Here is a 71,304-nt window from a genome sequence, read left to right on the forward strand (position 1 = left end):
CCAGTGTTAAGAAAGGAAAGAGAACCATCCAAAGAAAGAGAAACACATGTGTGTGAAAGCAATTCATTTGATACTGATGCTAAATATGCTGCTCTTTAAAAAGAAAAGAAACCACCAGTAAAAAAACAGCATAGGTGGCTTTTTCACAAGTATAGTTTTTGGTGACAGGATTTGCACATACAAAAGTATGAAAAGGAGAAAACAAGAAGGATAGGGAAAGAGAATCATCTCAGGGACAAAAGAGAGAGTAGATACAATTGAGGAATGCTGTCAGTAGGCAAATTGGGCCCAACCAGACATAATATCTAGTCTGACAGGCTTAATTTTCCTTTCAAGACAGCAGCTGTGGGGACACAATCGAGATCTTCCCCATGTCTACTATTTGATAAGAGGTCTAGTTTGGACATCCACCGGTCCCTCAGAAGTATGTGGGAGAGGTGTATATATGTGGTTACACAGCTGAATTACTTACAGGTCAGAGGGGGCAGCAGGCTGACTGGCATGCCCCGGGGTGCCACACCAGTCAGCTATGAGGCTGCATACATGCAGTTTCTCCCCACCAGGCATCCTCTCCCACTACCACATAATTGCACAGGATGGTCCATCTGAACTATTTATACATACAATTTAATACTACGAGTTAGGACAAACTGCCCCCCCCCCCGCAATTATGCAGTGGAAGGGCAGCATGCCATGTTTGACGAGAGGGGTCGTTTGTGCACATGCCTCTCCTGTGCATGATTCCAAGGGGCTGGCAGACCCAAGTTCCAGACGGTCTGAGAAAGCTGTAGCAGCTCCAGCAAACACAAACCTCACAAGTACTACAGAGTGCAGACCCTCATGTTGGAGATTCCAAAAGATGAGATCTGGTCATCAGTGAAGAGAAGTCCCTTTAGTCTGAACAAGTCAGCACTAATATGCCATAAGGACCCCTAACCTTGGCAACTGTGGGGAATTGGCAGTGCTGGTGCTAGGTTGCTAACCCTGGACAAAGGCTTGTACTGAGCTATCCCATGGTGCCCCTACCTCTCTCCTCCTGCCTTTAATCTTATATCTTGAATTACTACCAATGCATATTACTAAAGGAAAAACACTTTGGGAGCTGCCATGATACTAGTACTGAGTGGGTTTAAGGAGTTGACCCAGTCATATAGGATCTCTACTAGGCCTGGGCCCTTGGCCCATGTTCTACCTGACCAACCCCTTATGCCAGTGGTTCCCAAGCAATGAGTCATGGCTCCCTGAGGAGCTGTGAAACCAGCTAGGGGAGTTGTAGAATTCTTGCAAGAAAATCTCCGCCCTATACATTGAAGCCCTAATGGGGAGCCATGGCCGATGGGCTAGTAGGTCAAGGGAGCACTAGTAAAAAAAGTTTGGAAACCACTGCCTTATGCTATCCTTGGAAATAGGCTAGGAAACAGAGACAAATACAAGCCCTATGCATCCAGGCCTTAACTGAAGGTCTCCTGGTGGTACTCAAAAGTGATTTTTTTGCACTTGCACAAGACTGAAAATAATGGATGCTTGTCAATGGCCAATCTGCCAGCTGAAACACAGGAAAAAGGGGTGTACCTTCCATCTTGGTTTTCAGATCACATGTGATTTTTCTTCAAGAGCAGTTATGTTTCTGACCTATTCACTGGTTCTCCATACTGAGTGACTATTGTTATATACTGCATATATTTGAACCTGTGTACACTACTACTAAATGTGCATGCCAAAAATGCAAATTTTAATTATTTAGATTGTTTTATCTGAGTTAATTCCATTGCTATAGTAATTATGAGATAGCAGAAAGTAGTAACTGCAGCAAAGTCTTTAAAATATCCTTTTTTGGCAACTGAATCTTGACTATATCCAAGAATGGGACTCTAAACCTTGCTGAGAACACACACACTCTCTCCCTCCTCTTGACTTTAATCTTATATCTTGGAATACTACCAGCCTTGTATATTAGTAAAGGAAAAACACTCTGCATACAATCACATACACACTTATCTTATCAATTTTATTTTACAAGGATCAACTCTGGTATTCCAAATTCTGAGGTTGAGCTCTGGAACAAATTAGGCTCTAACATGAGAAGTTGGATGCTAGCTAACTAGAGCCAGGCATGTTAACTGTATGTTGCTACTACACAAGCTGGCTGCCTGGACACATTCTCACAAACATTCATTCTGTTGCAGGTCACTGCATCAACAGTTCCTTGGGGAGCCGTACCAAACATAATAACAAGGCTTACACCCAAAGGCCAGCCATACAAAGTACTGCAAAAAAAGAATACTGTATTTTTTAAAAAGCTGTTACTGTTTTCTTCAAGCTGCTCAGCAAGAAAAGCACCCTAGTGTTTGCTGAGTTTTAGGGTGCTCTTTCAAATTTAATGTTTTAAATTGTGTTGTGGGTTCAGATATGCGTGTTTACATAACACTGAGTTGTTTTGGAAAAGGAGAGTAACAATAATACAATAAATAAAACAAAACTAGATGCAGCATGGTTAAAGGCCCAATCTCTCCCTCTACCATAGCCAAGAGGAAAAAGAGCAGCGGACTCGAAACAGAGAGCAGAAAAAAGGAGGTGGAGGGAACCCACCTATTACTCCCCAGTTCACTGGGGAAAATAACCCATAGAGACAGCAAATGGCTGGCTAGTGACATGCAGATTAATTTTTTTTAAAAAACCACCTGGGAAAAATAGCCCATAGAGACAGCAAATGGCTGGCTAGTGACATGCAGATTAATTTTTTTTAAAAAACCACCATGGGTTTTGCTATGCTCTTAGCTGGCCACCACTCTATCCTTTAGCATCTCTATGGTGAAATTCCCAATACTTTTGCATTGGAAAATGAATTGAAGAGCAAAAGTGACATAACTCTGGAATGTAGCAATCTCACTCTGTCCTCTGAGTGAGCTCTACAGTAAGCAGACAGTGCAGAGTATGCTGGGGTTGCACCGTGTATTCCCTGCTTTAATTAAGGAGGCCAGCTGTGTCTGCAGCAGCAAAATGGGAAGAGGAAGGTGGTGGACGTCTATTTTGCCACCTAATGTGAATGGGCTCTTGTGCCTCCCGGATGGGCTGGCTGAGGCCAAGTGTAACTTTTCACTGAATAATTATAGTGATAATAGCCAGCAGTCCCTTCCGTTCCCTGTCTATAACAACAACAACAATAGTATTTATATACCGCTTTTCAACTAAAAGTTCACAAAGCGGTTTACAGAGAAAATCAAATATCTAATGGCCCTATACAACTGGAACTATAGCAAAAGACCATCTACATAAACCTTTCTCATCTCACGGCACACTGACAAGGTACTAAAATTGTCAAGGCACACCATCTGTTTTTTTACAATTGACAAGGCACCATGCTGCCAGTGGGGGGCTCACATCCCCCAGTGGCCCTACCAATAAATGATCCTCCCCCAAACTCCCGCAGCACACATGCAGGCCATTAGTGTCACATCAGTGTGCCATGGCACAGTGGTTGAAAATGGCTGGTTAAAGCACTAGCACCTCTCTTTTAACAGAAGCCAAATCCCATGATCTCCTATTCAGATCAGATGCAGAGGAAAAATATAGGGACAGAAGGTAGCCTAGCAACACTAGCAAAGCAAGGCCTTTGATTTAGCCAGCTGTTTGGGCATTTCATATATACTCTTGAACACTGAAATGCAGAAATGACATTTTGTATACAACACATCTGAGGCAAAATTATACATATCAAATACCAGCTTGTCAGATGGGGGGCACACCTGTGCATGCATATCATTTAAGATAAAAAAGAACACATATATACTAAAATAATGTATTACTTTTTTTCCTTCAAAATACACAGAAACAGGAGCCTAATGTGTGCATTCAGTGTGCCCATATACTGTACACAGAGACATCCTTCACATGGCATAATTTGGGATCTGTCTCAAAGTACAACACGTTTTGTGAGAAGCACCGATTCGTACTATTACAGCCCAATCCCAACCAGCTTTCCAGCACTGCTGCACCTGCCATGCAGCCCCAAGGTGAGCGAACAAATGTTCCCTTACCTTGAAGTGGCCTCTGTGACAGCCCTCCACCATGGTGTGCAGTATGAACTTGTTGGCACAGCTGCATCAGCATTGGGAAGATAGTTAGGATTGGGCTGTTAGTTTAGAAAAGGCATAACTATATTATGGGATAGCTTATTAAGGAGTATAAAAATTCACTCTGTTCTTTCTGACATCAGTGGAAATGTATGGATGTAACTGCAGTCAGAATTTAGCCCTAAGGAATCCCAGTTCTGACTACAGAAAATTAAAAGAATGAGTGCCATTAAGCTCTCCAATATACATTTTTATTTCAAAGACATGTGACATAGATTTTGACATCTGAGAATATATTTGAAAATGTCCTCTGCCTTCTTTTGAAAATGTCCATTATTGAGCATGGTGGAGCCTTCCTCTGTACTCCAAAGCTTTCAGTTACAAAAGTTAATGAGGAAGGAGAGGCAAAAATCAAGATCTTATAAATTAGGCTCCAAGCCTAAACTGCTTCTGTTTACTCATAATTCTCTCTGACGCCAAATATCTTATTTCCATATTTAGAAAACTGGTGAATGTTAATCCCTATAAAGGCCCAACTAACAAACCAAGGGTCTGAATCATCAGCTTTTACTCACTGCTGTTGATCAGCCAGTAAAGGAGTCAAAATGTATTAAGTCAAGTCTAATTCATGGATCAGGTTCAATTTCGTTATTGCTATATTGCAATTATTTACTCACAGTACACACTATTTTCTACACATGCTATGAATCAAGTTGTCAACTCTTTCTGGGCTCACAGCCAATGAACAGAATTGAAAATGCTGAGACTTTCACAGTGCCTTATTGTTTAAGTATGCAGGCTTAAGTAGACTGCCTACCAATAAAGATAACTAATAGCTTAACAGGATTATTTAAAAATTAATATTGATCTTAAATTTTTATTTTCTTATTATTCACAGTTTTAATGTTTCCCTAGTTGCTGGACAGCAGTAAAACAAGTGTAATTAGTGACAGCCGAGGGCAAGACCAAACACACTTCAGTATGTCTAGCAAATACAAACATCAGAGTAAAGATTCTCAGTTAAACATGGTTATTCTTCCTTTTTAGGAGGCAGAATAGTAAACCTATTTTATGTACTATTCAGAGGTGTGTTTTGGTGGTAACGAAATAAAAACACGTAACACCACTTTCTGCACTTCTCATTCTTGTAAAAAAAAAAAACCACCCTTAAATCTGGAAAAAAATAAACTTGAAAATTTGTGAAAAGATAAAAAATAAATAATGGGATGGGGTGCAGGGTAATGACTATGGCTGCATCTACTGACACTATACCACCTATATCACCTACCTAGTACACTTTTAAAGTGATTATAATTTATAACGATAATTTATAAAAATGTGCCCTTGGAATGAAAACGCAACTCCATTTTCTTCACTATTCCTCCTTGGGGGAAAACAAAATCTGATAAAAAATAAAAACATTTAAGAATGACTATTCACTATTTTGCTCATATGTCCATACTAAATGACAAGATATTTTTAATCTATTTGCATGTATGGGGGAGCAGTTATCCATATAAAATACTGACCATAAATCCAGCATGTAGATATAACATAGTTTGAATGTTGCAATATATCTGAGAATAAATTACGTTAAAAGAACACATCTAGAGTTCAAAATATCATATGAAAATAGAGTTCTTTTATTTAAAGACATACTAAAGGTCTTTTATATCAACAGAGAGATAACCAAGCAAGTTCATCCTCTTATGTGCACATAATTTGAATCTATGCGCTACTGCAAGGGAATGGTCCTCCACTTCTCATCCCCACTCTGTCACCTGAAGAGCTAAAGGTCAGGCACCCAGGCAGCAGACCAAGGCAAAGTACACCATTATCATGGACACATACACAATTCTACTTCTCTTGGGGAGACAAGAGACTATACTTTGATTGAACAGGAAACAACTGCTAACTGGAGAACTGCTGCATTAACAGATTATTCAGAGAAGCAGATGCTCGTCTTACAAAGCCTTCATCACCGGATCCCTGCAACAGGCACCTGCTGCTGCTTGCGAATCTTGTTGAAGAGTTCCATGTACTGAACCATTGTGTCAGCTGTGCTGTAGACGCCATCGTGCTTGCTGCTGAACACAGAAGGGATTCCAGGAGTGTGACTTCCCATGAAGCTTTGCATGAACTCCATTAACAGGTTCCAGCAGTCATTAGCTACTACACACGGACAGTATTCCACCTGAATACAACAGAAACAGAAGTTCTGAAGTATGAAGCAGTCAAGGATAACTACAATAAGCTTTCTCACCCCAACCTCTCTCAGAGCATAATGTTTTGCAGCCCTGAAGAGCTCTAACATTCTTTGGAGGCACAGTGAAGAAGATATTTGCCATGTGACAGACTGAAAAGATCACTGGGGGGAAAATGATAGTGGTGAAAATGCATTGAAGACGCTGTTCTCAGACTCTAAATATTCAAGTTTTACTGTATAGTTTATGACTGCAATATTAGAATACCTGTGCATTACATAAGCAAGCAAATGGAGGAGTTTGGCAGACAAAGGAAGATATCACGATACAGAAGGTGAATGGTATAAAGCAGTGGTTCCCAATGTGGGGTACATACACCCCCAGGGGTACTTGCCAGGATCTTTAGGGGTACTTAAAAAAGAATTGAATCATAGTGGAAAAAGGCAGGTCTGTAAGAATGCCTTATGGGGCTGGCAAGGCAGGAATGAAGGCAGCTAGCTTGTTGTAAAACCTCAGGAACTGCTAGTTTCTGGTCATCAGTGTGTATATTGTCAGATATGAATCAGTAGCTGAAAGCATATAAATTTGAAACAGCAATTATTTTAATTACAAACATTTTGCTGTTGGTTGGTTGGTTGGCAACCTTCAGTCTCAAAAGACTATGGTATAAGCCTACAGCACCTGGTATTCCCAAGCAGTCTCCCATCCAAGTACTAACCAGGCCTGACCCTGCTTGCCTACCGCAGACACTCGCCTCTAAGTCGATCTCACAGATAAGACGAGGGCAGGTTTTGAGCCCAAAATCATGGAATTTCCTATGACCCTCGGATAAGTCGGGGGTTTAACTTAGGGAGGTGTCTGACTATAATTTTGTCTGATTTTACCGGAGGCCAGATCCTGAAAAATGTCCAGTAATTGTTATCTAAGAACTGTACCATTTAATTTATTAAAAAATAAAGTAAAAGATCATAAAATATATTTGTATTCAGTAGCTTTTTTAATTCTGGTCTCTACAACCTTTTTGTAAACACTGTCAGAGTATTAAGTGCACTGCAAACAACATACTAATAGAACAGTGGTTCCCAACCTGGGGTTCATGTACCCCCAGGGGCACTCAACATGACCTTTAGGGGTACTTGAAAGAGAATGCAATAATGGCAGTGCTCCTGCTTCCTGCAGGGCCAGCAAGGCAGGAAGGGAGGTAGCTAGCTGACTGTGAAAGCCCCACCAATAGCTAATTTTTGGTGATCAATTCATGTTTGAACCAGTGATTGAAGACCAGCACAGGAAAAAAACTAAAACATAAAAAAGTGATCTATCACTCAGAATTTCTCAGCCCACTTCTGGTGCAAAACAGTGCAAAGACAGAGCCTTCTGCTCTTAAGCCAGAAGCTCTACATATAACATACAACTTAGAACACAACTGGGAGTGTGCAATTCAATTCACAGCAGAGACAAGCAACAGCAAATGGCTGTGACCAAGTGCAGCTGCACATAGCTGAAACCCTATTTACTCAGAAGCAAACCCATTGCTTTCCCTGGGTGTTATTCCTAAGTAATGGTGCTCTTAATTGTAGTTTGTGAGACATTTGATGGGAGTGTTTCCACTTTCAGGGAAGGTGCATCCTGCAGCTGCAACAAGGTCTGGTCTGGGAGGAGGTCTGGTCTGGGCAGGAGGTCTGGTCTAGAGGGTAGAGCCTCCGTCTGCCTGAAGATAACATCCACAAGGTCGCCAGTTCGAGGCCACCGGCACCATGCGACCTTGGAGCAGCTGACAAGCTGAAGCCGAGCAATTCCATCTGCTCAGCGCGTGGGAGAATGGAGGCCAGAATGTGAAGCCAGATCAGAATGAAACACCTTGAATGTAGTAGTTCTTGAAAGAAAGAACCTTCTTTGAAATTGTAAAAATCCCTATTTAAATATAGGGATTTAGATAAAGCCTGCCTATGTAAACCACCTTGAATAAAGTCTTGAATAAAGACCAAGAAAGGCGGTATATAAATACCTGTTGTTGTTGTTGTTATTATTATTATTATTATTATTATATAACAAGCCCACCCTCACCTGGTCTGAGGACTGTTTCCTCCTCTTGATTTACAGCAGGATCAAGGCTGTCAGGGGAGTTTCACTCTTAAAGAAGTGGGGTGATTCTGCCCTTTTCCTCTCACCCCCACTCCCCACTGCTGGCTTAGCTTCACTGCCATCTTTTCCTGGGAGTAAGCCCCATTGACAATAATGGAACTTTCTTCTGAGTAGGCATGCACTGGCTTGGGCTCAAAGGTTACCATCCTATGTGCACTTTCCTGGGAGTAAGCCCCATTGACAATGGAATTTACTTCTGAGTAGGCATGCACAGGCTTGGGCTCAAAGGCTGCCATCCTACGTGCACTTTCCTGGGAGTAAGCCCCATTGACGACATGCATGGGACGTGCTCCAGGCTCCTGCTCCCCTTTCCTGTCCTTTTGAAGACTAGCAGGGGCGGAGGAGGAGGAATGCCTGGATTGCCTGGGGATACTGCAGAAGCAAGCATGCTCTCCTAAAAGCTTACTACGTAAGCAGCTGTTGCAAGTCCTTCCTTGCTCCTGCCAGCATGCAGCTAAGATCTCTGGCTAAAATACCTGTTGCTGCAGAATAATTCTACTTTAAATTCTACTCTCTGCTTTTCCTGTGTTTTGCATCTTTGCAAGGTCTCCAGGATTCTTCCAGTGAAAAGGACACACACACACACACACACACACAGGGAGATCGCTTCTCTCTCTCACACACAGATGCTCCCCCCCCCCCAATACACAAATGCAGGGATTTTTCCCTTCCAGTCCAACTTCATTGGTGAGGATAGGGGGAAATGAGGTTAGCAAAAAGTTTTGCAAAGTAGAGACTGAAGTGTGACTGTATACAGTAAGGGGAGAGGTGGAGAGGAAAGCAAGCGGAGGGAATAGACTGGGAGCTCAATCCTAGGCATGCCTACTCAGAAGCAAGTCCCTTAATAGTCAGTGGGGCTTACTCCCATGAAAGTGAGGCTACGATTGTAGCCTTAACTGTTTTAAGTGCTCTCTCTCTCTCTCTCTCTCTCTCTCTCTCTCTCACACACACACACACACACACACACACACACACAAACTTTTCCTTTTATAAAAGTTAACTCTTCCTCTCCCCCCCAGTACAACTTCATCTGTGGTGAATGATTATGGGGAGAGGGGCTAGCAAGCCTCAGCTTCCCAACAGAGAGTTTAAAGTTTGGATTCAATAAGGGGGAGGGGGCAAAGACAAGAAGGAAAGAGGAGATAGGCTTAACCCTTTCAATGGCTTGAGAAACAAAGGTACAGTCTTCTGCAGGCTGCCTCTCTCTCTCTTTAAAAAGATCACTCTCCCCCCTTCCCCACCCTGTTCAACTTCATCTGTGGGGAGATGGGAAGGGGGTTAGCAAGCTGGGCTTTCCAATGGAGTGCTTTAAGTTTAAATACAGTAGGAAGGGGGGAACAAGAAGGAAAGAGGAGATGGACTCAGCTGTTTCAAATGACTGCTTCTCCCTCGCTCAGACGCCCCCTCCCACACACAGCTCATTGTCTCCTGCTCTGTCTTGGGTGCCACCTCTGTCTGGTGCTGAGCGAGGGGGGCTGCTGATGGCTGCTGTGGCAATTGCCCCTGCCCTGCCCTGCCCTACCCTTGGAGCTTCTGCAGCTGGGCAACAGCCTGAAGGAGCAGGTGGAGCACACCCGCAGGCAGCTGCAAACTACTGCACAGCCTCCTCTCAGCAGAAGATCACTTGCTCCCTCCCTCCCACAATAGTGACTGGCTGGCTCACTTGCTTCCCCCCCATCCTCGCTGCTTGCCTGCCCCAGAGATAAGGCAGGGCAATGATTCAAGCTGCTTTTCTGGGAAGAAATTTTTCACCTTATAGGCGAGGATCTACCAAAGCTTCTGAGATCAGAATATAAGGGGTGCAAGTTATGAAAATGGGCTGCCAAGGGGTACACAAGTCTTAAAAACCTTGGGAACCACTGGTATAAAGTAACTTTAGATACTATGAATCGATTGCTTTCTGATTCATAGTAACATTTCAAATTATTTTTTTCATATACAATATAAAAACATCAAACTAAAATTACCCACATTAGGTCACAGTCATGAAATGTTTGCTCAAATTAAAAAAAACAACTCCTTTCATTCCTTGTGGATGTAGATCCACTTCAGACTTTGGCAAGCTTCTGAGGAAAATAATGGTTCTGAAGCTGGGAAATTGCCAGTAAAAAAGACACCCCCCCCCCATCTTCAGTGTTAACACTTGGCAGATGGGATATTGTCAAGAGATTATTCTCAGCCAATCTAGATAGTGATGGAACACAGGACAGGCAGCGTTCTCTATGGTATGCAATGCCCATACTATTGACATGGCAAGGGGTATTGGGTAGCAAAATGAATGCATAACTCTTCAGTTATTTTGACTGAAATGCCACATCGGATCCTCAAAATCACCGCAGAACTCTTAGCCACATCATCATTTGTTTTAATTGGCACTTCTTGCACAACAAGGCTTAGGACTTAACTCTGTAAAGGCTGTAAAAGGTTTGTGTGCATGATGCTCTGAATCTGCAAACCACACCCTCTATTCAGTTTTCCACAGGCACTGGATTAGCCCTGTTTAAAAATCAAAACCATACCCCAAAGTTGGCACAAACAGCTCACAAACAGGGGGTTGATAATTACATCCTCTCAAGTGCATTTTGATGAGTTATCAAGATTCAGAGCCAAAGGCAGCACATCTTGTTCACTGGGAAGTCTCATCTGCAAACTGGATTAGGCCTTCGGGAAGTACTTGAAAAAGTTATTAGAATAAAAAGCCTGATTGTCTGGTTTACCAAGCCAAAAATCAAAGAAAATATAAACCTTATTATAACAAATGAGCTTTCTGCAGCAAAAATACAAACAACTCCTCATACTGCATTTAATGGTATGCACTATATGTAAGCTTTCCAATCCTGCAATGCAAATCCAGCTGTGTTGCATTGTAGCCTTTCCTGCAGGCTCATCTGTGGGTGTTCAATTACAGTTGGAACCAAATACTGAGAGGGATTAAAAATACCCTTCTGGCTTTTCCTTTCAGGCCCAGCTAACATAAACTACTTATATTTAGGATTTAAAAAATTAAAACTATATTTAAAAGTGAAAAAATACAAAACTTACAGCCCAATCCTAATGATAGTTGAGTGCTGCGATTCAGCAGGGCCAGTGCAGCCTCTGGTGCATCCAGTGTGGGAACAGAAGCTGTGGGAAGTCTCTTGGGGAGGGGCCATTTGCTTCTTACCCTGGGTAAAGCCCTAGCAGCCTCTATGAGGCTCCTCGGATGTGTGCCAGTGATATCACTGCTGCAAATCCAGACAGCCCTGTGTTGGGCTTTCAGGCCTGGGAGGTAGGAGATAAGATGCGGTAGCTGTGGACGCTGTCCTCATCCACTTTTGGGCCTGAACTGCCCCTTCCCCTCCCTCCCCCACTCTAGCAGGCTTCCTCCCCATCCCCAAGCAGAGATTCTGCATGCTTCAGCAGGCACAGGCTCTGAGTAGGAGTAGCAGGCCAGTGCAGGCCTTTGCACCAGCACTGCAAGCCTTGAAATTGTTGCAACGTGCCTTACGGCATGTTTATGACAGTGCATGTACTTGCTCTGCCAGTACTAGCTGGCATAGGACTGGGCTATTAGTCTCAAAATTGCACCCAAAATAAATATACACTATCCAGTAATACATTATGTTCCCACCACAGCCACCTCAGTATTTCCATCTATTACACACACACACACCTCTTTTTCTGAGTCTTTAGTACGTAATCTATTAAATTACCGTTATCCAACCTTGATCCTTTATTTTTCTTAGCAATCAATAGTCAAAAAGACCTTATGTCCCAGTTAGCTGATCAATCCATTAAATCCTTGTATTCCAACTTCTAGAGGCAAAATTCTTTCAAGAATATAATATATTCTTCACTAATCCGATTACTAGTCAACAGTATTTAACATCTCAGTTAGACAAACAAAATGTTGCATAGTAGCTTCTACCAGCATATTTCTATACCAGTATAGTACGAAAGGCATCCATACTTCTCCAAAACTGATCAAGTGCTTCCTGATTCCCAACCCCAAATCTTTTAATTCATGTGATTTTATTCATGATCATATGCTAACATTTTTACAACTACATCTGCACCACAGGGATCTGATCTTGATACCACAGACTTCTACACAGATCCTAACTACAGAATTAAACAAGGTTACATGATGTCTGTATGCAGCCTATGGGTTTTTAGCGGTAGCCTGACTCTAAATGCCAGCTGCAAGGGAGCGGCACGAGGATACAGGTCGCTTGTTGTCTTGTGATCTCCCTGAGGCATCTGGTAGGCCACAGTGAGATACAGGGAGCTGGACTAGATGAGCCCTTGGCCTGAACCAGCAGGGCTCTTCTTATGTTCTTACAGGGACGTTGGAGGACAAGGATAGCCAGCATGATGTAGTTGACAGAACTCAGGGAGGTAATAGTTCAAATTCCTGCTTGCTGTAAGCACATTGTGATACCTTACCATTCCTCAGCTTAACAGACCTCACAAGACTATTGCAAGAATAAAACGGGAGTAAACATAGGAAGAGTTATTCATGTTTACCCTGCATTTCTACACGGATATTCAAGCAGCAGTAAGTGCATGGCCTGAGCTCACTGGAGGAAGGGATGGGGGATATGAAGGCAGTAAGAAAGATATATTGATTTATCTTCTGGTGTATTAAAAGAGTATATTTAGATTATTATATACCAGAGGGCTATGTAAACAAACGACAGGTCACCTTTCTTGTGTTACAGGGTTTAGGCTAGTTCACACACTCACTTCTCAATGATCAAATATGCAAATACGCTGGTGCATCAATACCTCTCCCACACTGCATGTACAAGGTAGTATGAAGTGTGTCAGTATAAGCATCCATCCAAACATCCAATGTTACAACCCCTGGAAAGTATATGAAACATACATCTCATTTATGTGCTTCTGCATCTTTCTGTTACTATCCATGTTACACAATACATATACACGCACAGGAAGGCACATGGCTGTACCTGGACTGGGACCTTTTAATGCATTACCTCATGCAAGTGCCAAAGCCACAATGTTTTCATTTTCCATATTTCAGGGGCAATCTTACCTCCACAGATATTCCACGCGCACTGGGCCCCATGGTAACAGTGCCAACCTTCACCAAGAAATCACAGTACTGGTAGCGGGTGCCACGACTTTCTATCTTGTTCCCTTTGGCATTCTGAAAAAAGCCTTTCAGTTTCACCATAAGGACGTCGAAGTTGGCATCTGCTATGAGGCAGGGGCCATTTTCAAAGAGAGCGAAACAGCTGAGAGGATATTCGGAATTGTGCATCACGTACATCAGCTTGGCAGCCTGCCCTGAAACAAGAGCAGCATTATTTCACTGGAAAAAGGATATTCCTTCCCTGCTATATGCTTTAAAATGAAACATCTGTTACATCTTTCTTTGTTCCTTTTTCCAAACCATTGAATCTGTTACAGAATCTCTACCTTATTCCTTAACTTTTGGATGTTGCACTAGTTGCTGAACAGCTTTCTATGTAAGCAAAACATAGTATGATTTTGCTTATGAACCCACTACCCTGGAGTAAACTAACACTTATCCATTCCAGAGTAAATTATTCAAATAGCAATACACCCAGTTCAGCAAATGAACAACAGCGGTTTGAGAGATGGAATGGTTTGTAGAGAAGTGAAGAAATTGAGGAGTTTGACTATTATCTAACAATAGAAAATATTTATTATCACTGAAATATGCCATTAATGAGAATTCTCATAGGCTCTGTTCATACTACAAGAGTTACATACCCCGCCAAAGAAAAGATATAAATTGAGTTGTTGGGGTGGTGGGGAAGAAAGAGGTGTTAACAGAAGGTGAGAAAGGGAGCGTTTAATCGCTCCTTGCAGTCCTTCAGCGTACTCTATCCTTTCCTGCAAAGCTATCCCTGAAAGATAAGCAAGTCTCAGCTGCATGACATATGCTGCCTATGTTACAAGCTGCCACTGCAGCTTCCTTGCCTACATATGTGTAAAGGAGGATAGGTTTACAGTTAGAAACACTAGAAGGATGGAGGAAATCACTGTGCCGTCCACAAGCTTATAGCAGCAAGGTTGTAATTCAGTGGAGCACATAGCAAGACATGGGCTACAATCCTATCCACACTTTCTTGGGAGTAAGCCCCATTAGACACAATGGGACTTACTTCTGAGTAGACATGCATAGGCTTGTGCTAATAGTCACTATGACCGGAGTGGCCCAAAAGGAATGCCAGAAAAAAAATGCAATCCTTTAGTTGAATGTGGACCACAAAGATCACATTCTTAAGAAACTTAAATTCTGTAGTTGGAATGAATAATACAAATTAATTACTTAAATTAACAAATGGCTTTTTAATTCTGTTTCCAAGATGTATGATTTTTTTTTTTAATGAGGGAGTGGGTATGAAAAATTGAGGTAAGACAGCACAAAGACATTGTGACCTGCCAGGTGGTCAAGAAATGGTGAACAGTGGTCATAAGAGAAGAACTGGGACTTTGGTAGGCTCACTCGCCATCCCTAACTTTGGAATCAAGGGACTGCTGTCACATTTCCAGGTTATTGTCCTGCAACAGTAAAGAATAGTGACTTGCTAGGTTTTTCTTTTCATTCAGTCATGAAAAGTCATAAATTTCTAGATGCCACCTTTTGCACTAGGTACTTGAGATGCTCCGGAGTATATGAAACATACACATGCAAATTTTATGCAGGAGAAAGAGAAATCTAATGCTGAAGAAAGTCAAATTGTAACCTTCTACTTTATAGGACTCCTCGGAATTACACTCAGTAATTAGAAGCAACAAGAAAATCCTTCCATAATTATGTTCTGAGGACCTTAACACTACATACACTGGAAACAGATGACCTAAATGTATCTTGTACTCACTCATATTGATGCAGAGAGCCAACTAGAGGGGTCAAACATAAGGCCTGTGGACTGGATGCAGCCCCCGGAAGCTTTTTATCTGGCCCCTGTTATAATTGGGCTCTCCCACAGCTGCTCTTTCAGTGGTGCAACTTCTGCTGAGGCTCTGGGAGGGACAGCCCAATTACCACATGGACTGCCCTTTCAGCAGCACCTTTCCTACCAAGGTGTCACTTCACAGACCACCGCTCAGCTGCTGAGCTCTGAAGTGCTGAAAGGGCCATGATCATTGGGTTCCCATATCTTGAGAATATGATAAAAATTTGCACATTTCCTCTTCTGTCATTTGGAGCTAATGAGTTTCTATGTGAGAAAAAGTGCTTATTTCTCGCTACCATCTGCTTAATGACATCACTTCCGGCTTCACAATGTCACTTCTGAACCTCAACAGGCACTATGAATGCTATTTGGCCCACTATGCAAAATGAGTTTGACACCCCTGAACAAGTCCTCTCCCTGAACCTTCTCTCACTCCCTAGCATTAGCACAGGCAAACAGCTTTAAGTTTCACCATGTTAATTTACCAAAGGGTGTGGTTATTAATTAGGTAAGATTCTGAGTTTTTCACCCCTGAGAAAGAGCAGCTCCTTCAATTTTAGGCCATCAGTATTTCCTCCTTTAAACAGCACAAAGCTCTAGCAGCAGATTCATCTATCAATATTTGTTTGACCAAATAGGAACCATTCAATGCCAAGTGCCACGAATATGCACGCCAGATGTTTTCCAAGAGTTTTCCTTTCAGCAGGCCCTATCCCCCTTCACCAACAACCCGCAAGATCTCTTTTTAACTGTTATCCATCTCTACAAAATTATTTTCATTGAATTATACACTTATACACACACACACACACACACACACACACACAGAGGGAGAGGGAGAGGGGGAGAGAGAGAGAGCTCTTAAGTTATTGTTGCTCATGCTAGGACCTTTGCAACGTGGTGCCCTGCACGCTCAAATAAATATTCTAGTTAGCTGTATCACAAAGTCTTTTTCCTCTTCATCAACCCACTGTGTGGTTTCTTGTGGTTGTCTGTGCTTTGGATGTACACAAACCTCTATATTGGGATCCAGCCTTGAAAAAAGGGGAAAAAAGCTACAATACTTTTGAAGAGTGGTTAAGCATGTTCCTCTCTGGTGCACAAATATTCCTCCCTTCTCTTCTCAGCACCAGCAGCCAGTGTGGTATAGTGGCTGGCATGTCAGAGTGGGATTAGGGAAACCCAGGTTTATATCTTTACAGAGCCATGACTCTCATGGAGTGAACCTGGGTCAGTCATTCTCAGTCTAAACAACCTCAAAGGGTTGTGGGGGGGGGGTGTCACAAACTTAGGGGGGTTTGAGGTACTCAGAGTTCTTGGTTCTCGAACCCTAAAGCTCTCAAGGCCCCCCCGTCCAGTAGTACTGCCACCACCCTGTATGTGCCAGTCCCTCAGTCCAGCGACACTAAGACCCTCTAGGCTTAACTCTATCCCTTGCAGGCACTGAGCTCTTTCTCCAATTAAAGCTTCAGTCCTCAAGTTACTAGACCTCAATGAGTACTTGGTAGCTTGCTGAACGGCTAGGCAGGATTCTGAACCTTTGTCCCCAACAGACAATGAAACAACTTAGTAAAAGAGATTTTAGTTTATTAAGTACATAAGGTTACATAAGGCAGCAAATGATAGCATAAGCATCTAGGAAACATAGCAGCAATAAAATAATAAAGCTAGCTGGCTATCTCTATTAATACCTATCTCTCACCTGGGTCAGTTACTCTTGTAGATCTCTTAGCTCCAGGCTATCTGTGAGGCCAGATGCCCATGGTGGACAATGGAGCTCACATCGTGCAGGATGTTGCACCCAAAAACTCTGCCCAAGAAGAACCGGACACACCCCTTGGGGAACTCATTATTATACTTCTTATGCTAATAGTACTGAGGTGACTTCATACTTAGACTGTCCAGTCAGAAACTTTTGAGGACAGAACCATCTCGGAGTGGGTCTGGTTGCTAGCCCTCCTAGTTCTTACCCCTTCCAACTGGAGATCCATAGCTGCATTCCATTCCGCTTGATCAGGCGCCCCTCAGTCTACTGAGGTGTTAAACATTCCAATGGGTTGTAATTCTTGTTGTCTGTCCTTTCTGGCCAGCAAAGGAGAGACAACAATCTTTTTGTTTGATTACTTACATTCTTGCAGCTAGGAACTGCTAGCCACTTCTCCGTTACTGACTTAGTTTGGTTCAGGCTTCACATGCTAACCTAGGCCTAAACTGTACATATTCATGAGGGAGGGGATACTATATACTACGCAAAGATTCTTAGAGGAAAGGTGGGATAAAAATGTAGCCAACAAATATAGTTAGCAGATCATATTGACCATAATGACCATTAAGGTCAGAGTTTGAAATCAGCGTGAGAAGCTGGTTCAAGCTGAAAAAGCGAGAAGGAAAACAGAAAGTTTGGGGCAGGAGGTTGAACATGCAAGCCTGAGAGGCACTCTGATCTAGTAATTCTTAACACAGTAATTCTTAACTCTTGCTCAGTTATTTGGAACTGAGCAAGGGCCAGCAATATTGGGGTCACCTGCTAACTAACTCCTGTGCAATCCATGTGTCAGTCAAGTGTCTAAAGCAGGTTCATGGCCCACCAGTGAGTGGTTCATGAAACTGGCCAAACGACCCAATTTTGGGTAGTTCATGAAACTGGCAAGGTAATTTAGACTTTGTGCATCAAGGGCTAAACAGCCTGCTACTTGTCAGGAGCACTGCTGCCCAATCACCATTATAGCCACAGAGGCTTGAGTGGCTGGGAAAGTGAAAGTTTTGTTTCTAAGGTGGGCCCTGATGCTAAAAAGTTTGGGAACCACTGATCTAATAGTTACCACTCCAGTGGGGGGAAAAAACAGCACCTGAACCTCTGTTGGAGTTATCCTATTGCACAGAGTATCTCAAATTCTGAAGCGTGGAGCCAAATAGTACACATAGAAATGAACAGATGAGGTGCAGAATGCTGCCATTCACATGGGGATAAGATTTGAAGGCCCTTTCCTTATGCCTTGGTTCAGCCTTCCTACTTGAGATACTTTCAACAAGAGGTGCCAGTGGTCTTCTGCATGCAAAAGATGTGCTCTGCCAGAGCTATTCATTCCCCCCTCCACCTTCTGCAGCCTCTAGGTTTTACCATCTCTGAGAGCAATAGCTGTCACTGGGGACTCAACTTAAACCCCAGGAGACAGAGAGTGATTTGGGGTACTTCTTTCCTAGTAAACTGGAACTGAATCAGAAACTAAAATTTCCTGGTTGCTTTGAATCTGTACTGAATCCCCCCACCCCCCCTCCACACACAGAAGTAAAAAACAAAACAAAAAATAAGAGGTTCTCTAATCAGCCACCTGGTTTTTAATCATATGATTCAGATTTTTGTTTTCTGGTTTATAATACATGAATTTGTTTGTTAAAATGTTAGTTTTGTTTGTTAAAACGTTTTCAAAAGTAAACAATTTAAAGACATTAGACATTCTGAAATGAGATACTTATTACTCTACTCATACAACTATGCAACAAACAAAAAAAACTTGATATTATCCTGTAGGAATGTATTTAAATTGGTTCATCATACCTGAACCAGTTCCTGAATCACTTTTCACAGTGTACATCTGAAGCTGAGCCCAAGAGTTAAAAAATACTGATGAACCCACATTTTTAATGGTTCAATTCCCTGGTCTTCTCATTATGTTTCAGGAAATCCTGGGGTTTTGGAAGCTCATCAAAGCATTCCTCAATGAGATGGGGGGGAGGGCAGGGAGGGAGTGGAACAGGGTGGGGAGGGTGGAACAGGGAGGAGATGGAGTGAGGGATGAGCAAATCCAGGAGGGGGCAGGTTTAGTGGTGGTGCATGTCAAATCGAAAACACCTTCCTGTGCCTGATCTGCCTGCACAGAGCAACACGGACTTGAACCAGTGATTTAGATGGTACAGGTCCAATTTGCCCCATAGTGGTCACTGGGGCTTACCCAGGCGCAAAGGGACAAATGTTCCTTTACGCTAAGGAGACCTCCAGCAGCCGAAAATCCCCTGCAAGATGTAGCAGAAGCCATGCCAGTGCCACAAGAAGATTTAGGGGGGATTGGGGTGCTAGTGAGTTTAAAGCAGAGACAGGCGAGATTTGGACTGAGGAGTTTCCAGTTCATGCTCCAGAATCATAGCCACTATGCGATACCAGCTCTTAATCTACAGACAAAAAAATTTCATTTGATGACCCAAGACCTGGAACTATGAGGGAGAAAAGCTTTCTATCCAAAAGAGTTTCTTTTTTGATTAAATGGATGCATGCAGCCTGATCCTATGTTGGTTGGCAACCTTCAGTCTCGAAAGACTATGGTATAAGCCTACAGCACCTGGTATTCCCAGGCGGCCTCCCATCCAAGTACTAACCAGGCCTGACCCTGCTTAGCTTCCAAGATCAGATCCTATGTATGTTTACTCAAAAACAACTCCAAGTTTCCTTGGGAGGGAAGGACCGTAGCTCAGTAGTAGAGTAGTTGCTTTGAATGAAAAAGGTCTTCAATTCCGTCCCTGGCATATCCACATAGGGCAGAGAAAAGACGCCTCCTCTGGAAAGTTGCTACCACTGGTCAGTGTTGACAACACTGAATTAGATGCATCAATGGTCTGACTTAGTCCAAGGCAGCCTCCTGTGTTAATCTAAATATGTTTAGAGTGCCTTACAAGGTATTCTATTCTATTCTCTTACTATGAAGTAAATCCCTCTGAGTTCAAAAGGACTTGCTTCTAGGTAAGTATGCACAGACTTGCAGCCTTAGAAGTACTCTCTGTTTTTCTCCCCAGAACTAGCTGAGTAAGGTAAGGTTTATTTTGGAACTGCAGAAATAACAGATCTCTGTGCAAGCAACTATAAAACCAGCCAGATTCACAGTTGTGAAGCAATGCAGTAGGTGCCCAACTCAGTGCTGACCTCTGGAGAGAAGAATGGGTCACTCACCAAAAAAAGAAAAAGAAAAAACCCTAAAAACAACATGCAACGCCAATCACAAAGCTCTCACAGGCATATCCCCAAAATAAAGGGGAAAAACTGAGCATTTTCAACTTTCCTTAAGGAAACCAGGCAAGACAATTCCTTTCCCTTATCTTACTAAGATGTCAGCTACATCAGTAAAGCCTCAACAAATAAGCATGCTGCCAATGAACATGAGGAATGCAGAAGATTCAGCATCCCATTAATCAAAACAAAATATTTTAATGGGTTATGCAATGTTAGCCACATATATCGCATTTCATTAAACTCACATAGGAGATAAGAAAAGCCATTTTAATTTTTAAACCATATGTTTTACATTAAATATATATTGCAAGCCAGTATATAACAAGATAGCCACTCACTAATAGTGTGGAAGAGATATTAAAAAACACCTATCACTACACAATAAAGCAGATTCAATAATTGCATACTACACAGAATTAAAGCATTGTCATAAATTCCAGACAAAGGGTGTACAAAAATATTTTCTTTGAACGGTTAAGCAACTAATCATCAACTATTACAGCTGATAAAGACTCAAAAATGCACAAATTATCTTAGAAATGTAAATGCTGACCTTGGTTGCCCATTGTGGAAGCTGCAGTGTGATAGGTCTCACAGTCTACACAAAAAGTCCCCTGTTTCTCTGCTCCAAGTAGTTCAAGTTTCCTTGTCAGTATTTCAACTGTCTGCTGGACGCTCTTCCCTTCTGCTACTGGCATCTGAGAAACACTAACATAGGAGAAAATATTTCAACAAAAAAAGATCCAAAGTCACATTATCAAAGTCACTATCTACTTTACATGCTGTCCAAAGCAAATCCACATTTACATTATCATCATGATAATATCTCCATCAGCGTACATGGTGCCTTACAAGATGACCAACATACAAGAGAGATTGGATCTTTCCCCAAGGCTTGCAATCGAAAGTTCAACAGTGTAGGAGACAATAGCAATAAGGGGAACTTGAACAAACGAAGTTATATGAACTTACAGCCCAATCCCACTGGGCTAACCTGCTAGTGGAATTCTGCCAGTGGTGACTGTCTTAATGCTGACATAAAAGCCTCTTGGCAGCATGCAAAGTCTACACAGCAACAGATTGCCAAAGGTCCACTGACCTAGGTAAGCCAGTGAGGGAGGATGGAGGGTGGAACAGGGGTGAGCAGAACGGGGCAGTGACAGGGCCAGAGAGGAGGGAGGATCAGGCCCAGAAAGTGGGGTGGGTTCTGAATTCCCCCCCCATTGTGCAGGCAATCACAGACACAAGCACCCCCCCCCCCATGGTGCAGGCTATCACAAAGCAAGCCTTCCCACCAAGCAAAGCATGAGATTTAGCCTACAATCCACACTTTCCTGGAAGTAAGCCCCATTGACTACAATGGGGCTTACTTCTGAGTAGAAACGCATAGGGTTGGACTCTTAAAAGCTCAGCACTCCAACTGTGAAAGAAGCTGGACAGCTGGCAATGGGGAGGGCTCAGGAGAGGGAGGCAGGAGCGGGAGGAGAGGGGATTGCTTTAAAAAACCCAGGGGGTGTTTGCTAAATTCCCCCCCCCCCCATGCAGGCTCTCCTGCTCCAGCAAGCCTTCCCAAGCAAGCCTTGGGAAGCCTTGGAGATACAGGTGAGGGTGAGCAGAGAGCCAGACTACAAGTCCCAGAATGCTCCGGGGCAGAGGAGCTTCCATGATGGTGGTGGCCAAGGAGGGCTGCAGGGGCAGCAGCAGCAAGGAGGAGAACCTGCATCGCCATTGGGAGGCCTCCTGGGACACAAAGGACGAGGCTTCCCAAGCAAGCTCACCATTCCAACTGTGAAAGAAGCAGGACAACTGGCAACAGGAGGACCGACTGCGGTGCGGAGGGGATTGAGAACAGCTGCCTTAGTTTCCTTCCATCCAGAAGTGTCAGGCTGCAGCGTGTTTGCGTAACTCTATGGAATGCAGCACAGCGCGTTTTTTGTTAATCACGCCGAGTCACAGAATGGAACTAACTTGGATAAATAGGCTCCACCTGTATATAGAGTAGAAGATGGAAGAGCCAATGCGTGCTACCATCTCAAATGTCAAAGGTTCTGATACTGTGGCTCCTACTGTACTGGTGTGAAACAAAAATAATAAAAATGACTTTTACTAAAGTCATTCTGAAAATATAAAGGAAGACTTATAAACAGTACTTGTGTGATCATCTAAGAGTGCAATCCTAACCCCTTATGTCAGTGCTTTCCAGCACTGGCATAAGGGCCATGCAGCTCTGAAGGAAGGGAACAAATATTCCCTTCCTCTGAGGAGGCCTCCATGAGTAACACCCAACTGCAGGATGCGGCACATGTCCCATTGGCACTGCTATGCCAGTGCTGGAAAGCACTGACATAAGGGGTTAGGATTGCGCCCTCAGACAGTTAAGCATCATCTATTGGTGAACAAGACTGAAAAGCGGAAGACCTCACTCTCTTGGATGGGCATTGATTATTGCTGGCAAAAATGTATGAAGCCAAATGTTTTATGGCACTTGCTCAATCTATGAACGGACTACCATCAGGACTGGTGTCTCGCAGAAGTGTTTGTAATAGTTTATTGGTGGAGAAACAAACATTTGTACTGGTGTGAACTATATAAAAGGTCTGAATAAAAGAACTGAATAAAAAGGTCATAAGACCCTGCCAAAAAGGACTCTAAAGAGGGAGTTGTTCTTAATTCTAGGGGGAGGGAATTCTACAGATGGGGTGCCACCACCGAGAAGGCCCTATATGTTGATGCCATCCCCCTCACCTCTGCTGGTAGTGGCACAATTAGAAGGGCCCCCTCTGATGACCTGAGAGGACAGGCTGGACTGTATGGAAAGAGGTAGTCCCTCAAATACCCTGGACCCGAGCCATATAGGGCTTTAAAAGTCAAAACTAGCACTTTGAATTGAGCCCAGAAACAAACTGGCAACCAGTGTAGTCGCTGAAGCAGTGGCTTGACAGAGCTGAACCGATGAGCCCCAGAAACCACATGGGCAGCTACATTCTGCACTAATTGCAGTTTCCAGACCATCCTCAGAGGCAGCCCCATGTAGAGTGCACTGCAGTAATCCAGTGGTTCTCACACATTTAAGCACTGGGACCCACCTTTTATCTGTCAGGACCTGCCGGAAATGATGTCATTACTGGAAGTGACATCAAGCAAGAAAATTTTTAACAATCCTAGGCTGCAATCCTTCTCACACTTACCCAGGAGTAAGTCCCATTTACTATCATTGTTAAAATAATATATATAGCAGCTTGTTAAAAGTACAAGTCTGTAACATTTCCCCAAATGCAGTCACATACCATGGTAGCATCAAGTCTAACATATTAAAAATATACAGTGGTGCCTTGCAAGACGAAATTAATTCGTTCCGCGAGTCGTTTCATATTGCGAAAATTTCATCTTGCAAGGCATCACTGCAAACAAACCCAAAAAAAATTTGCAAAAAAAATTTGTCTTGCGAAGCACGGCCATAGAAAAAGTCGTCTTGCGAGTCACCAAAAAAATCGCAAAACGCTTTCGTCTTGTGAGTTTTTCGTTGCGCGAGGCATTCGTCTTGCGAGGCACCACTGTAATATTGAAAAGAATGGGGACCCACCTGAAATTGGCTAGTGGGTCCCGACCCACAGTTTGAGAAACACTACAGTAATCTAATCTGGATGTCACTAGGACATGGGTCACTAGTGGGACATGGGTCACTAGACCATGTGGCCAGGTCTGACCTAAAGATGAACTGAAAACTGTCTGATAGTACAGTCTATGGCAAGTGAAAGAAGGCATACCAAACAAATACCACAGAAACCAGCCACTGAGGCAAGCAGCTGAGACACTGCTCAAGTCCCACCACCCTTGAAGGTGATGGGAGGAGTCAGTAAGGAAAAGGATTTTTCATCATGGAGCCCAATAACATTTGCTCAGCACCCACTTTTTAAAAAATCCTGGTGGCAAGCTAAACTTTGAAAGAGCTTTTAATGACAACCAGCTTGAGGGCATTATACCTGCACATGAATTAGAACATAAGAACATAAGAACAGCCCCACTGGATCAGGCCATAGGCCCATCTAGTCCAGCTTCCTGGATCTCACAGCAGCCCACCAAATGCCCCAGGGAGCACACCAGATAACAAGAGACCTCATCCTGGTGCCCTCCCCTTCAATTGTGTGGACAATCCTCCACTCTGCTAGAACACAAACTGTTCCCCCCCATGCCCTGTGCACGTCAACTCCCTATCCTTTTTAATGAACAAAAGTGCAACCTTGGAGAGAATAAAATGACAAATCCAAAGCAGTCGTATTCAGCTACTATAGCACTACCAGCTCAAAGGCCAGCCTGTCCACTGTGCATTGGTCAGTGAGCTCCTGCTGGAGAAGCAGCCGAAGCAACCCACTGCTGTCAACCTAATGCCCCTGTAGTAGTGGTGCCACAGAACAGGATGGCACAATCCAGGCTCTGGGACCTTTTCCATTCCATCCTGACGCAAAAAAGTGGTCTTCTCATCTCGCTTCACTCCTAACCCAGCGTTTCTCAATGTTTGTCCCCTGGCTGTTCCACTTCACATGGACCATCTATTGGAAGTACCACCAGAAATAACTAGTGATAATGTCATTGCCACTTCCTGATTGGGAGGTCAAACACAATGCAACAAACACTAGCAAGAGGCTCAGGGTGGCCTGAAGGGTTTTTCTGAGCCTGCAAAAACTGTACACTGGAGCTCTGCCTGCTGAGCCAAGCCTCCTACTGCAGCTTGTCACGTTGCACTGCTGTTCTCACTGCCAGGCAGGTGGGGGTCTCAGGGTCCTGCAGGTTCCATTGGACACCACTTCAAGTACCACTGGTTGCACAAGTACCACTGGTTGAGAAACAATGGTCTACCTGTTCAAGCCACCTGCTCTAGCACTATCCCATCTCCCCCTTACCTGGGGTGCAGCCTTTTCAGGAAACACACGGACAACAGCCAAGACACAGCCCAAGCCTACACAGGTCTACTCAGAAGTAAATCCCAATACTATGTTCAATGGAGCCTACTGCTCCCAGGAAACTGTGCATAGGATCATAGCCTCAGCTTGTTACAGCTACTTCTGCCATGTGTTCTGCTGGTGGCGTTTCACGTCCACTGGGGTTTTCCCACTGACCCCAAGACACCTTCTGCAGACAGAAACTTGCCTCTCCCCCAAATTCTAAAACATTGGAGAACCAATGCTACCCACACTTACCTGGGAGTAAGCAACCCAGTTCTAGACCACTGGAGATCATATAGACCACTGGAGATCATATAGACCGGGTCAATTTCTGTTCTGGTCACGATAAGGAGACCAGATTCCTTGACATGTTAAATGACTGTGCCTTAGAGCAGGCAGTCATGGAGCCCACCAGAGGACAGGTGACTCTGGATTTAATATGGTGCGGTACTCAGGACCTGGTTAGAGATGTCAATGTTACAGAGCCATTGGGGAACAGTGATCATGCTGCGATCCGTTTTGACATGCACGTCGGGGGAAGAATACGATCCGTTTTGACATGCACGTCGGGGGAAGAATACCGGGCAAATCTCTCACAAAAACCCTTGACTTCCGATGGGCGGACTTCCCTCAAATGAGGAGGCTGGTTAGAAGGAGGTTGAAAGGGAAGGTAAAAAGAGTCCAATCTCTCCAGAGTGTATGGAGGTTGCTTAAAACAACAGTAATAGAGGCCCAGCAGAGGTGTATACCATAAAGAAAGAAGGGTTCCACTAAATCCAGGAGGGTGCCTGCATGGCTAACAAGCCAACTTAGAGAGACTGTAAAGGGCAAGGAAGCTTCCTTCCGTAAATGGAAGTCTTGCCCTAATGAGGAGAATAAAAAGGGACATAAACTGAAATGTAAGAAGAAATGGCAAAAGAAATGTAAGAAGGTGATATGGGAGGCCAAGTGAGACTATGAGGAACGCATGGCCAGCAACATTAAGGGGAATAATAAAAGCTTCTTCAAATATGTTAAAAGCAGGAAACCTGCCAGAGAAGCGGTTGGCCCTCTGGATGGTGAGGGAGAGAAAGGGGAGATAAAAGGAGACTTAGAGATGGCAGAGAAATTAAATGAGTTCTTTGCATCTGTCTTCACGGCAGAAGACCTCGGGCAGATACCGCTGCCCGAACGGCCCCTCCTGACCAAGGAATTAAGTCAGATAGAGGTTAAAAGAGAAGATGTTTCAGACCTCACTGATAAATTAAACATCAATGTCACCGGGCCCTGATGGCATAAACCCAAGAATTATTAAGGAATTGAAGAATGAAGTTGCTGATCTCTTGACTAAAATATGCAACTTGTCCCTCAAAATGGCCATGGTGCCAGAAGATTGGAGGATAGCAAATGTCACACCTATCTTTAAAAAGGGAAAGAGGGGTGACCCAGAAAACTATAGGCCGTTCAGCCTAACATCTATACCGGGTAAGATGGTGGAATGCCTCATCAAAGATAGGATCTCAAAACACATAGACGAACAGGCCTTGCTGAGGGAGAATCAGCATGGCTTCTGTAAGGGTAAGTCTTGCCTCACGAACCTTACAGAATTCTCTGAAAAGGTCAACAGGCATGTGGATGTGGGAGAACCCGTAGACATTATATATCTGGACTTTCAGAAGGTGTTTGATACGGTCTCTTACCTAAGGCTACTGAAAAAACTCTACAGTCAGGGAATTAGAGGACAGGTCCTCTCATGGATTGAGAACTGGAAATAGAGAGTGGGTGTAAATGGGCAATTTTCACAATGGAGAGAAGTGAAAAACTGTGTGCCCCACGGATCTGTCCTGGGACCGGTTCTCTTCAACCAATTCATAAATGACCTGGAGACAGGGTTGAGTAGTGAGGTGGCTAAGTTCACAGACGACACGAAACTTTTCACCAAACTTGAGTGGTGAAGACCAGAAGTGATTGTGAGGAGCTCCAGACTGGCAGAATGGGCAGCAAAATGGCAGATGCGCTTCAATGTCAGTAAGTGTAAGGTCATGCACATTGGGGCAAAAAATCAAAACTTCACATATAGGCTGATGTGTTCTGAGCTGTCTGTGACAGATCAGATCTTGGGGTGGTGGTGGACAGGTCAATGAAAGTGTCGACCCAATGTGCAGCAGCAGTAAAAAAGGCCAATTCTATGCTTGGGATCATTAGAAAAGGTATTGATAACAAAACGGCTAATATTATAATGCCATTGTACAAATTGATGGTAAGGCCACACCTGGAGTACTGCGTCCAGTGCTGGTCACTACATCTCAAAAAGGATATAGTGGAAATGGAAAAGGTGCAAAAGAGAGCAACTAAGGTGATTACTGGGCTGGGGTACCTTCCTTGTTTGGGCTTCAGCCTAGAAAAGAGGCGCCTGAGGGGGGACTTGATTGAGACTTACAAAATTATGCAGGGGATGGACAGGGTGGATAGAGAGATGCTCTTTACACTCTCACATAACACCAGAACCAGGGGACATCCACTAAAATTGAGTGTTGGGAGAGTTAGAACAGACAAAAGAAAATATTTCTTTACTCAGCATGTGGTTGGTCTGTGGAACTCCTTGCCACAGCATGTGGTGATGGCATCTGGCCTGGATGCCTTTAAAAGGGGATTGGACAAGTTTCTGGAGGAAAAATCCATTACGGGGTACAAGCCATGAAGTGTATGTGCAACCTCCTGATTTTAGAAATGGGGTATGTCAGAAAGCCAGATGCAAGGAAGGGCACCAGTATGCAGGTCTCTTGTTACCTGGTGTGCTCCCTGGGGCATTTGGTGGGCTGCTGTGAGATACAGGAAGCTGGACTAGATGGGCCTATGGCCTGATCCAGTGGGGCTGTTCTTTTGTTCTATCTGGGAGTAAGCAACTCACTTCTAGTCCACTGGAGATCCAATGCTACCCACACTTACCTGGAAGTAAGTAACCTACTAGACCACTGGAGATCCAATGCTACTCACTTACGTGGGAGTAAGCCCCACTGACTTTAATGGGGCTTACTTCTGAGTAGGCATGCATAGGCTTGTGCTGCCTGCATTGCAACAATTGCAACCAGTCTTGCAGAAGCTGGTTAGAGAATGAAAATTCCAAGCCCGGGTGCAGCACCGAGAGTCTGCGGGCACCCGCGTGTCCTACCAGGTGACTCCCATGGCTGCGGCGTTCTCCCCGCGGGGCGGAGCAGCTCCTGCGGGCAGCGAGTCTCCGGGAGCGGCAACAACTGCGACCTCGCCGTCCACACCCCGCGCTCGCTCGGACGGAAGCAGGCAGGATGTGATGCAAGCGAGAAGTAGGAAGATCCCATCCAGAACAAGCCTCCCCCTCCCGGCCTGGGCAAGCAATGCAGACCCCGGAGGTTGAGGCGTGCAGAGCAGCGTCTCTGGCAAAGCCGGTGCCTCTGCATCGCTCCTCGGAAAGACTCCCATAGAGTTGAATGAAGCCCTTCCCACTTGGAACTGTGCACAGGGCTGCAGCCAGGCCCAAGCACTCTCTCTGTCTCTCTGTCCCACTGAACACAGTTCCCATCACAGGCAATGGGGCTACTCCCAGGAAAGTGTGGACAGGACTGCAGCCTCAGAGCCCAAGCCTATGCATGTCAACTCAGAAGTAAGCCCCGTTATAGTCAATGGGGCTACTCCCAGGAAAGTGGGGCTAGGAATGCAGCCTCAGAGCCCAAGCCTATGCCTGTCTCCTCAGAAGTAAGCCCCATTATAGTCAATGGGGCTACTCCCAGGAAAGTGTGGACAGGACTGCAGCCTCAGAGCCCAAGCCTATGCATGTCTACTCAGAAGTAAGCCCCATTATAGTCAATGGGGCTACTCCTAGGAAAGTGTGGACAGGACTGCAGCCTCAGAGCCCAAGCCTATGCATGTCTCCTCAGAAGTAAGCCCCATTATAGTCAATGGGGCTACTCCCAGGAAAGTGTGGACAGGACTGCAGCTTTATTCACCCGCAGACAAACAGGCCTCTGCGCCTTTAAGGAACGAGAGGAGGAAGAGGATGTCGCGCAGACCCAGCTCGCGCATGCGCTGCAGCCTCTGCCTGGCCTCGCGTGCGGCTGCTTGGGGGCGACCATGCCGAAAGTGAAGCGGCCGAGGGGCTTTGGCGGCGCGGGGCCGGCGGCGGGCGTGCCGCTGGCGGAGCAGATCCTCCAGGGCGAGGCGGCGAAGCCCAGCAGGCGGGCGAAGCGGCGGGGCGGCGGCGAGGCGGAGGACGAGTATGTGGACGAGAAGCTCTCGCGGAGGATCCTGCGGCAGGCCCGCAGCCAGCAGGAGGAGCTGGAGGCCGAGCACGGCGCGGGCAGGGGGCGCGAGCCCGGGAAGAAGACCACCGTGCTGGGTGCGTGTGCGCGGGGAGCCCCCTTGGCCGGTGCCCAGAGCTCCTCGCACCAGCGTCAGCCACTGTCCGTACCCTCTTGAGAAAAACCTTGCTGGGGGCGCCCACTGTGCGCCACCGCCTTCGTTGCAGTGGTGGTTGGCTTGTGGAACTCCTTGCCACGGGATGTGGTGGTTTAGAAGCCTTTAGAGGGGCTTGGACAGACTTCTGCAGGAAGAGTCCACCACAGGTCACAAGCCGCGCTGGGCACATGCAACCTCTTGGTTTTGGAAGGAGGCTGCCTCAGAATGCCAGGTCAAGGAAGGGCACCAGGGCGCAGGCCTCTTGTGGTCTTGTGTGCGGCCAAGGTATCTGGTGGGCCACTGTGAGATGCAGGAGGCTGGACTAAATGGGCCCTGGGCATGATCCTGCGTGGCTCTTAGGGGACTAGGTGCCTCTGCTTATCCAGGGAAGGCCTCTTTGCATGTTGCATGTTTTGCTGTACACCAAAGATAGCTTCAAGGTGGTGGTCCTAAACCGGTTTATTGAGGAGGAAGCCGTGTTTGGCCCACTGGGCCTTACTTTCAAATAAAGGTGAATAAGGTTGTACCCCTTGAAAGTGTAAACATGCCAAATTCTGTCTCGTATGTCATGCCAAGACATTAATTGGAGATATCAGGTGACTCCATGACAGATGGGGTTTCTTTACTGTATGAAATGGCTGTAAGAATGGTCATTGTTTGCTGCCTGTCTTTGTTGGACTGAGTTTTCCTTTTGCTATTTAGGCAGTGGGACCAAAAGGCAGTCCATTCATTATCTTCAGTGGGCTTAATGTGTGGACTTGGTTAAGCCACAACTTTAGTTCCCAACCTATTCACTGTACTGGGAGTAATAACACTGTATTTTGTAGATTAAAAAAAAAAGTCTTTTCTTCAGACAGCAGATGAGGCTTGCAGCATAATCCTATGCGTATTTACTCAGAAGTAAGTCTCATTGAGTTTAATGGGACTTACTCTTGGGTGTCTATAGCAGTATTTCTCAAACTGGGTCAGGACCCACTATGTGAGTCACAAGTCAACTTCAGGTGGGTCCCCATTCATGTCAATATTTTATTTTTGATGCTACCATGGTACATGACTGCACTGGGGAAATGTTACAGATCTGTACTTTTAACAGGCTACTATGTTTATGCTTTTAACAATGATAGTAAATGGGACTTACTCCTGGGTAAGCATGGGTAGGATTGCTCAAAAATTTTCCTGCTTGATGATGGCACTTCTGGTCATGACATCATTTCTGGTAGGTCCTGAGAGATTCTCATTCTAAAAAGTGGATCCTGCTGCTAAACATTTGAGAACCACTGGTCTGTAGGTTTACTCAGATAACATCACACTGGCTGTCCCCCCTCATGTTTTTGAGACATACAAAATTATGCAGGGGATGGACAGAGTGGATAGGGAGATGCTCTTTACACTCTCACATAATACCAGAACCAGGGGACATCCACTAAAATTGAGTGTTGGGCGAGTTAGGACAGACAAAAGAAAATATTTCTTTACTCAGTGTGTGGTCGGTCTGTGGAACTCCTTGCCACAGGATGTGGTGCTGGCGTCTAGCCTAGACACCTTTAAAAGGGGATTGGACAAGTTTCTGGAGGAAAAATCCATTATGGGGTACAAGCCATGATGTGTATGCGCAACCTCCTGATTTTAGAAATGGGTTATGTCAGAATGCCAGATGCAAGGGAGGGCACCAGGATGAGGTTTCTTGTTATCTGGTGTGCTCCCTGGGGCATTTGGTGGGCCGCTGTGAGATACAGGAAGCTGGACTAGATGGGCCTATGGCCTGATCCAGTGGGGCTGTTCTTATGTTCGGCTGCAGTCTTGAATAGTACTATCATGAACACAACTATCATAGTTAACTGCTGTATTCAGAGCAGTGAGGCATGTTGGATGGGCTGATTTCTCACCTGCTGCTGTTCTTGATGTTGAGAGAGCCTTCCTCAACATATTTTCCTTTCTAATATAAGTGTTCCAAGAAGGTTGATTGTGTTGATTAAATATCCAGTGCTGACTTTTCCCTGTCTTTTTCAGGACCTGCTTCAAAGGAAGGAGATTCAGATACAGAGGATGATGAGTGGCCCACCCTGGAAAAAGCTGCAGCCATGGAAAAGGTGGAGTATTGTGAGGAGATGACTGTGAATGCAGAAGATGAAAAGGCTATTGAGATGTTCATGAATAAGAACCCACCACTGAGGTAAGTGCTGAAGCAAAGACCTGGTGCATTGGTGAAGTGATGTCAGTTTGTAAGATAACTGTTTCCTTGAGCTGTGGCGTTACTTTTTTCCCCCTTATGGGTCTTACTGGGAGTATGTTATCCATGGGACAGTTGGTAAGGACAACATGTCTGCTTTCACGTCACTCATGCAAAATCCAAAGTCAGTTCATTGGTGGCCAGGCAAATAGTTAAAAACAGATATTCCTATTGTGTGGTATGTGTGTCTTGCATCCCTGAGAGAATTGGAATTATGTGCAGGACTTAGTTCTGCAAATCTGTGTGCAGATCTGACATCTCTAAGCCCTGGCATTTCATTGGGGGGGGGGGGGAGGCGGCAGGTAGGCTTCCAGGTGGCCACTTACCCTTAGTGGCAGTGTTGCCCCCAATTCTGCAGATTCATAGTAAATAATACAGCAGCACCAGAACTAGCACCCAGGTTTGGTTTCTGTTTTAGCCAGTAGATGGTGCTTTGGTTATTTATATTATGGCACACTTTGTTGGCATCCTTCAGTCTTGGAAGACTATGGTGTCCCGCTCTGAATTGTGGTTCTGGAACAGAGTGTCCTCTCCAGTGCGCGAAGCCTGGGTAAAGTAGGTATGGAGGATAGGCTGTTACCCATGCAGCAAATCCCCCCTCTCCACGTCGCTGAAATGGTCCAATGGAAAGGCAGAGGCCAATACGGTTGGTTCCAGCGGCGTCGCAGGAGTTGCCAGAACGTGACTGTGTTCAGCCATGAACTGCCTCAGGGACTCGGGCTCTGGATTTTGCCTCGAGGTTGACTCCTGAAGCCTTTTCCATAACTGGATGTAGCCACAAGGCAGTGGAGGTTTGGGATGAGAGTTTTCCTTCTCTCAGATGAGCTGCCTTCCCAGGCTGACGAGTCCCATCTACCCGGTGGCTGTTTAGTCGCCTCTTACGACATGTACAGCCAAACTGAGGGCCTATTCTTATCCCCAGCCCCCAGGGGAATATGGTACACTACCATTAATATAGTATTGTGGTAGAGAGAGCCTTGGTAGCTAGCGCCTGAATCTAAACCCCTTCTGCTTGGTATTCTTTTTATTTTCAGTAGCAGCAAGCATTTTTTCCTACTTAAACTTAATAAATGGGGCAGTGATATATTGCCTACACACTGCTTATATTCCTTAGAATCTCTTTGGTAAGTGTCTAGTCCTCAAGACCAGAAAAAGAACATGTCTTTGTGTCATATGAACTTAAGCTCCTTCGGCCTTGGCATTGTAGATGTTTGCGAACAAAAACTTTAAAATATAAATCTTTTACCCTGGCAATAATCTTCAAAATGTTTTAAGTACTATCATCTCTACTTCTGTACCAAGAGATTTTGCAAATTTCATAAGAACAGCCCCACTGGCTATAGACCCATCTAGTCCAGCTTCCTGTATCTCACAGTGGCCCACCAAATGCCTCAGGGAGCACACAAGACAATAAGAGACCTGCATCCTGGTGCCCTCCCTTGCATCTGGCATTCTGACGTAGCCCATTTCTAAAATCAAGAGGTTGCCCATACCCATTATGGCTTGTAACCCGTAATGGATTTTTCCTCCAGAAACCTGTCCATGCCCCTTTTAAAGGCACCTAGGCCTGATGCCATCACCACATGCTGTGGCAAGGAGTTCCACAGACCAACCATTACTGCCTCTACTGCTTGATTTGTTAATGAATGGGACAGTAAAGTCTGCAATTGGATTTGACTGATTTTGGGGTTTTTTGTATCCATTAGGCGCACCTTGGCAGACATTATCATGGAGAAGATCACAGAAAAACAAACAGAGGTGGAGACCGTGATGTCGGAAATATCAGGTCACCCTATGCCACAGCTTGAGCCCCGGGTGCTAGAGGTCTACAAGGGTGTCAGAGAAGTATGAGCAAAAATGGCTTTGGTGCAAATGATTGTGCTGATGAGCATTAGTGTCAGTCTGAGTTCAGTTGCTGCAGTGCTTAGAGACCTTCATTATAGTGCTATCCTTTGCTTGCTCTTGATGTGCTATCACAGCAGGGGTAGAAAAAGACATCCTGGAGCTGCATTTTAAGTTAATCTACTACAGTGTGAATGTTAGTGCTATTCCATACTGATGGATTGGTATACTTTTTCTGTAATGTGTGCGGCATTCAGAATGGCATCCCTGAATAGTTCTTAAAGTATTTTTCGTAGAGTTTGTGAATGTTTGATATAAGCCATGAGGTAAAGCCATTTTGTCTACTAATTTGAGTCTCACCTTTTACAAACATTTTTAAAGGTGCTGTCTAAATATAGAAGTGGAAAACTGCCCAAAGCCTTCAAGATCATCCCAGCATTGTCCAACTGGGAGCAGATACTTTACATCACAGAGCCAGAAACCTGGACAGCAGCTGCCATGTACCAAGCAACAAGGTTGGGACACTTTCTAATTCTTTTGGGACAAATATAATGCTTTTCCCACTCCTGTTATTGAGTGCCACATTTCCTCAGTTTGTAGCATGGCTACTATCTTTCTTGCAGCGTAGCCAAAGCGCAGTGTTGTCATATTGGTGTATGAAAGGATTTTATGTTTAGTGAAAACATACAAAAAGGCTTTGCAAGGTTCTCTGTTGCAATATTGGTTCTTATTTCTGCTAGACAAACCCTGGACATGGGAAATATATAAATACTAAGGCTTTCGTGGCTGGTGTTCATGATATTGAAATTAACATTGTTCAGGCTGATAGGCCGCGGTCGAGTAAAGCTGTTCTCACCTAACTTTTTGCCTACTGCTATAGCTTTGGTAGCTTTGTCCTTTGAGAATGTCTACCACAGCAGTAGGCAAAATGTTAGGTAGCAATAGATTAAAGCTGTTCTCACCTATCAGCCTGAACATTGTTAATTTCAATGTCCTGGAAAATGTAACATGCATTGATATAGGGTTATTTGTGTTAAAATTGCCAGGAGCTCACAGATTTCTCTTTGGGACCATAGCACTGATGCGTGTATGTTCATGAGTGTGCACACCATGTCATGCTTAGGCTTGTAGCTTTTCAGAGGTGGAAGCATTTTTTCAGAGTCCTAGGCATGAGCCTTAGATTTCTGGGCGGTTTGGCTCCTTTGAGATCTGTTCCCACCCACTCCTCATTACCCCAACTTTTGTCATTACTGTGGCAGTCTCGTCCGCATCTGCCCATTATTACAGGGCACAAGCTCTGCTCAAAAAAGAAAATCTCACTCTGTTCAGTAGTTTGCTTAGAAATGTTATGCTTTGTCAGAGGGGAATACGCAATGTCAGATAAAAATGGCCCTGCTAGCCTCGCCTCTTTTGGGCCAGAAAGACCCAGAACCATGTACTTAGATTTCTGGAATACAACACAGTGGGGAAAGTTATAAATGAAAATGCATCTGGTATACTTTCCATATTGTCTCACACAGGAAAACTTTAGTTCCTCTTCTGCTTTTACGGGTGACATCATGATAGTATATAGCTCTGGTTGTACATGTGACTGGTGTTACAAAAGTCATTCTCCTCTTATAGCCGAGCTTTTAGGGATAACCTTTAAGTGGTGATTCTTTCTCACTGTTCATGCATATCTTATAAAAGATTTTCCGTATTCCAGTTAATTTGCAGTCTGAATTGGATCAGTGCTTCCCATCTTGAATGTAAAAGCAAACTATGATCTGATTTTGGTTTAACTTTTTTTCAATGCTCAGACAACACTATAGTGTGTTAAAAATCACAAATGGATTTGTGGTTGGCTCCTGCCAACCTAGCAGTTTGAAAGCTTGTAAATGCAAGTAGATAAATAGGTACCACTTCAGTGGAAAAGGGACAGCCTTCTGTGCACTTTAGCATTTAGTTAGGCTAGCCACATGACCACGGAAGATGTCTTTGGACAATGCTGATTCCCTTGGCTTGGAGACTGAGATAAGCACCGCCCCCTAGAGTTGATTACGACTGTGCAGGGGAAACCTTTACCTTACCTTAATTGTGCATGGAAGGGAAGGGGTTGTTTCTGAGCCTGAGGCCTTCTGTGTCATGCACCTAAACCATTGTTTAACATTGTATCTGAATTGGGCCATCTGTAGATGCTGACATCCTACATGTACAGTATGAGTGCTAAGATGGAAGCTGATCAGTGTCTACTTTCCAATTCTTATTCCTCCCCCAATGTGTCTATATTGGTTTTCAGGATCTTTTCGTCAAACCTCAAAGAGAGAATGGCCCAGAGGTTCTATAACCTGGTGCTCCTCCCACGAATAAGAGATGACATTGCTGAGTATAAGCGCCTCAATTTTCATCTCTACATGGCATTGAAGAAGGCCTTGTTCAAACCTGGAGCCTGGTTCAAAGGTAAGAGAAAAGCTGATCCTAGAGGAGGACAGCTTATGATTGGAGGAATGCAGACTAGATTGTCTGGGAATTCTTCACTATAGGTTTATCAAAAAAATTCTTAATTCTTCACATCTACTGTTCTTGTTATGAGCAGGTTAAAAGGATTAAGCATGGTGAGATAAACTAGATGTGATGGCTGCAGACTTTATCCCTTTAAATGTTTTTCCTGGTCAAATGTAAAGCAGAGGTGGAGGGGGCTGAATAAAACAGCAAAAAAGGTGCATGGCTGGATGTTCCTGTGCTTATCACCATACCTCCATGTGGTCTACTTCCTCATGGCATTCTTCTTCCAGCTAGGAAGTGAGCCTGGCTGGAGGACATGCGCCTTGGAGAAGGGGCTGAGTGACATGTGGCGAGGGGGTTTTCAATGCTCCTCACTTCTGTTGTCCCTTTTTCTTTCTTAAAATTGAACCCTGATCTTGCACAGTCAGGGCAAATTTGCATTTAAAGAGACAAGTCTGTCACTATCATGTCTAGTTTGATTGTGAGTTGGTCTCATGGGAGCTGGCTCAAGGAGGTCTGGTAGTGTTAATGTAGCCACAATCACACACACACCGCAGACACTCGCCCATAAGTCGACCCCACAGATAAGTTGAGGGCAGATTTTGAGCCAACAATCATGGAATTTTCTATGATCCTCAGATAAGTTGGGGGTTAGATTTAGGGGGGTGTCTGACTATAGTTTTGTCTGATTTTACCCGAGGCCAGATCCTGAAAAATAACCTACCACTAATTGTTACCTAAGGACTGTATCTAATTTATTAAAAACATAGTAAAAGATCATAAGATACATTTTTATTCTTTTTTAAATTCTCGTCTTTACCACCTTTTTGTAAACACTATCAGAGTAAGTGCGCTGTAAACTACATACCAGTAAAACAGTGGTTCCCAACCTGGTATTCATGTACTCCCAGGGACACTCAACAGGACCTTTAGGGGTAATTGAAAAAGAATGAAATAATGGCAGAAAAAGGCAGGCTGTGCTCCAGAGGCAGGAAGGGAGGTAGCTAGTTGGCTGTGAAAGCCCCACCAATAGCTAGTTTTTGGTCATCAATTCATCTATGAACCAGTGATTGAAAACCAGCACAGTAAAAAAAGCTGAAACATAATATGAAAAGTGATCAATCACCCAGAATTTTTCAGCACACTTCTGGTGCAAAACAGTGCAGAGTCTTCTGTTCTTCAAACAGATGAAAAGAGAAAATATGTGATGAATACATGAAGTCTGGGTTTTCATAGAGAGGATATATGGGCTTGTATTATTAGAAACATTTTGCTAATATGAAGGGTACAATTTATGGAAATGGGCTGCCAAGGGATATGCAAGTGAAAAAGGTTGGGAACCACTGCAGGAGATCCATGAATCAAATCCACCTTTAACGTGTCTGGTGTGTTAAGCCATAAGCTCTACATACAACATACAACCCATAACACATAACTGAGAGCGTGCAATTCAATTCACAGCAGAGAGATGAGATATTTGCAACCCTTTTAACTCAGAAGTAGACCCACTGCTTTCCATGGGTGTTATTCTGAAGTAATGGTGCACTGAATTGTAGCCTGGGAAGGAGGGTCCCATCCTGGTGTTTCAAAAAAACAGACCTGCTTTGCAAGCATTTGCCAAGCAGAACCAGGCAGCAGAAGGAAAGAGAATAAAAGGTTAACTTTGGCTGGAAAGTCCCTGGAAAGTAACTATAGCAACTAAGGAGGTGCCTGCCTGAGCTGAGCAACAGCTCAGCTGAGAAAGGAAACTGTTCAGAGTTGAAAGGCTGTGCCCTCTGACTGAAGGCTGAAGTGAGAATTGGAGCTTAATTACTTGGCGAAAATTTTACTTGAGTATCTAAGGTAACTTGGAATAGTTTTGAAAAGTTGGTGTTCATATAGGAAAAGGCAGGAATGATTCTGAAACATCAGGAACATACAGAACGCATTGATATTCCCAAGACTTAAGTTGCATTGCTGGTGCTGGATTTTAATAAAAGGTCGAGCTTTTCATGTAATTCTTTATGAGTTGTCTGTGCAGTTTTCAGAACATTATATGAACCCCCCTCCCCCTATGTTGCAGGGATCCTCATTCCCTTATGTGAATCTGGAACATGCACACTGCGGGAAGCCATCATCGTGGGCAGCATCCTTGCAAAGTGCTCTATCCCTGTCCTTCATTCTGGGTAAGCAGGCCAGATCTTGAGGAAGGAAGAACAATTTAGCTGGAATTGTGGGAGTGGGTTAGCATTCTTGCTCATCTCTTGTGCATCCCTGACCGCCAAAGATTAGAAATCTTGCTTTGAAAGCTCCTCTGGAATCCTGGACGAAGACATCTTTTATGTGGTTATTGCAAGGGCCAGCCCTGGGTTAGAGAACTTTCTATGAATCCATGCTTCTGGCTGAGCTCATGGTTCACCAAGTCTGCCTTTGGGGGGCAGTTTCTTTGACAGGCACTGTCTTTGTTCACATTTGCAGCAGTAAGATCATTCAGTGATGTGCACCTGGAAACAAATGCCATTAACCTTTTCTTCTTTTCCTTGCTTGTGCAGGGCTGCCATGCTAAAGATTGCTGAGATGGAATACAGTGGCGCCAACAGCATCTTTCTCCGCCTTCTCATTGACAAGAAGTATGCCTTGCCTTTCCGTGTTGTGGATGCCCTGGTCTTTCACTTCCTATCCTTCCGGACAGACCGGCGTACCTTGCCTGTCCTGTGGCACCAGTGCCTCTTGACCTTCGCCCAACGCTACAAAGAGGACCTGTCTTCAGAACAGAAGGAAGCCCTTTTAGAGCTACTCAAATTCCACAGCCATCCCCAAATCTCTCCAGAGATCCGCAGGGAACTAGTGAATTCTAAGTGTCGGGACGTGGAGGGAATGCAGCCAGTGACAATGGAGTGAGGAAGGAATAAAAGACACTGTATTTTGAGTGTTTCCTTTCATATTTTTTTCTCACTAAGGGGCTTAAGTAGAAAGCAGATGGTTTAGACTGAGGCTCCAGCATGATGTAGTGTGAGTGGTTTGAATCCTCTCCATTGTGAGTCTGCCAGGTTGTCCTTGTGCAGGGGTGATTACAAATGTGTTCTTTTCAACTTGATGTGCGTTCTTGGTGGTACAGGCCTGTTTTAGAAGCTGGAATCCCCCCCCCCCCGCACAACACATAAACTGTTTCATGGTATGTTTGTAAAGTCTTCTGAGATCTTTGTTATTAGAAATGGCTACAACTACTACTTCCCCCTTTAAATTTCCAGAGGATGAATGGTTGAATTGAAACAGTGGGGAGATAGTTGGGCTACTGCTGAAGGGAAGAAAAGAAAATCAGTTCTGCGCACAGAGTCTGGAAATCTTCAGAGTCATTTATCACATTGTGTAATTTGCCCTCTAATAGACATCTTAGTAACCAAGATTATTGTTCTCTCTAAAGTGGAAGTGGCTGATTTCTAATGCTACAGCTCTAAAAATAAAGGCACATAAGAGCATGGTTTAAAGGCCCGGATTACATACCTGGCTTGAGATCGTATGCAGGCAAAGTGTGCATAGTACCCAGAATAACATTTGAGTGACTAGGAAGCACTTGTCAGAGGGATGCAAAACCTTGTTGTGCAGGAACTGTTATGTAAAGTGCTTGCAGTATTAAAATATTATCAGTCTGCAAAAACAGAAGCAGGCTCTTTGGAATGTTATCAGTGTGGCTCTTCTGTCACACTTGCACATGAAAAAAGCCTTACTTGTTATATTTCTACCTGTCAGGCAGCAGTTAAAGGCAAAGAAGCTCTGTTGGCGGTGTGGAAGAAGGCATGCCTCATGATAGTGGCTTGCAGTTCTGTCCTCCTGCTTCTGTACCCCTGTTGTCCCCCATGTGTAATGGCACCAGTCTCTCTTCTGTGGTCTGCAACAAAACTGTTGGAACAAATAATTGCCAGGACTGTCATCAGATCCTTAGCCCTTTATCAATTATATCTCATTGGCATAAAAATTAGTTCTGAAGGGAAAAGTCATACTTTCTCTGGTTTTGAATCAGGAAGCACACTCTTTCATTTAAAAAAAAAAAAAAAAGCTTTTGATCAGAATATCTAAACCCTGCAGCCTTCCTAATTACAATTAGAATATAAGAACCACCCCGCTGGATGATGCTTGTCTAGTCCAGTTTCCTGCATCCTGCTGTCCTTCCTTGCAGCTGACATTCTAAGGTAGCCTTCTTCTAAAATAAGGAGGTTGCACATACACATCATAGCTTGTAACGTGTGATGGACTTTTCCTCCAGAAATTTGTCCAATCCGCTTTTAAAGGCATCTAGGCCAGATGCCATCACCACATCCTGTGACAAGGAGTTCCACAGACTAATTACACAAAAAAACTGTCCTCTCTTCTTTCCCCTAATTTGAAAGTTAGCATGTAATCACACAAATGCCAGATTTTGTATTCTAGAATTCCAGTCCTGTGTTGTCGTTGTTCTCCCCCCCCCCCCCCATTCCTTGAAATGGCTGAGATTGACCACCTGTCTTTCTGAACTGCTGGTTCTCAAAGTCGTTACCTGATCATGGCACACTTTTTTCCCTCTCACAGTTTTGCTTCTCCCTCAGTAACTGGGGCCAGCTGCCATCATGTTTATAACCTTGATTAATGAGATAGTGAGGATATCAAAGGGCAGCCCATGCTTCCTGGCAGGGAGTTAGCAAGGCAGCGCCTCCTATGCTTTGCAGCTCGGTGAAACCCTAGGGCTCCATTAACACATTTGTGATTTTGGTCTTCCTGGTGATCAGCAGGGTAAATCTATTACACTCTGTCTGAGGTGGAGTCGGCTCAGTGCTGTTCTTGCAGCAGCTGGGAAAGGAAGAGTAATTGGTTTGAACAGGTTTTTGCTCCAGGGGAGATTTGGTTGAGTGGCTGCTCTGAGCAGCAGGTTTGTTTGTGCTGAGAGATGTCCCCTAGGACAGCCACTTGTTACAGCACAGTTTTGCACGTTTCCCATCCATCTACTTGGCAGCGTTTAGCTGAAATGGTCTTTGGCAAACGCTGTTAACTCCATGCAGAGCTAGTAAATTAGCTTGCTGGCAGCCTACAGTGCTTGAGCAAATGGAGCTCTCCCATTCCTGATCGCAACCTGTTGGAGAGAGATTCGGAGCAAGGACAGGAGTAAAATCAAGCTAAGTTTGTGGCTGCTAGACGTGGTGGTTTGGGATAGTCCATTGTGAACTATGGCAGGTAGCAATGTTTGTTGTGATCTCTGCACACTTTCTCTAAAGTCTTCTTCCTATTAGTAGGAAGGAAGAAGTAGCTGTCTAGTTGAAGTTCTCCTTGCAAACCATCTGAGAATGTTTCACTAGTTCACTCAAAAGACCTGGTAGCCTGACCTTCTCACATAATCCTATAAATGACTAATTCACAATGACTGACATGCTCCTTTTGCCTCTGGTCATGGTGTCACCTCTCCCAAGTTTCCATAAAGGCCTCTTTCATGTATGCTTCTCCTAGCCTCTGAGCCACAAGCAGGGAGCTGGAGTGCTGAATTGCAAATCAGAGCATATGTATAGTCAGTATAATATCCTGGTGGCATGGAGAGAACCAATGGAAAGCATAATTAATGATAAGTTATGACACATTTAGAAGATGAGCCATGCTGAAGGAAAATCAGCATGGTTTCTGCAAGGTAAATCCTTACTGAAATTCTAGGGGTTTTGTCACCGAACAGGCACATGGATTCAGTTAGGTTGAATGTTTGGACTTTGTCAAGCTTTTGACAAGTCCTTCTGCGTAAACTTAACAGTGGTAGACTAAAACAACAGGATTGGGAACAGGTTGAGGAACTGATTATGGATTGGGAACTAGTTAAGGAACAGGAAATAGAGTAGGACTAAATGGGCAATTTTCATAGTGGAGGAGCGTAAGAAGTGGGGTCCCTCAAGGATGTCTTGGGACTGGTGTTCCTAAATGATCTGGAGTTTGGTGTAAAAAAGCAGGGGCCCCAACTTGCAGATAACACCAAACTATTCAGGGTGGTTAAAACCAAAGCAGATTGTGAAGTGTTCTGAAAGGACCTTTCTAGACATAGGTGAATGGCAACCAAATGGCAAGTGCTGTTCAATGTAATTAAGTGTAATTAAGATGCATATTGGGGCAAAAAAAATTCATGTATACACTGAAGTCAAGAAAGACTTCTTAGGGTCATGGTAAATAGCTTAATAAAATCAATTTAACATGACAGCAGTTAAGAAAGTAAATTCCCTGATTTGAGTCACTAGGAACGGGATTGAGAATAAGGCTGCTAATATTATATTGTTCCTATATAAATCTATGGTGCCGCCTTATTTGGAATTCTGTTTACAGTTCTGTGTACCTCAAGAAGGTTATTGTAGAGCTGGAAAAGTTGCAGGAGAGCACCCAAAGTGTCTGGATGGCTGGAATACCTTCCTTATGAGATGAAGCAACAGTATTTGGGGCTTTTCAGCTTGGGGAAAAGACAGAGAGGACATTATTGAGACTTGTAGTTATGCCTAGTGTGGAGAATGGATAGAGAGAAGTTTTCTCCCTTAAAACGGATTGACGAGAGATTGAAGACAAATGGAGATTTCGTCACACAGTGTGTGATTAGACTAGAATTCATTGCCACAAAATGTAATTGCTGCTAACTTGGAGGATTGGACAAATTCATGGAGGATGTCTCTATCAATGCCTAGTGGTCATGATGGCTACAGGCCACCTCCTGATCCTGTAGGAGTATTTTTCTGAACACCTATGGTGAAAGAGAAATACTCTCCTGCTTGTGGGCTTCCCAAAGGCAGCTGTTGGGTCCCTTTTGGGAAGCAGAATTCTGTACTGGGTATGCCTTTGGCCCGGTGCAGCAAGGCTTTGCTCATGTTTTTAAAATAAAAAATGCTGTCATCTTCCTCTCTGTCTCCTGCGGCTCTCATAGAAGATGGAGCAAGTTCTGATTCAGGTGTATAGAAAGTGCAATCACTTGAAGGGGGAAAGCCCTTCTTGCTTAAATACACCCCTCACTTTCACTGCATGTTCCAGTCAGACCTTGAGGTGAAGATTCAGATTCCTTTCTGCATATCACAAAAGAACCACTAATTTACTGAAAAATGGCATTTACTCTTTATTTCTGCTGCCTTTCAGAAAGGCTCTATAGAGATTTGTTCCAAGAGGATGTCCATCTACCTCAATTGCTCATCTGATGCCACGTAAATGTTCCTTTACTGCACCACAGTAGAGCTCTAGTTGCCATCTTTGTAAGAATGAAAGTGAAGTTTGCTTATCAAGAATATATGCTGCTTTTTAAAAGTGAATACAGTTAAATGGTTCCCTATCCTCAGAGGGCTCACACTCTCTTAAAAAAAATGCAAAAGACACCAGTAAAACGCACTGGAAAAGATATCAAGCTGGGGTGAAATGCAGGAGCCTTGCCGACTTTGACTGGCCAAAATGTAGTTAGCTGTGACACTTATGTGGCTTTCCTAATGGAATGTACAGTGTACAACAGGCATTTATTACTTCTCATCTTATCAAGGCACCTGTAAGCTTGCAGAAGTCATACTAAAATTCAGGGGGGGGGGGGACCCTCTCAAAACTAATATCAAATAGCAACTTTGAAAACTGGTGTGGCTTTTATTTAAGCAATAAACAACAAAACTGCATACCAGAGTAACCCACTATTTTTAAATTGCTTTATACCTTTGGTCCATCTAGTTTACTACTGTCAGTGTTTCCCAAACTGTAGGTTAGGACCCATCAGTGGGTCATGAGCTAATTTTTGGTGGATTGTGAAGTTTTTGAAATATTAAACAAAATCTTTGCAAGCACCTTTTCCCAGTATGCAGAATTGTAGGCTAGTATGAGGTAATCTTCATAACCAAATTAAAATGTCACATTTTCTCTAGTAACTGATGTGCCATAAATCTCATGGGAACCCGGTTTCAGCCTTTTATCTCGCCTGGAAGTCCCTAACTGCACATCTTGCTCTCCAGTTCAGCCTTCTGGGTACTCTAGAATTACTGAGGGAATAGTCCTTGAACTCCATTTCTAGGGAGAGTCTATCAAACCCCTATAAGCACATACTATATGTAAGCTCTCTAGCAGCCTTGGGAGCACAGAACCCCAATTATTAATTAATTAAATATTGCTTTGTAGAGCTCTCTTTTTGTCTAGTGAGTCACAATAGATGGTCATTTTTTAAAGTGTCTGGTAGAAGAAGCACTGGTCTATGTTAACTGGCAGTGGCTCTCTAGGAAAGCGACTTTCATCTAGCTTGCCATAGTACACTGGTATGCCATTAATGATCCTCAGGTGTCCCATGGGGGTTTGGGGGAGTGCCATTTCTTAGGGCCCTGTGAGTGATGTGAGCCCTCCACCTGCAGCACAGTGTGCCTTGTCAATTGTCAAACTAATGGTGTGCCTTGTAATATGAAAAAGTAAAAAATTGCTGCCCCAGGGTTTCGGATAATGGGGAGAAGGTGTTTCCCAGCATTACCTGGAGATACCATCGATTGAACCGGGGCCTCTGCATGCCAAGAATGTGCTCTACCACTGATCTACAGTCTCTTCCTTCTGTTTGGAACAGTCTTTATCATAGGTAAAGGACAGGAAAGATAAGAATGTGTCATTTTTAAAAAATCCTTTATTGCAACATCATAGAATATCTGATTTTTCCCAACAGCATTTCAAGTGACAGTGAATATCATATTGACAAACATTTATTTAAAGCTCTAATATATATTGATATATTTTCCCCTCATCCTCAAACTTATATGAAGTTCTACTGGACAGTGATTTTCCATCTCAGAAGCACTGATGGCACTTTATGGCTAATCAGGCTTGAGCATAACAAAAGGAGAAGAAAAAGAGAGCTTCTTAGATGGCAAAAGCGATGGTCTCCAGTGGTGTCTTATGTAGCATCAGTTCATATTTCTCTTGCAGCTGGAGGACTAAAGAGTAGAATAGCACCAGATTCCAAAACACAAAGCGTGCTTCCCCTCTCCGCAATTCTCCCACGCCTAACACAATATTTCTCAAAATTGATATATCAGAAAAGCAGCACTTAGAAAAACAACCCCCCAAACAAAGAACAACACAATTCTTAACTCCAGTGCAGTCTGCAGCTCATAAAATTGTAAACTTTTGAGGGGAAAAAGATTAGCCTTTTATCCCCTTAGAAAGGCATGTGATGTTATGTTTTGACTTCTTCCCAGCTCCACCCATCCTTTGCATGTAGCAATCCTTTATTTTGTGGCAGTGAAGAAAAGAGGGATTTGTACATGCAAGTATAGCAGCACTTGTTGGGTATACTCTTGACTGTGAATGATCTTGGCATTGATAAATCTCTCAAAGTAAGCAACCCAGAGGTATGAAGGAAGGTGAGGATGATCATTAAAGGCACTGTTTTATTTGGCAAGAAGGGATGAACTACAATAAAATAGTCTACCAACCTTCTTTTTTTCCTTTCTGCAGTTTTGCAAAAAGTGGTCTGTATAATAAATAAAGTAGTTCATGGGTCTCATTGAAAAGCAAATAGAATGTGTCTCTTTACACCTTTGTGGCTAAGGAATTCCCCCTCCCCCCAGTTCCATTGTGGCAGCCAGCATTTTACAAGCACAGATGCAAAGCAAGCCAAAAATCCACGCATTTCCCCCAAAAGTTAAACTCAGGCAGGACAAAGGATTGTGCTAGGACTGATCTTCAAAGAGCAACTAAGAGATCTGCAATATCAAGTAAAGCTAAAAAGCCATTCTGATTTTGTGCTTCGTACTGAATTTGGTCTCTTACCAATGCCCGTATATGGCAGCATGAGCAAGGCTGTCTCTCAACCAACGAGGTCTCATATTAATATTAAACTTCCCCATGGAAGGTGAAGAAGGTCTATATAACAAAAGTGCATTTCCTCACTTGACGTGCATGCAACAACCACACAGCAAAGATGAGGACAAAATGGGAGGCATCAGCAGCATCCCTCCAAGAAAAGCAAACCCAAACTGAATTGAACTTTTGGAATTGACTTTAAGCCTTCCCAAGCTAAAGTATGCTTCATCCAACACAGGAAGCTCCCCTGATCCTAGGAAAACCAGACTGGCAAGGCAGAAACAGTCATACTGCAAGATGCCAGTTCCCTTTTGAGCCCTACCCAATTTCCCTAAAATCCTCCAAAGCAGTCTTGTTATAAAGGTGATGTACAATGAGGGATTCCCTCTCCAATTCTCCCCCCAATACTTCAGTGATAACATGCTCCTGTAAGAAGTTCTACTGGAAGGAACTTGGGTGGTCACAGGCAAGGGTTCATCACAGGTTGATGTCTGTGACATCTGTGGGTGTGCTAGTCAGGCTGACCTCCTGGCTATCTGGGTAAGCTGTGTTCTTGGAGGGGCTGTATTCCTGCTGCGGCTGGGAAGTTTGCTTCAGGTTCTCTGCTAAGGCAGCCTCAATCTGCTCTTGACAAGCTTTCAAGCAGTCCTGAAGAAGACAAAACAGCAACAAAGGAAAATATTGAGCATTGTTATTATTTTTCCCTAAGGCCCACCAGCACATTAACAAAGCACCTTCAAAGTATGGAACCCTTTTTCTCCTAAAGCAGGGGTCTCCAAACTATGGCCTGGAGCCACACCAGGCTGGCCACAAGATTTTACCAGCCGACAGCAACTTGTTTTTTTTTTTTTTTGCTCAAAACATTTGCTAATGTTTGACTTTTTTTTTTGTTTCTTTATAATTGTAATAGTCCTTTATAATTGTATAATAGTCTTTATAATCGTAATAGTAATACAAGACGATCTAAGTGAAACTTATTCATTCACTTAAATTTCATTCTTTCATTCATAAAACTGATATTTTTTTTGTTCTATGAAAATGTGTAAAATACACCAATGTTCTTCACCCTTGGGGTAGGGATCCCAATGGGGTTGAAAAGTTTCTGACACTATCATCCTTCACACTGTGTTGGGGGCTGGGGAAAATTTGCATTTCAAATGTGAATAAATTTACATAAATGAATATCTTAGAGATGGAGCTTATATGAGTGAATGAATTTTGCTGAGCTTATTAACAATAACCATGAGAACTATAATACCAGCATGCAAAGAAAACACATGAGAACTATTAACTATTAATGTAAGTGGTGGAGCATCTTCTTCCTTCTTTCCCCAGCATCAGCCCAGCACTTCTGCGGGGTCAGCAAGATCTTTCCATTCAAAAGTCCCACTCCCACCCCTCTTTCTCCAGCATCAGCCACGCAACCCAGCAGATCTTTCCATTCAAAAGTCCTGTACCTTCTCCCCCCTCAGCAGCTGCCCAACCCAGACACAAAGCACATTCACTGCAGCAGCATTCAGTCCCACGCCTTCTCACCCCAATCCGATGCCTGACCTCAGATCGGATCTCCACAAATCCTCCAATTTGATGGGTGGGGCTTCTGCAGAACTCTCACAAAGTGGGAAAGCTCTGCAGAGCCTACCTTGCCCTTGCTGCTGCCACTGCAAAGAGCAGTCGTGTCGGGCCAGCGAGGGCTCCGGCAGGACTCCAGCGGGTTGAGTGCTCACGGAGGGCTCCCTGGGGGGCCAGACTGGGGGTCCCCTCAGGCCACAAATGGCCCGCGGGCCAGGGTTTGAGCAGCCCTGGATTAGACCAAACATGTAAGGGCTTTGCAGGGGAGCAGGCTTGTGAACCCAGCACATCAAAACCCCAACGCTTAAAGTAGTACATTCATTACCACTCTGACACACAGATACATTTCTGGAATGAATAGTAGGAGCTAGCCAAATAAATAAATAAATTTGAGGTGTGATTATTAAGAAAAAGGTAACAAATTTTTTTACAATATTTATCTTCTGGTTTTCCCCTCCCAGTTGGGCAGCTAACAACATATTAAGACACTATTTAGTACAATAAAAAATAAACTTAAAATGCACAAAAATCACCAATAACAAGCAGCTTCAACTGAAAAAAATTCCACAGAAGCAATGCCAAATTTATATAGTCAGCTCATTCATACCAGTGACAAATATTAGGCCCCAAAGGCTGAATGTAACAGAAAAAAGTATTCTGCTGTAGGTGAAACAGAGGCAGCAACGGTGACAATCTCATGTCCTGGGCCCGGGACAAGGAGTTTCAGACTGGATGCCACCGCAAAGAGGGTCCTCTCATGTTTCACTGCCAGATGTACTTCTGCCAATGGTGGGTTATGTATGGCACCCTCCAGGCACAGACGGTTTCATATGCCGGGGGAGGCAGTCCTTTAAATATTCAGGTGCCAAGTTATTTAGGGCTTTTAAGGTCAAAATCAGCACTTTGAAGAACACTCAGAAACATACCAGCAACCGATGCAGGTGACAATGTAGAGATATGATACAATCGACAGTGCCCATCAGCAGGCAGCAACATTTTGCACTAGCTAAAGTTTTCAGATGGCCTTCTTGGGTTGCCCCACACAGAGCGTGTTACAGTAAATGAAACATGAAATATTGTCTGTAAACCACTTTGTTAACTTTTTTTTGCTGAAAGCAGTATATAAATACTGTCAATAATGATAAGCACCATATGGACAATGGTCAAATTTGAATGATTGGGAGAGGATGCAGCTGGAGCATCAGTCAACTCTTTTAAAGCGTTTCAGAAAGGATTATTGGATGACATACAGCTTGTTCATCACAAGAATCTCTGAATTTTGGGCACATATTCATTGTAATCACTACCAAACAATGAAAGTTTTCTTTAATGCCACTGACTCATGTTAACTTTGGAAATGCAGACTAGTTCATGTCTTCCAATGCAAAACTTAAAGGTCAAGATATGCTTGGAATTCTACAATGTCATCAATTAACTCTGAGTTGAAGCAGAGATTTCTGCCTTTTTTGTGTGCAATTAGGTTTTTTATTAGTTTTTATTGGATTGTTGTATTTGTTTTTAATTGTTTTGTTAATTGCCTTGAATGCTGTACAGAGAGGTGGGAGACAGAGAGACACAAAAGTGAGCCCCAGCACTACTCAGTTGATCCTGGCTATGCAACAAATGCCGGACATACAAGATTTCAACCTCACATGTGTCTACCCTACAGAAACTCACAGTAACTCACTGGTTCACATCACAACATGAGCAGTTCCACCTAGACCAGGCAGGATGTAAAGGCTGAAATTGTGTGCTGTGCCTTAAGAAGTACCACAGAATGATGGTGAGAAAATAAGACTGCCCTACCTTCGGCTGCGCTCCTCCCCCAATGCAATTCCTCCACTCACTGACCTCTTCCCCACTATGGGGCTATAAAGAATCCTGCTTGCTATAGCAGGAGGATGTGCTTGGAGGGATTATGACAGAGGAGGAGCCTGCAAAACCACACCCATCACGTTTTTCTTCAAGGAAGGAGTAGTCACCATAAATGCCGCTATGCCTCTTTCCAGTATGCAGTATTAGCGTCACGGATTGGAGGAGTTGGGTAGCTACAAGCACACATCTTGCAGTCAATTCCTCCAATAAGTTACGTAGGACGTATCACTGTAACACCAGGAAGTCTCCAGTGTCCCCGCCCCAGCTCCACCCCCCAAGATTTTGAATGTGCTAGAATGCCTGTGACTGAGATCTCCAGAGAATTATTACTGCCAGTGGAATGATATTAATGCAAGGGAAAACTGTGACCTTACAATTGGGAGGACTTGCACACAGCAATGATTGTCTCTGAGATGAGGAAACCCCTGTGGTTCTGCAATGAGTCATGGTGGTGAGCCCCAACAGATACCAGAGCCTGTTGCAATCCCCTTCTCTAAAGGCCAGGGGTCACCCTCTTCACCCAGGTTACAATAAAGTGATATTTTATGCTGCAGAGTCTCAGGGTTCTGACTGGGTCTCTGGCTCTGTTGACAGGATCCTGTCAAATATACAATCTTACAAAGAATCCACGTATGGTTCTTAGAAATTGACAGAGGATGTGGCAAGTAAAAATAGCAACACCCAACACTTCTTCCCCAAGACAGTTCCAGTAACTGTGGCCTCGAAAACCTCCACCCAACAGCAACCAGAGCTCTGCAAGGGCCATTCTAAACTTCTTAGCCAGCTTGTGAGTGTACAGGAATGAAGGGGAAGTAAAAGCTTTGAAAGAACAAGGATTGGTTTAGGACAATTAGAAGCATGTGTTTGGGGTTCTACACAGGAACTGAAAGCTCTTTTTTGTGAATTAAACTTGCCTGAATCTGCTTTGCAGGGGAATCTCCCAGCCCCATTCAGAAAGCTACCTGTGACCTTATCATGGGATTATGATGAACCAGCGCTGTGTACACACAGGCTCAGCATTGCCTTTTGCCAGCCAGAAATAGTCCCACTGAGCTCTTCAAAGCAAAATGTGTGCTCAAAACCCAGGAAAAGTTGGAAAGCCATCAAAAGGAACTGGGCAGGAAAAAAGACTCCAACTGACAAGACAAACCAAGGGGCTTATGTCAGGATAGGCTGCAGCCCCTTTGCGACATCAGGCCTGGGTGACTTTAAGTGCATCTAATCTTCTTTTTATGAGCTTTCATTTTTGTAATCTTCTCCACCTCCCACCTGTTCTCCTCAGTCTTCAATCAACTGGGCTCACAGGGGTAGCATTCAGCCTCAGCCTCATTTACAGAAGCAGCTTGCAAGCAGCTGGCTGAAGGCAATTGAAAGGGCCTGGGGCAAAAAGCCAAAGAAACCCAGTGAGATAACCTTCTGCTTCACGACTGTCAGGCAGTGAAGACTGGAGCTGCCAAAGAAGTATGATACCACAGCCCTTTTCTGCTTTCCAGTTTTCACCAGGTAAATAGAATGCATTAACAGGGTCATGCTCCCCTCCTCTGGGATGTTCCTTTTGGCACCAAATGAAGGTTCTGGAATGTCAAATGAAGCAAGCCTTGCTGAGTTCCATATTTGCCCCTGACAAGAATCTGACACTGGGCCACTGGAACAGATGCTGAATGTGTTTTGGTCTATCCCTATCTTCCATTTGGCCAACCCAATCTCCAAGACCTGTCCATTCAGGTGAAAAGAATCCTTTTCAAAGGCTTCCTGTGTCCAAAAGACAAAAAAATCCAACTGATTTGGAGCATCTCGTGAACAGTCAGTGGAGAGAACCATCTGCAACATGCAGCAAATTGCTCACTCAGAGACAGGCCAGGAGCTGGCATGGCACACAGTTGGGCTGGGTCAGGTTCTTGTTCCGGAGGTGGGCCAACGGTGCTATAGCAGCTTGGCCGGAGTTAAGGAGAAAAATGCTAGCAGAACACTACTTTCCCAACTCTGAATCCGGTTTCAACTGAGCACATACTCACCACTTCTGTGCCAGTAGTGCTAGCAAGCAGTTCCATAAGCACCTCATCAGAAAAATATTCAGATGCAGTAGAGAGACCGTTGACCGCTGCTCCAATACTACAGGTAGCAATCATGGATGGTGGATACATAGCAAAAGTGTAATCTATAAATTCAGGAGGGAGAGAAGTCATTGGAGAAAAGAAAAGAGACTCAAATTCCTTTACTTACTATTGAACCCAGTATTGATATACAAACACAAAGAACAGCCGCTTCGGATAGAGCCACATAGCTCTTACAGAGATTAACTTTTTCACACTCACATTTTCCATATTAAGTATATACTTAAGGACCTAGTAGACAAGATACAGGCTCCTTACTTTTTATGAAGTTATAAATCTAATGGCCCAATCCTATCTGGGCTAGTCGACATTCTAGCGCCTCTTCCGCTGGCGCTGACTGCCATAAAGCAGGGTGAAACTGGGTGGGCAGGGGGCATAACAGGGGCAGAGAGACTGCAGGCGGGATTGGATTCAGAGGCAATGGAAGGCACCAGATCCTATCCCCCTTTCCCGCAACCTCTCCACCCCCTTTCTCTCCTCAGACTTGAACTATTGAAATGAATAGCAGAGGTCCAAGGAGACCTATTGTGAAGCAGGAGGTTTACAAAGATGTAAGGGAATTTAAATCTCCTTTAGTCTCTGGCGCTTCCTGATTTGCTCCCCCTGCTGGATACAGTGTGCCCATTTTTAATGCGGTTGCATCAGCAGGGCTGCTGATGGTGCTCGGATAGGATTGAGCTCTGAGTCACTTTATTTTTTATATTTACCCACCATTTTAAAAGATATTTACCTAAAGGCAGTCTGCTCCTTAGAATAAGGGCACAAAGAAACTGCTTTTTGATGGCATATTACTGGAGACAAATGCGTATAACAAGTTCACCTCTCTGTATGGTTGGACTGGAATCTTGACAGGCATACACAGTACACTGCAGGTGGAACTAAGGGCAGTGAAAATCCAAATCCACTCCAGGACTATAGAGAGAAGTTAGAAGTGATTCCATGCTCATTTTGGATGGCCAGTAAGACTTGCCCATTCCTATTTGGTGAGCTCAGGCATTCCATGCTGATTAGTAATGCAGAACAGAGACAAAGATGTCTCAACAACCTCACATTATCTCAGTCCAACAGACCTACAAACGACACAAGCTAAGTTGCACACAAACAACAGTTTTAGCAAAAAAACTCTGTCATTCTGTCAAGTGTAGTTAAGACACTTCTGGGAGTGGAGTGCCGGTACTAATATGGCTAAACAACTTTTCTACAGTGAATATATGTTATCTCCCAAGCTTTTAAAACAACTGTGTATTTAGCCTTAGATGTCCATCATGTACTAAGAACAAAAGAAGAGCCCCGCTGGATCAGGACAAAAGGCCCATCTAGTCCAGCTTTCTGTATCTCACACTGGCCCACCAAATGCTCCAGGGAGCACAAAACAGGCACAGCCTACGTCCTGGTGACACAGGTATCCTTGCTTTTCAAACATGGAAACCAAAGCTCAGAAGTAAGAGTATCAGTGGGAGAGATGCTTAGTCAGTTTGAAAAATCAGAACTTAAAGTAACACTAAGAACTTGTGCAGCCTGATTAGAAATCAAAAGTGAGGTCAGTTTCTCAGCCCTGGAATCTAGCTACTGCTCCATCTGCTCAACAAAGGTCATCTTTCGCAACACAAACCATACCTGTAGCACACAATGCAATGAATGTCTGTGCATGTTTCTTCACCAAGTCCATCTTGTGTTGGGGAAGTGGGAGTCGCTGGAGAATATGATCCAGGAAGTCATTTGCTATCACAGACACCAGGTCCCATCTTAGCTTCTCTAGGACTAAGTACTCCCAGTCCTGAATAGGAAGAAGAGAGCATGTTATTCGAAGTATAACAAACAAACTGTACATAGCTAATCAAAAAGAAATCAACATTTCAATCAATGACGCTCCAAAAGAAATACATAGTACACTAATGCAGTGGTTCTCAAACTTAGGGAGAGTTTTACTCCCTAAGTAAGTCTTTGCGGGGGAGGGGCTAGGACAGCGACACAATCCCCAGGATCGCATTGCTGATGGGGGGTGGAAAAGGGGGCTATTTTTACTTACTGAGGGATGCTGACAGCTGCAAGAGTTGCGGGGAATCCCGAGCAGCCCTCCACAGGGCTCCCCGATGCTTAGAATGTTGACGTAGAGCACTTCCTGGTTGCTTGGCAATCGGTTTTTCTCAACATTCTAACATTCTACGTCAACATTCTAAGCATTGGGGAGACCTGCAGAGGGCTGCTTGCGGCTCCCCACAACTGCAGCTGCTGGCAGTAAAAATAGTAAAAAATAGTCCCCTTTCAACCCTGGGGATCGTGTTGCTACCTCTCCCCTTCCCCTGCCCCTTAAAGGAATAAGGGAAGCTTTACACAAGCTGATGGGTCACAACCCACCAATTTGAGAATCACTAATGTAACATGGCAATCCTATCCCCCACCATTTACGATGATGCAGCCATGCAAATGAGGCACACATTGTACCCAATGGTTGGGGGGGGGGGGAATCAAGAGGTATGCCCAGAGGTAAATAAAAATATTTTCTACTTTCCTCTGTGTAGACCTCTGGCCTATAGGTCTCCTTGGACCTATACCAGCTATGTAACTCGTGTAAGTTGAAGGAGAGAAAAGGGGCAATGTGGGTTAGGGAAAGGGACAGGATTCTAGTGCACACTGATGTTGCCAGGGAGGCCAGGGTGCTTAGCTGGGATCTTACTATAAATTGTAGCATATGGGATATTACATGACAATTGCAAGCATACATAAAACCTTAATGTCTCTTTCTATGAGTTATTATCCCCACAACAACTGGGACTGTGGCAAGTCTTGGTGTGCAAGTCTTCTGCTATTGCTCCAGCTGAACAACAACCAGGATGTAAGCAGGCCTTGGACACACATCCTCTCTGCTTTCCCAGCAGATGGCAGTGATAAGAAGAAAGTGGAGATATACAAGATCCATGTTCACCATTGATACCCCAACTACACTATACAGCCACAGCTGGGCAGACGACTGGACATTTTCTTAAGTGTCCTGAATCATGAAACCTCCAACTGTAATGAAGACCCATGATGAAGCCAAGAGCAAATGGCAGCCCAAATCAACATTGTCCAATAAACATGAAGACTCCCATGCTGCAAAGTGTATTTTATGGAGAGCCAAGTCCAAAGCAAACAAGCAACCACTTTTAGGGTCAGCAAAAGTCCAACCACTTTTAGGGTCAGCAACAGGGAAATGGCCTTTGCCAAAGAAGGTTATCTCATTACAATCCTCTCCTTCCTCTTCCAGCAACTTAAGTTCATGACAGAATTTCCAAATCGGTTTACACAGGAAGGAGCAACACCAAAACTCATGGCAGACAGAATGGCAAGAGCAGTGTGCTGCACCGTGCTTAGAACAGCAAACATCCTTTTCCTGAACTTTCCCCTAGCACTTAACAGGCTCATGTTGAATCTAAAACATACATGCGCACAGGATGGCGCACATGACATTTTGCTTTCTGTTACATTTCAGTATGCATCATTTTACCCCAGAGTTTCTCCCGCAGAAAGTCAATCACCCCAAACTGCTCTTTAAATTGTTTGGGTTCAAAAGCAATTTGGGACTTAGGCGCAAAAGCTATTCAAAAGTTGTTATACAAAAGCAAAATTTCAGCATTTCACATGTAAAACTGCAAAATTCCATAGCAATTTCCAATTCCCAAACTGCTTTCCCAAACTAAATTTTCAATTTACGGCATTTAAAGGCCAGCTGGCAATTCTTCTGAGGGGAAAATCTGATAGGAGAAAATTGGGCTCATAAGTGAAACATGCACATGATCCTTTTTGGATCCTGACTGGGCCCTAGTAATGCGTTGTTCTCTAACATACTAAATATGCATGTCTTTGGTTTCTCCAATCCCAGCACTTCAACCTGCTTCAACCTTACTATTTACAAAAAATTTCATTTCACTGAACCTTGAGTGCAACATCAATAATGGAACTTCTTCAATAGCCTTATTCCTCAATACACGTTCTCATAGGCTACATCAAGGCTGTGAAGCCTCTCCTTTGGAGCCTGCTGCCCCATCTCCTTCCGTGGGCGGTCTCTTACTTTTCTGTTCTCTTACTTTCCACTACCATTGGCTGCCATTAGACCCACCCCACTGGCCATGCTTTCTTTTCACGTTGGTGAATGGTGTAGTGCAGTGGGTCGCAACCCAATTTTTGGTCACGAAACAGACAAGGCAGATTAGGCTATGTGCATCAAGGGTTAAACAACTTGCTACTTGGGGGGAGCACTGCTGCCCAATCACTATTATAACCACAGAGGCTTGAGCAGGTGGTAAAGTGAAACCTTTTTAAGGTGGGTCCCAATGCTAAAAAGTTTGGGAACCACTGGTGTAGTGGTTTGAGAGATAAATCCAGGTTCAAATCCCACTCAGCCATGAAGCTTCCTGGGTGACTTTGGGCCTGTCATTATCTCTCAGCCTCACCTACCTCACAGGGTTGTCAGAAGGACAAAGGCAGGGGAGGAACCATGTACACCACCCTGAGCTCCTTGGAGTAAAAGTGGTGTAAAAATGTGAAAAATAAATAATCATAAGGAAACCTGATGGCCAGGACTGTGGCACCAGTTCCCAGGAGTAGCAAGTTCAAAGAACAGATGGTAGGTTCCAGGGTAGCAGATTAGGGGATGGGATGGTCCATCCAAATTTAGCTAATGCTGTTTCCCCATCCAGTACTTTTCAGGCAGACTTTTCTAAAGAGGTGCAAATAGGGGCTAGCACAAGTGTGTATTCCTTCCTGAAAGCCCTTCCTTCAGTTCAGTGTAGAACAACTTCCCGTTTCTGTCGTACTGTTCACTTCCCTCAGGGACCCTAACTGAACACACATGCACACACACCCACCCCTTTATTGACCATGCCTCACACCTGGTGCAAACATGAGTTTTATCTAGCAAGTCATTTTGTTTCACCTCATTCACAACAGAGGAAGCTCAAACTGTTTTACTTGGAGAGGTTTTCAGAGACAAATCTAAGAGCTACACATTACCGCAGTCCTAAATAAATGACATCCATTGTGCATGTGTGCATCCAACCCAAAATTGCACTTTGAAAATGCCTGAGTTTATTTTGTCTTTCTGACCTCCAGAACAAATGAGCTCAGACTGGAAGTTTTAAAATAGTTTGGTATTCTGTAATCCCTGACAGTTGAAACTATGATCCAAGTGCCAAGCTGGTCTCTTTTCTAACCATGTGGTGTAACAAAAAGACAACGGGCTCAAATTTACCTTCTGTAATAGCCACATGAGCCCCTGATGAGCTGTACAATTCAGTTTACAACAGGTCGGTCAGTGGCTGATGCCCAAAATAGAGTTAAAATTCATTTGCAAGCTGGCTTTGGCAGTACTGGGTCAGAGAGAGAAGCCTTTTTGGCTCATTAGGTTGTAAAATTTGGATCCTGAACAGCTCCAACAGTGCAATTTTACAGCATGCTACTCTCCTCAAAAGATTCACTCTTTCTATCAAAAGCTCCACAAGCATCCAACTGGCAGCAAAATCAAAGACAGAAAGGCAACTGTCAAAGACAGTTAGCCACCCAACCCACTCAGCAACAGATATAGAGATATTCAAACAAGTAGGAGGAAGGGAGTCCACTGGCAAATAGGAAAATACTGTTCAATGTGCACTGTTGCCTCTCTTATGAAGGATCAATGCTCAAGGACATACAATCCTTGGCAAGAAGTGGAACAACTTTGAGCAACACTCTTCAGACCACACAGCACAGTTTTATCAAGTTAAAGAGTGTGGGCACTGGGTATCCTTAAGAAACAGAGGCCTACTTTAGACACACAGCAGGATGAGATGGCAGAATCTTGAGATGACAAAGTGGACGATGCCAATTTAGGATGTAGGTGAGGGAGAATTACTGAATGCTCCCCCACACAACACTCCACTAAAGGAAAAAAAACACACCAAGGAAAAAGCGTACCCCCATTCACTTCGATGCTAGTTTTCTACTTGCAGGTATATATTTTTTTTTTCTAAAGCTGTGGGAAGTATTCAAAGACTTATTCCCTACTTTGTACTCTGAAGCATTACAGTCCACTCTACCATCACATGACCAAGGAAGTTCAGGCCCTTATCGAACATGGAATGTTAGGAAGCTTCTGCTGCTTTCCACGCTCTGCAGGCGGTGTGGTGGCACTAATACAGTCTCCAATATCTATGGTAAAGTCCAGTGCTTCTTAAAGAACCAGATCCCAAGAACTGGACAGACCAGATGGTTAATGAATGAACCCTGACAGCAGATCCAATCAAGCTAAAGACCTTGTGACCTGCTGACACTAAATGCTCTCCGATCATCCTTGCAGCTAAATGTGCATGCTGCAAATTAGTTGAATGAAAAAAAGTGCATGACAGCTTAGATAATACCCATGGACGGAAACCCAACTTCCTTCAAGTAGATAAATTCCTTGTTGCATCATTTCCTCCTACTAAGAATAACTTCATCATGATTTTGAGTGTTGAGCGGGTGTCAAGCAGGAATCTTCTTCTATGGGAGGAAATTGACCTGCTAGGAAAGACTTTCCTTCCAGGAGCCAGCAGGGAGCTGGCTAGATGCTACATACTGATAAGTAGCCAGGATGTAGCTATTGTCCAAACCTTGATGAAGACGCTCTCTCTTTCCTCTCCCTGGATCACTCTCACTGCCCAGTTGTGAAAGAAGAAAAGCATGCGACATCATTAGCACACAGGAGGGAAGTAGCAGCTCTCTGCAGTTGTGTAAGTGAAGTATTAACACTCTCAGTCCCAGAAACAAAACCAGCCAGCATTACTCATTCTCATTGACCTTTCTTAATATTGGTGATCTTCCAAGATTCAAAAAGTAATAAGAATCATTGTCCAGATCCCAAATGAAAGACCAGAGGGTGTGTCAAATGCATATCCATAACCAAGAGACAAAGTCTAATCCTGATCTTCGCCTCCTGCACTCTTCATCCAATGCCTTCTAATAATACTCTTTCATTTCCAAGCAATACAGAGTGGGTTTATGTTCATCTGATGTAAGGTAAGGTTCATCTGGTAGGAAGATCTACTTCTTACCACGATTGGTGTCTTCAGACAAAGATTCCACCCTTTCTTCTTAACCCCAAAAACAGGCAGCTGAACCTCAAAACTAGAGACATGGCCACTGCCATATACCACATCTCTTCAATGGACAGAGATGGGCAGCTTCCAAACATTGAGGACAGGCACACTTTAGAACCACAAACACACAGCCTAAGCATGCTGGCCAGTGCGGACATGTAACTCAGGTGGATAACATCCAGGCTGAGCAGGATCTTCTCATTCTTTCTTTACTGTTTTCCTACTCTGTTTTCTCTAGTGAGCAGAAATTGATAAGCAAGCTCCTGCTATCCCTGCAACATGTTCCATCTTTACTCGAGCAGGCAGATGGAAATTAATCTGACCTCAAGGTGAATGCCAACTGCCCAAGACCTTATAGCCCAATCCTAACCCCTGCCAACCCATAGCATGCAGTGCCCCCAAAGGCGCACGTGCTACATGCTATGGTGGGAGGAGGAGATGACCAGATAGCCTGGGAGAGGTAAGTGAACATTTTTTTTATTTACCTCTCCATAGGCCGCCTGGTCTCTAATGGGTCTCCCCAGACCTATGTCAGCTATGCAGCTGGTATAAGTCCAAGGAGCCTCAGAGGTGTGTCAGGCCATGAAAAGGGGGCTAGGAGCTTAGTATACATTGCTGCTGCCAAAATCCCCTCCTGCCCCAATCTGGTCTGGTCCACATCCTGATCCTCCCTCTAACCATCCCTACCGCCAGCTTACCTGCTCAGGCAGGGTGTTAGGAGCAAATGGTGAGCATGTGGGGCCTCTGGTTATTTGCATCAGTGCACCAGCACATGACACTGGAACAGCTTTTGCACCACCGGAACAAGTCTTACACTGATGGATCATGCGATCCATCAGCATAAGCCCAGCATTAGACTGGGTTGCCTGTGAACAGGAATTGCTTGTAAGGCGCATCTTAAGTCACAATTGGCACAATCCTAACCTCTTATGTCAGTGCTTTCCAGCACTGACATAAGGGCAATGCAGCCTCAAGGTAAGGGAACAAACATTCCCTTACTTTAAGGAGGCCTCCATGAGTGACACCCAACTGCAGGATGCAGTGCAGCACTATGCCAGTGCTGGGAAGCACAGACATAAGGGATTAGGATTGTGCCTAATGTCTTGCAAATGGAACTTTCAGTCATACTGTGGCTAAATTGGCATCCCACTCTCGGATCCAATGCAGATCCTTATAAACTAGTAAAAAGCACCTATGCTTTTTCTTCGAGCAAACCACCTTGCATGTGTCAAACAGGAAGGTGCATGGAAGTACAGGGGATTCCCCTGTTCACATTTGCATTAAGAAAAATCATAACTATAAGTTTTCTGACATCATCTCTCTGTTCTCACCCGCATATTGTGTTTCTTTCCCCACCTTCAATAGAAAGGGTCATTAGAGAGTAACTCACCCACCTCCCCCTTTAAAAAAAAATCCCAGTCCAATGATGATTAATCTGGTTTTGATCCACCAAGCAAATTCTCTTTAAGAATATCTGGCAGACTGACCTGCAAGATAGATAAAAATCAATACACCCTAATAAGTGTTTTCTAAAATTACCTGGCTTAAAATAACACAAAGCATAATACAGACCAGTAGTGGAGCTACAGGGGAAGCACAGCACTAAGTTTTGCAGGTACCTGAATGTGCCATGTAAGCGGGCCCTCCCCCTCAACATCAGGGCCATTCCAGGTAGTGAGAGCAATGTGGAGGCATCCCCCAAGTTGTTCTCACCACCAGGAATGGGAACGACTCCAACAGATTTAAGAGCATACAGACAGAATTCATGACTCTTCATCAAACACACTGAGTTAAAGCTTGCTTTTCTATGTTACGGCATGAACGTAAAGATCAAGCAGGAGACCACCAACCGTATTGCTCATGGGGCAAATTATAAATATTGAGACTCAGTCAAACAAACACAACAGATATTTATTTTCCATCTTGTGGGGAAACACTGTTCTCCCCAGTAACTACTGTCCTGCACTTCCTGAAAATCTGGACACTTCCAAGTAAATAATCTTACTTAGGGCTCAATCCTATCCAAATTTCCAGCACTGATACAGACATGCCAATGGGGTGCGCACAGCATCCTGCAGTGGGGAAGCAGTCACCTCCTCCTCAGAGACCTCCTCAAGGTCCCTTACCTCAGAGTTGCATCCAGCTGCATCAGTGCTAGAAAACTGGATCAGATTAGGTTCTCAGTATTCTTACATTGGTATAGAAAGCCCACAGAAAACCCAAATTCACAATTTTGATTTTTTTTCTGTGAACCGCACTGTGAACTTTTGTTGAAAAGCAGTATATAAATGATGACGATGATGATAGTTCCCTCAAACAGTATAAAATTCTATACTTAACAAAGCATGACCAGATTTTTTGGATTCTAATCCTAGATTGTATAGAGGCTCTATTTAGTTCTATACAGATGTTTTACTTGTTAGAGCAACCATTTACTCTGCATATTTGCTCAGGAAATGTATGAGTTAGAAATCTGGAACTGTGGTTTCAGTCAGGTATTGAAACTGGACCTGTGCCTTAGTTTAGTCAGGATTTAAATGGACTGAAACAAAACCACCCTATTGACATAAATCAGTTACTTTTATCTGAAGGATAAGACATAACTTTCCTCTCACAGTGTGGGTTTTTTCTAATCTTCTCACTATGCCCCCTAGATGAATACTGGTATGCCTAAAGTTCACTTCCAAGATTTGATGCTGGGACAGTATTCAAAGAAAACAGGTCAGCCCTTCACCCTTTTCCCCATAACATCACTCATGCACCTTTGCTCATGATCCCATTCTCGACACCACCCACCACCTCAAGGCACTGGCCAAGAGTCCTGAGGCAAAGTGGGTGGCTATGCCAAAAAGGCCCTCTGCTTTGCTCAAGCTATCCAAGCAGAAAGCTAATGTGATGGCAGACACAGGAAGCCAGCATCCCTTTCCATCCTCTAGGAAAACTCCACAGTTCAGTCAGTGACTGCCTATATCTTGCTTTCCTTTGATGTACCCTCCTCAAGCAAGAGGCTTTTGGTCTCTAGAAACCCAAGCAGCCCATTCAACCAAACACTTTATCCAAGAGATCCAATGGAAACCCAGCAGCAGCAGAAATCTTCCAGCTGATCCTATGCATGTCTGCTAGGGGGAAGTCCACTGAACTGAAGGAGACTTGCACCCAGGAAAGTGAGCATAAGGTTTTAAGCATCACAATATTTTTTCCTACTCTTTAGAATACACAGTATGTTCATATTACACTCATGGTTGCCACTTAGGGGCAGGATTATCAGCAATATGCGCCACCCAAAAGGCCACACATTTCAGAGCAATGATCAGTCCAATAACGGGCAAGTTACCTGTTTTCAGAAAAGCGCCAAATCCTAACAGCAACTAGGAAGCTGTCTTACACAGTCAGGCCATTAGTTCATCTTGCTCAGTACTGTAGACACTGACTGACAGCAGCAGGTCCCTAAGATTCCAGGAGGAATTTTGCTGTGCCCTACCATGAGTTGTTGGAGTCTGAGCCTGGGATCTTTGGCACGCAAAACAATTGCTCCTCCACAGAGCTACAGCCCCTCCCTAAAAAATATGGCCCTACCCCAAGAGGGAACAGAGCAAGAAAGAGTTTGTCATGGAAGGTCTAAGTAAGAGGTATCCCTGCAAAATAGATGCATTTATGTCTGCATTTTCCTCTCCTGATTTACAACTAGAACTGTGAATGGACATGTCCATACCACTGTAGATCACCAGTGAGGGTTCATTTTATGCCAGATTTTGATACCTCTGCAAAATCCAGTGTTTTGTCCCAAGCATTGCAAGGCAAACAACAACAGAAAGACAGCGCCGTCTGTTGTTGGATTTGCAACAGCATCTTCTGTGGCAAATATTAAAAGTCAGTTAGAGTATCTTCAGCTACTGAACCCCTCCATTACGCCTTACTCACTGAAAGGGAATATGAGAGAGGAACAGCATCCTTTCCAATGTAACTTGTGCATGAGGAGCAAACCTGATGAACAGGAGCAGTGGCATCTCAGAAGAACTGCGCGCAAAGCAATTAACAGTGGCTTTACTACAATCCAGGGAAGAATGAAGAAAAGTTACACAGAATCACAGAATGGTACCCTGTCTACCTGGGTGGAGCAGGAGAAGGGAAACCACAGTGCCAGTCCATTACCAAGCAGCAGCAAAAAGTGATCTGCAGAAATATGAAGAAGGAACCTTATAACTGAAAAGGGACAACAACTTACCAAAACTTGTCCAGGTGTGATGGAATTGTCTGTATAAATGCAGAGTTTCTCCACCGTTAAGGGCATGGTCTCTCGAAGCTTGGAGGCCAGGAGCATGCACACCGCCCCCAGAAGTTGCAAGTGGTTCTTGCGAGTGGGGACACAAGACAGATAGCGATCCACATAATTCATGGCCAATGGAAAAACCTCTTCTTCGCACTTCTGCTCCTCACAAACCTGATAAGAACCAACCATGAGAGGAAGTTTATATATAGGGCGACCATCCACTCTAGATAATACGAAGCTTCAAAAATATTCATCATCATAGTGCTGTGCGCTTTTGGCAAAGAAGAAAGCCATGGAGGCAAAAGTGCTAAATGGGAGATCCAGTGATAAACATACAATTCCCTGCTCTGTCACAGGTTTCTTTTTTGAATTTGTCTAAGGGCACTTCTGAACTACGCTTCTCCTATCAATTAGAAATAATAGGGGGTTATGAAAAGACATAAACATCAACCCACACAGGCATTCAGACATTACAATGAGCAGCGTTTTACAGACAACATTTTCTATCCAGCAATGTTCTTGAAGAGACAGTGAAACAATTCACTTTTCTGTAAAATGGGTACAACAACAGACCAACATTTGTAACTGTCTCCTTTGAGACATTCAAATAGCAGAGGAAATTGAGCAACTTCAGCTCCCATTTATTCATTCACTGATTTAGGGCAGTTTATTTTAGACAGTATTCCCTGAATCCAGGCGGGAGATGTTTTAGATTTGGAACCCAAAATCAGTAGTTGGTTTTGAAAATTTTGTCCCTGTGTCTCACACCCAATGAGTAAGAGCCCAACCATTCCAGCTTGTCTTACCCTTAATTTTTCTGGCAGCTAGAACATTATGAACCAACATTTTATGCCAATGCAAACTCAATTTACATGAATGGTGCTTGCCCAAAGCAAGCCAACAAATCATGACAATATTAACCAAGAATCACTGTGGAACTCAAAAAGCTCCTACTTCCAGTCTCTCACTGACCACTGGCCAGACTGAATAATAAAGACACTGCCATACTGAAACCATCATGTCAGCTTAGTCATTAAACACTGGGGTTTCTCTTTCTTGCAGAAAAAAGCTGTTTTTTACACAGCTTTCTTATATCCTATGAGTTACCAGCAGGGCAGTTTTTGTAGGGATTTGCTAACCTTTAGGTTTTCTTTCTGAGAGAGAGAGTGTGTCCCTCCCCTGTTTAGTTATGGTCAATCCCCTGCAGAATGGATTCTTATTCAGCATAGGTGATTGGGCAAGTGGCTATTTACATACTTTAATATATTTGTCCAAATAAATTAACATAAAAGAGCCCTGATGGATCTGGCTGAAAAGGTCCATTCAACACTTCATCTCAAAGCTCAGGAAAGTTCTGCCTGTTGGATTTCTGCCTGCTATGCAGTTACTCATTGCAGAGAAATCGAGACAGGATAGGGGTAATAATGTTTTCACTCCAGTTCAATTTTGATGATAACCCATGGCTTTTATTTGCTTGACAAATTTAAAGAAAATAATGAATGATCCAACTTTATTTCAGGCCAATGTTATGTTTGAAAACAACAGACCAAAGTATTGTTTGTCACTAGGCCTTGATTTTCTCCCTTTCCACCTCCTCTTCAACCTGGTTTTGAAGACCAGCAAGTTTGAGGCTGCCTGTGAATGCTTGAAAAGTGCAAGAGTTGTACAGCCAGGACGACAACTGCACTTTGGAAGGGAAACGTCTGGAAAAATTGAAGGTTCTATGAATTTCTCTCATAGAATAATACTTGTGTTTTGTTGTTTTTTTAAAAAAAAAACCCTTTTGGAAAAAAATGAGGTTTATGATCTGTCTGCCTACATAAACCGCTTTGAGTCTAGGTCTAGGGAAAAGGCGGTATATAAATATTAAACATATAATTGCAATGAGCCTCTCAGTACTGTTGCATCTTGAGGACAGGACTGGGAGGGTGACCGGAGACCCCTAGAGGCTGTGCTGCGTATTGCCACGAAACTAAGGTGCCTCCCCAACGATAAGGGATCTTTACCCCTGCTCAGCACCCTAAGGGTGCCTTTTCAAAGACTGACCCTATGCTGAGAAGGCAACCTGGGACGCGAGTCGCAGGACTTCTCCAGGTCACCAACCATCTTCCTTTTACTGTTTCCACCAAATCATGACTTCCCCCAACCCCTCTAGCGCCAAGCAATTTTGCCCATGTGTTTTAACCTGCATCGCTTCTTGCAGCCAACAAGCCAAGCCTTCCAAGGGGTTTTCCCCCTCCTGTGCCAGACTAATCCCCCCCCCCAACTGCACAACTGGCTTGAGGCTGCGTTCTTCCACCAGGCAGAAACTCTTCAAGAGCCCAATCCTATGCCTGCCTACTCAGAAGTAAGCCCCATTATAGCCAATGGGGCTTACTCCCAGGAAAGCGTGCATAGGAGTGGAGCCTAGGATCTCGACCCTGCGCCCACTTACGTGACAGTAAGTTCCACTGAACTCAGTGGGATTTACTTCTGAGTAAGTCAGCGTGCCCAGGCTCCGGCTGCACGCCTGCTGCTGCAATGCAGGACGCACTCACCTGGGAAAGGAAGCCCTGCTGGAAACCCCAACCTGGAATCAATGGGGCTTACTTGGGGTGAAGCCCAACTGAAGCACAGCGCCTACAGATCTGGGATGGGAGCCGGAAAACCGCCCCCATAGGGGAAGAAGCGGGGTGGGGGCGCCGGTACAGACCTCCAACATCCAGAAAGCCAACATCTTCCGCATGTAGGGCTGGATCTCCTTCTGCACGCACTGGAAATAGGAGACCCGCGGACTGTAGCGCTCTTCCTGGCTCAGCAGGTTCTGCAGCACCCGCCGGTCCCTTAGCAAGTGCGGATCCCGCCTGGCCCGGATCACCCCCTCCACGCACAGCAGTTCCATGTGTCCGGGCGGTGCGGCGGGGATGGAGACCCGGGCGAGGGATCCGCAAGCGGGAGCTGCGGGCGGAAGGAAGGAAGGGAAGGAAGAGGGAGGGAAGGAAGGAGGGGAGGACTCTCCCGCACTCCCAGCCCGGCAGCGGCAGGCTGGAGCAGCCAGCAACAGCACCCGGGCCCCGCCAAGCAGCCTCCCCTCCCCCGCGACACTCCTCCTGGCTCCGGCTGCACTGACAGTCATGCAGCCACCGCCACTAGAACATCGCGGCAGGCGGGGTCAGCCTGCGATCCTCCTCGGAGGGAAGGTGCTGGGCGGAGGAGGAGGTCCGATGCCCCCTCCCAGGCTCCGGCAGGCAGCTGCCATCATAGGGGAGGAGAGTTCCTTCCTTCCTCCTTGCACTGCACCCCAGCCCGCTTTCCCCACCAGGATGTCCTTTGCAGCAAAGGCATCTGGCCTGCAAAGAGCTGCACCTCTCCCCGTTGCCCCTTCACCACCTTTTGCTCTGCATATCTCCTCCTCCTCCTCCTAACAAGCGACCCAGGAGGTCAGGCCTGGGTCCACAGGCGAGGTTGCATTGTTTGGCATACGATTGCAACCTGCAGAATCACAAGGCACATCTCACTGAAAGATCACAGCTACCCACTGTGGTTCCAAAGCCTGGCAGGAGTACATAGGATGATTCCAGGGTAGCATCCCAGCTAGCTAAAGAAGGCTATTCAAGCTGCATATTGAATGTGGCCATTGCAATTTGCATTTTGCATTCTTTCCAAACTGCAAGAGCAGCTCTTCAGAAATTGGCAGCAGTGCCTTAACTAGACTTCTGCAGGACAAAAAGAGCAGGACAACAGAAAAGACTTGAACTGCACCTAAACACTATATCACCATATAGCCAATGTAGTTTTTAGTTTAAGGAAACACAGAGCAAGGATTATTTATGAGAACTGCCATTTTGCGAATAAGTGGAAGTGAAATAATTTTCTCACAATGCAATCCTGTACATCTTAGAATTATTTTTATATACTTCTGATAATTTAGCACCAGTCTGAGTGGCATTGCAGATAGCACATACCCTCAGACACCATCGCAATGACAGCTACACCAGTGCAAAGACAGTCCCACCCTTGTGGCCCCAGTTTCACTAACAGATGTGCCATGGCTACTGACACAACACTGCACTGACATACCTCTGATGCCAGTGGAACTATTGCCAGAGTAAATTCCCAAATGGGGTGGAGACACAACCCCAAACGGGGAGGGTTATGGGCAGGATGAGAAGGAAACCACACCCTAAACCCCTCCACTTAACAACCATTTCCCAAACATCAGCAAAATGGTACACAGATGTCAGAGCTCATGTAGAAATTTTTAAAAACCCTTAGAAAAGAATAAGGAATGGGGGAAAAAATAGCAAAAACCCTCAACTTCTACCACGCCCTCTGCCCCCCCACACACGCGCACACACAAAGGAAGAACTTTGCACAAACAACCTTCTGCCCCTCACAATATGTATGGCAAGACCCTTACCTTCTCAGAATCCTCACTGCAGGTACCCTGCCCCAGGAGGAATCCACACGCGAACACCCAAGTGGGACCTCTACTCCACCAGCCCCAATAGGGGAGCAGGGACAATGCAGCCCACACAATGGAGTGGCTGGAATCCCATGCCACAACAAATTGATGCTCTGTCATGGTATCTCTGTCCTATCTCCCCCCCCAAACACACACACACCAAATACTCTTCAGTATTGTCAAATATGACTTTGCTATAAACTGTGTTGCCTAACCATTGCTTCCTTTTGCAACAGCTAATAGCAGTGAATGCCCGCTCTTTCTTGAGAAATGCCCTGCTGAATCAAACCTAAGGCCTGTTGTGTCCTGCTTTTCTTAGTGATCACTCAGATGTCTCCCAGAAACAGGGCAGAAAGGCAATAGAGTTAGACCTCCTCTGCTGTAGCCCCTCAGCAACTGGTTTTCAATGGCTGATTGCCTCCAAACATGAAGGTTCTATTTAGCTATCATGGCTAGCAGTGGTTAATATATCTCTACTCCACAGATCTGTGTAATCCTCTTTTAAAGCTAACTAAGTCAGTGTCCAATACCATACCTCATGGCAGAGAATTCTGCATGGCATGGTGTAGAGCAGGGGTGCCCAAACCCTGGCCCTGGGGCCATATATGGCTCTCAAGGCCTCTCAATGCGGCCCTCAGGAAGCCCCCAGTCTCCAATGAGCCTCTGGCCCTCCGGAGATTTGTTGGAGCCCGCACTGGCCCGACGCAACTGCTCACAGAATGAGGGCGACTGTTTGACCTCTCGCATGAGCTGTGGGATGAGGGCTCCCTCCACTTCTTGCTGTTTCACCTCTGTGATGCAGTAGCAGCAGCAGAGGAAAGGCCAGCCTTGCTTTGTGCAAGGCCTTGTATAGGCCTTGAGCTATTGAGCTATTGCAAGACCTTCATTCATTCATATAAGTTCGTCTTTAATATATTCATTTATGTAAACTTATGTAAATTTATTCAAATTTTAAATGTAAATTAATTATTTTTTTCCCTGGTCCCCGACACAGTGTCAGAGAGCTGATGTGGCCCTCCTGCCAAAAACTTTGGGCATCCCTGGTGTAGAGCAGTACTTCCACATGCCTATTCTGAATCTACTGCCAATCCATTTGATTGGGTAACTCCAGGTTCTAGAATGATGGGAAAGGGAGAAACTTGCCTATCAATTCACCTTCTCCACACTACTTGTGATTTTTATAGACCTCTTTCATGACTTCCCTTAATCATATATTTCCTAAACATTCTCAGATTATTTTGTCTTTTTCTCTTAATCTGTTGCCCTGTCCTCCTCCTTTTCACATCTATATTGTTTTTGAGATGAGGTGACCAGAAGAATACCCTGTACAGTTCTGTACCTGCTACAGAACTGTTCTTACCCCTGCTAATTGGGTAACTGCTAATTCCTACAGTTCTTACCCCTGCTAATTGGGTAAGAGGCACTTTTTCAAGTGGGTGCTCCTTTTTTTAGCAGGGAGAGAGTAACTGTCTGCTGATATTCTTTTGCATCTTTTTAGATTGTGAGCCCTTCTGGGACAGGGAGCCATTTAGTTATTTGATTTTTCTCTGTAAACCGCTTTGTGAACTTTAAGTTGAAAAGTGGTATATAAATACTGTTAATAATAATAATAATACCTCCTATTCTAAATGTGACCACACCATAGATTTCTATTTCATTTCTACACCTCTATTTCATAAAGGCATTATGATACTTGCTGTTGTATTTTCAGTACCTTTCCTAGTAATCTGTAAGAAGAAATTTGCCTTTTACCGCTGCAGCTGCACAGTGAGTTTTCATTTTCATTGATATACCCTTCATTACCTTAAGATCTCCTTCCTGGATCATTATAGCCAGTTTAGATTCCATTCATGTTTATGCAAAGTTGACATTTTTCTCACCTAATGTGCCTCACTTTACAATTACAATTGTAGTGAATTACAATTACACTACACTCCCTGGCCGTTTTATTGCCCATTTGCCTAGTATCCTTTTGGAGCTCTTTGCAATCTGCTTGGATTTTCACTGTCTTGAATTATTTTCCATCAACTTCTACAAACTTGGATATCTCACTGTTCATCCTGACACCAGATCATTTATTAATGTCAAATAGCAGCAGTTCCAACACAATCCTTGGAGATTCCACTGCTTAATTGTCACCATGGGAAAAGACTTCAATGTATTCCTATGCTCTGTTTTCTATTCTTTAACCTATTACTGATCTACAGGACAATTGTGTAATGTAATATGACTACTGGCCAAACTCAATTAATGGCACTGCTATAGCCAAGCTAATTCTGCCATGAATAACTGTGAGTGCCACCTTCCCTTGTTGCTCTTAAGGATTATTCAAAGAGGGGTCAATTGATTAGAGGAATGAATTTTCCAACAGTAGCCATACTGGTTCACAGCTGAAAAAAAACCTTTTAAAAATGCCCCACTAGCAGCCACCTTTTAGAGACTGATTAGCTTATTGTGGCATGAGCTTTCACATGCAAAAGCTGCCTCCCTTCAATGTGTGAAGAAGACAGTGGTGACCCATATTGCTTAAAAATGAAGATGACAAGTTGAGACATTAACAACATCAGAGCATTACTGGAACACTAAACATATGAATAGCCATGGGAGAGCCAGTTTCTGCAGTAAAAAGTTTACTGACTGATAACATTTGTTTCTCTCCATCATGAAACTCAATACCATGTACCTGGGATTCTCAGTGCTCTCCCATGTAGAGACTGGCCAAACTCATGCCCTGGTCTGACCTGTTTGCAGTGTTCAGTAAAGCTATCTGGGGGTGTCTTTACTGGATCAAATAACATGCTATGTTATGAAGGACAGACAGACAAATCCCACACATTCCATCACTGTCAGCAATACCCTTTGGCAGTTTCCATTGGTTGAACATGGCAATTCCTTCTTGGGAAAATGAATAGTCCTAAAGGGAATAATTAAAGAATCCAATGTGGAAACATTGCCATCTCTGTGCATACTCCATGTATGTTCTTAAGGGCTGAAGCATAAATTACAATCATCATGAGGATACTGCCAAAAAAGGGCTCCTTTTCACTAGGGATTGCCATTCTTCCCATAACACATCAAACAACATACTCCAGTTCCCATGTTCACACTCCAAGATCCTGGCCACTGATAATAGAACCTCAGAGATTCTTGATATGAGAGTGGACATAATGTATATGTGATATGCAGTTCTGTATGTCCTGGCCACAAGCAGGGGAGAATAACTCGCCAGTGGATGTTGTTTTTTGCAGCATTACTGTGGCAATGATAATATGTTGGGGGGGGGGGGAGGAATAGGGCCTTCTCAGTAGTGGCACCAACATTATAGAACTCCCTTCCCCTTGATTTATGAACCACTCCTTCCCTGGAAACTTTCCAGTGAGGCCAAAAGACCTTCCTTTTTAGACAAGCCATCTGAGTTTCAGCCTTTCAACTCTTTTACACATCTTTTAACATCTGATCTTTTACAGGCTCAGGGGCTTTATAGAATTGTTTGCTGTTGCTCTTTTTTATTGTATAGATATCTGGTGCTGTTTTTAAGACTATCTATTGTGACTTTTTAATACATTTTTTAAAAAAAATTTGTTTTTAACTCTGATTTCCACTTGATTGTGATTTTGTATTTTTAACTGTCATTGTAAGCTGCCTTGGGTCCCTCCAGAGAGAAAGGTGGCCTAGAAATACAGTAAGTAAGTAAATATATAAATAAATGTGTTCTTGGCCTAGACCAGAAGAATTAAAAAGCAATTAGTTCTCAAGATTTCAGGACTGGAATTAATCGGTGAGTCTTAACATGAACTTCAGTACTAAGGTTTGAAATTGTGGAATGACCAAAATTTAGTCCAGATATCACTGTAATGTTGACAAAGCTGGTTATTTCGCTACTCATTCTCCTCATTTAG

The 71,304-nt window shown here is 44.1% G+C and overlaps 3 protein-coding genes across 5 annotated transcripts; 1 reads left to right on the forward strand and 2 right to left on the reverse strand.

Moving 5' to 3' along the window:
• Positions 1–5,695: 5,695 nt before the first annotated feature.
• Positions 5,696–28,552, reverse strand: MED20 (mediator complex subunit 20). Of its 3 annotated transcripts, none has more exons than XM_066625305.1 (4): positions 28,451–28,552; positions 20,910–21,064; positions 13,458–13,711; positions 5,696–6,267 (listed from the first exon to the last, which is right to left on the reverse strand). In XM_066625305.1, the coding sequence occupies exons 1-4, from the start codon at positions 28,462–28,464 to the stop codon at positions 6,052–6,054; spliced, it is 639 nt and encodes a 212-aa protein (XP_066481402.1). In that variant the 5' UTR covers positions 28,465–28,552; the 3' UTR covers positions 5,696–6,051. The 3 variants fall into 3 exon arrangements, with proteins under 3 accessions (XP_066481402.1, XP_066481403.1, XP_066481405.1); XM_066625306.1 differs by lacking the exon at positions 28,451–28,552 and adding an exon at positions 22,135–22,214; XM_066625308.1 differs by lacking the exon at positions 28,451–28,552 and having other exon boundaries at positions 13,458–13,706; positions 20,910–20,986.
• Positions 28,553–29,298: 746 nt separating this feature from the next.
• On the forward strand, positions 29,299–39,171 carry BYSL (bystin like). The gene is made up of 7 exons (XM_066624301.1): positions 29,299–29,650; positions 31,720–31,882; positions 33,646–33,784; positions 34,163–34,296; positions 36,060–36,220; positions 38,328–38,430; positions 38,797–39,171. The coding sequence occupies exons 1-7, from the start codon at positions 29,386–29,388 to the stop codon at positions 39,143–39,145; spliced, it is 1,314 nt and encodes a 437-aa protein (XP_066480398.1). The 5' UTR covers positions 29,299–29,385; the 3' UTR covers positions 39,146–39,171.
• A 5,672-nt stretch (positions 39,172–44,843) lies between these two features.
• Positions 44,844–66,048, reverse strand: CCND3 (cyclin D3). The gene is made up of 5 exons (XM_066625029.1): positions 65,654–66,048; positions 62,917–63,132; positions 53,218–53,377; positions 51,502–51,644; positions 44,844–46,687 (listed from the first exon to the last, which is right to left on the reverse strand). The coding sequence occupies exons 1-5, from the start codon at positions 65,840–65,842 to the stop codon at positions 46,517–46,519; spliced, it is 879 nt and encodes a 292-aa protein (XP_066481126.1). The 5' UTR covers positions 65,843–66,048; the 3' UTR covers positions 44,844–46,516.
• Between the last annotated feature and the right edge of the window lie 5,256 nt (positions 66,049–71,304).

The sequence above is a fragment of the Tiliqua scincoides genome, chromosome 4 (genome assembly GCF_035046505.1).
Source record: "Tiliqua scincoides isolate rTilSci1 chromosome 4, rTilSci1.hap2, whole genome shotgun sequence".
NCBI lineage: Eukaryota > Metazoa > Chordata > Lepidosauria > Squamata > Scincidae > Tiliqua > Tiliqua scincoides.

Excerpts from the sequence above, each read along its gene's own strand:
- MED20 (XM_066625305.1), bottom strand. Across the intron at positions 13,712-20,909 it reads TTCCACAATGGGCAACCAAG|GGCAGGCTGCCAAGCTGATG; the intron begins GTCAGCATTTAC and ends CTCTTGTTTCAG. Across the intron at positions 6,268-13,457 it reads CGCGTGGAATATCTGTGGAG|GTGGAATACTGTCCGTGTGT; the intron begins GTAAGATTGCCC and ends TGTTGTATTCAG.
- BYSL (XM_066624301.1), top strand. The coding sequence starts at position 29,386 with ATGCCGAAAGTGAAGCGGCCGAGGGGCTTTGGCGGCGCGGGGCCGGCG. Across the intron at positions 34,297-36,059 it reads GCCATGTACCAAGCAACAAG|GATCTTTTCGTCAAACCTCA; the intron begins GTTGGGACACTT and ends ATTGGTTTTCAG. Across the intron at positions 38,431-38,796 it reads ATCCCTGTCCTTCATTCTGG|GGCTGCCATGCTAAAGATTG; the intron begins GTAAGCAGGCCA and ends TTGCTTGTGCAG.
- CCND3 (XM_066625029.1), bottom strand. The coding sequence starts at position 65,842 with ATGGAACTGCTGTGCGTGGAGGGGGTGATCCGGGCCAGGCGGGATCCG. Across the intron at positions 63,133-65,653 it reads TGGCTTTCTGGATGTTGGAG|GTTTGTGAGGAGCAGAAGTG; the intron begins GTCTGTACCGGC and ends GGTTCTTATCAG. Across the intron at positions 46,688-51,501 it reads GCACTACTGGCACAGAAGTG|GACTGCTTGAAAGCTTGTCA; the intron begins GTGAGTATGTGC and ends TGTCTTCTTCAG.